This window comes from Xenopus tropicalis, chromosome 3, assembly GCF_000004195.4.
Source record: "Xenopus tropicalis strain Nigerian chromosome 3, UCB_Xtro_10.0, whole genome shotgun sequence".
NCBI lineage: Eukaryota > Metazoa > Chordata > Amphibia > Anura > Pipidae > Xenopus > Xenopus tropicalis.
In genome coordinates this window covers 146,719,436-146,790,618 of record NC_030679.2, presented here as the reverse complement: position 1 = coordinate 146,790,618, position 71,183 = coordinate 146,719,436, and the positions used below count along the sequence as shown (strand labels likewise).

Genomic DNA, 71,183 nt, shown 5'->3' with positions numbered 1-71,183 from the left:
GGAATCATTTAACCATTAAATAAACCCAATAGGGCTGTTCTGCCCCAATAAGGGGTAATTATATCTTAGTTGGGATCAAGTACAGGTACTGTTTTATTATTACAGAGAAAAGGGAATCATTTAACCATTAAATAAACCCAATAGGGCTGTTCTGCCCCCAATAAGGGGTAATTATATCTTAGTTGGGATCAAGTACAGGTACTGTTTTATTATTACAGAGAAAAGGGAATCATTTAACCATTAAATAAACCCAATAGGGCTGTTCTGCCCCAATAAGGGGTAATTATATCTTAGTTGGGATCAAGTACAGGTACTGTTTTATTATTACAGAGAAAAGGGAATCATTTAACCATTAAATAAACCCAATAGGGCTGTTCTGCCCCAATAAGGGGTAATTATATCTTAGTTGGGATCAAGTACAGGTACTGTTTTATTATTACAGAGAAAAGGGAATCATTTAACCATGAAATAAACCCAATAGGGCTGTTCTGCCCCCAATAAGGGGTAATTATATCTTAGTTGGGATCAAGTACAGGTACTGTTTTATTATTACAGAGAAAAGGGAAATCATTTAACCATTAAATAAACCCAAAATGGGCTGTTCTGCCCCCAATAAGGGGTAATTATATCTTAGTTGGGATCAAGTACAGGTACTGTTTTATTATTACAGAGAAAAGGGAATCTTGACTTGGTGTTGCTTTGTGCAAATCCCTCACCTCGTATTGGGTCTCTTTTGGGACTCAACTTGTAAATTTATAAAGAGATTTATATCTGGTATTAGTTTAGATTCCCTGGGCAGTATCAATAATTAAACCCAATTAACGCCTGACTTCCCACAGGTCTGCCTATGTACAATGTATAAAACTGCGAGAGAGAGAGTCAGTATCCTGCATGTTGGAGATGATTCTCTGCATTAGGAACATGTGTCACGTTGGGTTGTTTGGCCTATCAAAGGCAGGGTTTCTGTGTATCATGGCTATAGAGTTGTCCTCTTGTCTGGACTCCAAGATTGGCTGCAGCCTGCCCAACGAAACCTCAGTGGCCATATGAGCCGCCCAGGAGATATTATTATAGGAGGGACATTCCCAGTCCATGTGGAAAGAGTCTACGTTGACATTGATTTCACTAACAAACCCCCAGAACTCCAATGTCAGATGTAAGTAACGTGGTATGGAACTGACACAGGGCAGTCCCTGGGTACCCCTGGAAGTATGGGCTAAGGGGGCCCAGCCTGAAGGCCAGTTAGGGGGGGATTTGGGGTGAGTGCTTATTTGTGCCCTGGGTACCCCTGGAACTATAGCAGGGTGACTGTTACCCCAATGTTTCTATATATCTGTAACCTTGTTATGGGCTAAGGGGGCCCAGCCTGAAGGCCAGTTAGGGGGGGATTTGGGGTGAGGGCTTATTTGTGCCCTGGGTACCCCTGGAACTATAGCAGGGTGACTGTTACCCCAATGTTTCTATATATCTGTAACCTTGTTATGAGCTAAGGGGGCCCAGCCTGAAGGCCAGTTAGGGGGGGATTTGGGGTGAGTGCTTATTTGTGCCCTGGGTACCCCTGGAACTATAGCGGGGTGACTGTTACCCCAATGTTTCTATATATCTGTAACCTTGTTATGGGCTAAGGGGGCCCAGCCTGAAGGCCAGTTAGGGGGGGATTTGGGGTGAGTGCTCATTTGTGCCCTGGGTACCCCTGGAACTATAGCGGGGTGACTGTTACCCCAATGTTTCTATATATCTGTAACCTTGTTATGGGCTAAGGGGGCCCAGCCTGAAGGCCAGTTAGGGGGGGATTTGGGGTGAGTGCTTGTGCCCTGGGTACCCCTGGAACTATAGCAGGGTGACTGTTACCCCAATGTTTCTATATATCTGTAACCTTGTTATGGGCTAAGGGGGCCCAGCCTGAAGGCCAGTTAGGGGGGGATTTGGGGTGAGTGCTTATTTGTGCCCTGGGTACCCCTGGAACTATAGCGGGGTGACTGTTACTCCAATGTTTCTATATATCTGTAACCTTGTTATGGGCTAAGGGGGCCCAGCCTGAAGGCCAGTTAGGGGGGGATTTGGGGTGAGTGCTTATTTGTGCCCTGGGTACCCATGGAACTATAGCGGGGTGACTGTTACCCGAATGTTTCTATATATCTGTAACCTTGTTATGGGCTAAGGGGGCCCAGCCTGAAGGCCAGTTAGGGGGGGATTTGGGGTGAGTGCTTATTTGTGCCCTGGGTACCCCTGGAACTATAGCAGGGTGACTGTCACCCCAATGTTTCTATATATCTGTAAACTTGTTATGAGCTAAGGGGGCCCAGCCTGAAGGCCAGTTAGGGGGGGATTTGGGGTGAGTGCTTATTTGTGCCCTGGGTACCCCTGGAACTATAGCAGGGTGACTGTCACCCCAATGTTTCTATATATCTGTAAACTTGTTATGAGCTAAGGGGGCCCAGCCTGAAGGCCAGTTAGGGGGGGATTTGGGGTGAGTGCTTATTTGTGCCCTGGGTACCCCTGGAACTATAGCGGGGTGACTGTTACCCCAATGTTTCTATATATCTGTAACCTTGTTATGGGCTAAGGGGGCCCAGCCTGAAGGCCAGTTAGGGGGGGATTTGGGGTGAGTGCTCATTTGTGCCCTGGGTACCCCTGGAACTATAGCGGGGTGACTGTTACCCCAATGTTCTATATATCTGTAACCTTGTTATGGGCTAAGGGGGCCCAGCCTGAAGGCCAGTTAGGGGGGGATTTGGGGTGAGTGCTTGTGCCCTGGGTACCCCTGGAACTATAGCAGGGTGACTGTTACCCCAATGTTTCTATATATCTGTAACCTTGTTATGGGCTAAGGGGGCCCAGCCTGAAGGCCAGTTAGGGGGGGATTTGGGGTGAGTGCTTATTTGTGCCCTGGGTACCCCTGGAACTATAGCGGGGTGACTGTTACTCCAATGTTTCTATATATCTGTAACCTTGTTATGGGCTAAGGGGGCCCAGCCTGAAGGCCAGTTAGGGGGGGATTTGGGGTGAGTGCTTATTTGTGCCCTGGGTACCCATGGAACTATAGCGGGGTGACTGTTACCCGAATGTTTCTATATATCTGTAACCTTGTTATGGGCTAAGGGGGCCCAGCCTGAAGGCCAGTTAGGGGGGGATTTGGGGTGAGTGCTTATTTGTGCCCTGGGTACCCCTGGAACTATAGCAGGGTGACTGTCACCCCAATGTTTCTATATATCTGTAAACTTGTTATGAGCTAAGGGGGCCCAGCCTGTTTTTTTGGGGGTCTCTGTATAGTTAGGGGGGTTATGGCACATAATACGCTGTCAGGGGGCTCTTTGTGCAAAAGCTGAGTTGGCAGGCGAGAAATCCATATGCGCTATTTTCATTTTGGGGTCAGTACACACCACAGACTTTGGTATATCTATGCATATTGGGCATCAAACTGTTCAGTAGACCTCTGGTGTTCCTATTTGGGGTGATTTGCCTTTGTATTCAAGAAATTGTGTGAGATAAATGTGGCAAATTGCAATATTTTTAGGTGATTTTCTGAAATATCATAAAAACCACTTAATTTAGGAAAGCTTTGCAGATTGTTACTTTGGTGTAGAAAGGACTTTTTACCAATGTTGGATTTGTCAGAATGTGTACTTTCCAAAAATATATGGTTTTCAGGGGTCACCCTGCATTTCTGCAACTTCTACCCCTCATGAAACTGCCATGTGTTTATGAATTAGGTAAAGGTAAGCCATGAAATTAGTGTGCACAAGGTATATTTGGGGGTCTCTAAGTGCCATGTGCTTTGATAAACTTATGTACAGTGGGCATCAAACTGTTTGGTAGACCTCTGGGGTTCATATTTAGGGTGTTTTATCTTGGTACCTAATGACCTATAGAAAATAAGATCCTGCATAGTGGAAGTTTTGAGATTATTTTCGGAGATGTCATCAAAATCGCCAAATTTAGGAAAGCTTTGCAGCTATGTACTTTGGAGTAGAAAGACATGGGTACCCATCTTAGATTCGGGGGGATGTGTACTTTCCAAAAATATATGACTTTCTGGGGTGAGTGCACTTTCTACTAGCTTAATCCCTCATATAATGATGTTGATTTCGCGTAAGCTGAAATAACAGAAATGATAGATCATATGGGGGTATGTTCACATTGGGGCCCCTACATTCCACATACTTAGGTAAACCTATACATATTGGGCATCAGACTATTCAGTGTACCCTTGGCGTTCATATTTAGGGTGTTTTATCTTGGTACCTAATGCTATGTGGGAGATAAGATGCTGCAAAGTGGAAGCTTTGAGGTGATATTTAGAAATGTCAGGAGCTGAAATGACAGAAATGATAGATCATATGGGGGTATGTTCCCATTGGGGCCCCTACATGCCACATACTTAGGTAAACCTATACATATTGGGCATCAAACTGTTCAGTAGACCTCTGGCATTCAAATTTAGGGTGTTTTATTTGGTTACTTTATGACCTGTAGGAGATAAGATACCATAGACTGGAAGCTTTGAAGCAATTTAGAAAAAAAAAAAAATCACACATTTTGATGAAAAACAATAACTTTAGGAAAGCATTGCAACTTGGTAGTTTGGAGTAGACAGACAGTTGTGCCTATTCTGGATTCCCCACAATCTGTTCTTTCCAAAAATATATTATTTTCTGGGATAAACCTTCTGTTAGTGGAATTTTTGGCCTTGAAATCTAAAGTATGCAGCTTTCTGAAGCAGTGCTTTGGAAATTTGGTAGTGTACTGCTGGGAGTTTTTGACCTATACAAGTGAGAAATCTCCATAAAACTATATATATTTGGTATTGGCACGTTCAGGAGACTTGGGACTTGGGACAAATCAGTTGTATTTTCAGGCATAAAATAATTTTTGTTTCTGATATATGTGTTTATATTATGGAAAATAAGATTTTTTTTCATTTTTAGACATTTAGAAACCAATATCTTGTTACAGAATTAGAATTACACAAAAATTCTACCATATTTTGAAAGCTTAGGTTGTCCTGAAAAAAATGATATATTGTTTTCCTGGGTAAACTAAAAGTCCCCCCAAGGAAAAGCATCTAAAGTGAAACAGTGCAAAATGTTCAAACACTGGCAATACAAGTTCCGCTTTGACCAAAATGGCTGGCAGTAAAACCTGTGGCCAGAAATAGGTGTGTTATTGAGTTGATATCAATGGAGACATTGGGACAGGGCAGGACCAGCGTCACTGGAGGAGCCGGGACAGGGAAACACACTGAAGGCAGCTTATAGTGGAAGTCTGTATCACTAGCAGTTGAGATTCTATGACTACAGAGGTGTAAGGATCCCAACTTCCCCTGGACCTAGTAATCGAACATGCAAGGGATTAGATAAAAGGGTTTATGGGCCGGGGTCAGGATTAAACTTGCGGGCCTGATTTTTTTAATTTTGTAACAACAGCCGTTATCATTATTCCAGGTATGCAATTGAATATTATCACAGCATGCAGGCCCTAATATTTGCTGTGGATGAAATCAATTCTGATCCAGATCTTCTTCCCAACATCACGCTAGGCTACCATATCTATGATACCTGCATTACTGTGCGCAGATCAGCCCAAGGGGCTCTTTGGATGCTGTCAGGGGGGCAAGAAATCACCTTAAATTATCACTGTCATCAAGAGGCACCTCTTGCCGGTATAATTGGGGACTGCGGCTCCACCCGCTCCATTCTCATGGCGGAAATGTTGGGACTGTACCGATATCCACAGGTAAACAAGGAATATTCTAAAATATAATTATTACTCTTATTTATGGGCCATCTATTCACTTTCAGGCTTATCTTTTCTATTTCTGGACCATCTTTGAGGCTGTTGGTTGATTCCTTAGCTAAAGAGTTCTAGAACATCTAGAACACATAAATAAACCTACACAAAGAAAGTAAGAATTTGTGTTTAAACCCCTTTGCCCACTGAGGCCCCTGAACCTACACAAGCAGCTACTTGAAGTAGACTATGATGTTCTAGGTTATTTTGTCAATTATTAGTAACAAAAAGGAACAACATTAACTTTATTTGTCTGTCAACTACGTCCAAACAGATCAGTTACTTTGCATCAAGCCCCGTTCTGAACAATCGCGATCAGTTCCCTTCCTTTTTCCGTACCATACCTAGTGATGAATTCCAGATGAGAGGATTGGCAGAGTTGGTCTCTTCCTTTGATTGGACTTGGGTTGGCCTCCTGGCCAATGATGATGATTATGGCCAATTCGGAATGCAAATGGTTAAACAAGAGGTAATCATCGCTGGCGGGTGTTTTGCTTTCATTGAGAACATTTTGACCGGTTTGCCAAATAGAAATGCCCCCCACCTTGCCCAGGTCATTAGGGAGTCATCTGCCAAAGTTGTGCTTGTGATATCGCCTGATTCTGATTTTGTTATTGTTCTTGAAGAACTAATAAGGCAAAATGCCACTGGCACTATTTGGGTAGGCAGTGAAGCTTGGGCTAATTCTGCTCTACTGTCTGATGAAAGATTCCAGCAGGTGTTGGTGGGCGCCGTGGGGTTTTCAATCCATGGTGGACAACTTCCAAAATTCACCAAGTACCTCAAGAGTCTCCATCCTTTTAAAGATTCCCATGATTCATTTGTAAGGGAATTCTGGGAGGAAGCTTTCTTATGTAAATGGCTCAACCAGAAGAATGCAACTGAACTAACTAACAATGGTACCATCCATGCCTGTACTGGAAAAGAAAACACTGAGAGCCTGGTGGTTGAAGAACTTCACAGAAGTTCTCTCAATGTTTACACTGCTGTTTATGCAATGGCCCAGGCCCTACACAACTTGCATCAGTGTACACCAGGAATTGGACCGTTCCTAAATGGATCCTGTGCTAATATTTCATCATTACGGCCTTGGCAGGTAAGTGACTTCACTTTTACACTAACTTCAATGTATTTCCCTGCTCAGGATCACTTTATATTGACTACAACGCTCAACATTTCGCAGCTTCTCCACTATGTTAAAAATGTGAACTTCAAGACCAAAGATGGTGGTCAAGTATCTTTTGATGCAACGGGAAACCCTCCAGCCGTCTATGACGTTGTGAATTGGCGTGCCAGTGTTGGAGGGAAAATGGATCAGATTGTTGTTGGAAGCTATGACTTGAATTCAGCAAATGGGAAGACTCTCAATGTAGAGAGAGACTCTATAATATGGTCCAACAGAGATACTCAGGTACGGCAAGAAAAGCCCATTAGCTACATAGATCCTACAATGATGAAATGAAGAACAAAGAAAGAGAAATCATTGATGTAGTGCGGATGTGTAAAGTTCTCTTGACTTTGCTTTGTTCTTAGTACGCAAAGGTATCAAACCTAGTGGTGAGCTTCTAATATATACACAAAGACAGAAGAAATTATATATAAACAAGCCATTCACCATTTGGTTGGCCAATATAAATCAAAGCAAGACCCAAAACTTTTTAATTGGAGTATTCTGTTGGTAAGCTCATAGAAGACCCTAGATAAATTCACCCTCAGATTTGTTCACCAGGTTTTGCCGCGAACAAATGACCATAAAGACCAGTTTTATGTTACTGAAGTGTTATGAAATTGTGTACAATGGATGTAGATATGGAAATATTTGGTGCAAAATGTGAATTATATACAATTCTCCATGTCTTTTGAGTCACTTCAGTCACCTATAAACTTTTATTTTTGGGAAGGGTATACAAGTCATCTTCATGCCCAGCACCAAATGACCAACAGGGGGGGATGTACAACATTATTGATTATACCAATGATAACGTCCTTATTAATATTGCATTGTGTACTTGTCTTCAATATCCACCCTAATTCCCATAGGTCCCTATTTCCAAGTGCAGCCCAAGCTGCCTCTCAGGATTTCGGAAAGTGATTCTACCCGGAAAGCCCCTATGTTGCTATGAGTGTGCCCGGTGTCCCCAGGGGCAGATTTCAAACATAACAGGTACTTTATTGTGCAGATAAATATACAGCTGCTGTTAATAAACAGAATTAATATAATTGTTGTATTCCAGATGCTGCGGAATGTAATCCATGTTCCTGGGACACGTGGCCCAATCTACAGCAGGACAGATGCCTACCAAGGCCTACAGAGTTCCTTTCCTATGGAGATCCTTTGGGTTACAGCTTAGCAGCCATTTCCGTCTTTTCTTCCCTAATCCCACTTGGTGTTCTAGGAGTTTTTATTTACCACAAAAAGACACCAATAGTCCGAGCCAACAACTACTCCCTTAGCTGCCTTCTCCTGCTTTCCCTGTTCCTCTGTTTCCTTTGCTCTTTAGGGTTCATTGGTTACCCACAGCCTGAAAAGTGCCTTCTGCGCCAGGTGGCATTTGGGATGGTTTTTGCCCTCTGCATCTCCTGTGTTCTGGCCAAAACCATCACTGTTGTCATTGCCTTTAATGCAACCAAACCCGGCAGCAGGTTAAGAAAGTGGACAGGAATAAGGGTGTCCTACGGTGTTATTCTTTTATGTGCCCTTAATCAATTAACCATATGTGGTATTTGGCTGTTCTTCTTCCCTCCATTTTATGAACTTGACACTGACACCAAACCATGAATCATAATACTTAATTGCAATGAAGGGTCACCCTTTGCTTTCTGGTGCATGCTGGGATACCTTGGCCTCTTGGCCTCCATCAGTTTCATTGTTGCCTTCCTGGCCAGACACCTCCCTGACAGTTTCAATGAAGCCAAATTGATCACATTCAGTATGTTGGCTTTCCTCAGTGTGTGGGTGTCCTTTATCCCAGCCTATCTCAGTGCCCGGGGCATGTATACTGTGGCAATGGAGGTCTTTGCCATCCTGTCTTCCAGCTGGGCTTTGGTGATCTCTATTTTTGTTCCAAAATGTTTCATTGTATTGTTCAAACCCAACATGAACTCCAGAGAACATCTCATGGGGAAAGATAAAAATAAAAAATAATGGGTTCAAACAGAAAGAAATCAGTCCCTCCCTCCCTTCATCCTTCCTTCTTCCTCCCTCCCCCTCCCTCTTCCTTCCTTCCTTCTTCCTCCCTTCCCCCTCCCTCTTACTTCCTTCCTTACTTCCTACCTTCCTCCCTCCCTCCCTCCCTCCCTTCTTCCCTTCCTCCCTTCTTCCCTTCCTCCCTTCCTTCTTGTCTCCCTCCTCCCCTCTCCTTCCTTTCATCCTTCCTCCCTCCCCTTACTTCCTTCCTTCCTTCCTTCCTTCTTTCCTTCCTTCCTTCCTTTCTTCCTCCATTCCTCCCTTTTTCCCTTCTTCTCTCCCTCCCCCTCCTTCCATTCTTCCTTCCTGCTGAGAGCACTTGTGTTTTGGATCTGGCTGGACTTTGCAACTGGTGCCTGTTAAATCCACAGGAACAGGTCTGTCCCACCCTTACGGCCTGGCCTAAGGCAGTACAGAGTCTGAACACATCTGAATGATGGGTAGGAGGTGGTAGGAGGGGCACCTACATGCCTCTCCCTGTCATGGCTGAGACCTCCAGCAGTTCATCTAGGCTGGAAGGCAAGGTGCAATGTTCTAAAACCTGGTACAATGCATCTGTTATTTGTATTTTTTGTACCATGCCTTCTATATCATACATGGAGTCTCTAAACACATACATATAAATAGGTTTTCAGTCACATCATCAATTATCACTTTGAATCCCTTCTGATTACAAATGTTATTTATTTAACAAAGTAACTGTAGAAGCCAGACCTTGAATGAGTGGCCCATCTCTTGCTCTGGTTTGACCAACACTCTTTCCCTTCTCCAAGTGAACGTTTATCCCTTGGTCTCTGTGCAGACCCTACTTCCAAATGTTGCACTGTCCTTCTCTCAAAAGGGCTGCAGAACATGAATTGTTTGTCATCTTCATCTCCTTCTCCTGTGCCATCAAAGCATCCCTTTTTCCATAGCCGTCCTATGACCAGTTGCACGTTTGAAGACCACTTAGCACCATTCCACTTGCTTTCAAGATGAGAGGGTGAAGGAGTGACAATCTCCTTGCAAAAGTAGAACCATTCTCATCATGGGTGGTCATTTAATGGTCATGATGAGAACCAGTGGGCAGCATCTCCTCTGCTTCCAATTACTTTAATCTTTCCCAAACATTCAAATCACCTTCCTACTCTAGAGACATAGATATCAGGAATAATTTGTACATTCCTCAGAGGCTTAGATAATTGAGGATCATATACACCTGGGTTCCAGTAGGCTTAGTTATCTCCGTATTCAGTATAAAATCCCATGACCGTGCTGCTCGTTGCTCTACTCTCTCCCATATTGTACGTTAGAGATGATGCCTTGTAAAATACATATGTTAAAGAGAATCCACTGGTCTGTCTACTTTTCATCATGGGTTTTGTGTCTAGTAGCTGTAAGAGTTTGCAACGCTTTGGATTCCAACCTTGGTTGCAACCTACCAATTAAAAACTCTAGCGGCTATCTGAGCCAACCTGGAGATATCATTATTGGGGGAACGTTTCCAGTTCACTTGGATAGAGTCTACCACAACAATAATTTCACAGAAACCCCACCGGAGATCCAGTGTCAGATGTAAGTAACATTGTGGTATTGGGTTGTTGGTGTTCAGTTGTGTCAGTCACAGAGGGTAAGGTACAATATATGACTGTATATGTTTAAAAACCACATCATGTAACAGTAGAACTTTAAAAAAGAATGAGGTGAGAATTAGGGAGATGTTCAATGAGAAATAATCAAGAGGGCAAATAATCCAAAAATACCATTATCTCCATTGGAGGAAGCTGTAGATTGTCCCTAATAAATCATAAACGCATGAATTTTCATTGGTTGTATCGCTCTATCGTACCAAAGTGAAGGGCAAATGTAAACCATCTATCCATGAGATACTACATATATTACTAGAGTTCTATTCTAACTGGTAATGGAGGCAGAATGAACATTTAGGGCAGGGTCTTCCATTGGAACCACAAGGACAACTCTATAATTGGGCTTTATTCAATGTGGTGTTAAATGTTGTAGATACTTCAAACCACTTAGATATTGAGATAAATATACACCCAGTAATAGCCACATATAATATGGACACTATCACATCAGCCTAAAGGGGGAAGGATACTAATTCCTCAGTATTTCCTAAGAAATATTCATTCCAAATTCGAGGACTCCAGAGCGATTTGACTAAATTGGAAAACTGGGCAGCAAAGTGGAAAATGAGGTTCAATGCCAAAGTTATGCACTTTGGTAGAAATAATATAAACACGAGTTATACACTAAATGTTAGTGAGTTGGGGGGATCCTTAATGGAGAAGGATGTGGGGGTTTTTTGTAGATAACAAGCTGTCTAATTCCAGGCAGTGTCATTCTGTGGCTACTAAAGCAAATAAAGTGCTGTCTTGTATAAAAAGGGCATTGACTCAAGGGATGAGAACATAATTTTGCCCCTTTATAGGTCCCTGGTAAGGCCTCACCTTGAGTATGGGGGGGCAGTTTTGGGCTCCAGTCCTTAAGAAGGATATTAATGAGCTGGAGAGAATGCAGAGACTGCAACTAAACTGTTAAAGGGCACTTTTTTTTGATGTGCACAACCCTTTTTGACTTATTTGAGGTGACTTTTTTTGACCCGACCACAACATTGTCATCACTCTGCAAATTTTTCGGCAGTGTCGTGAAAAATTTGCCTATGGGGGAAAGCAGAATTTTGCTGAGAATCCATGCCTGGCAACAAAAAATTGCTTGTCGCTAGTGGTAGCCAATCGACACTCCTACAATGTTCTTACTTCTGACACTGTAGGTGGGAGGGTTTGCTAGTGAAACCAGTAGCTCTGTAGGTCCTACTCAAATGAATGGGAAAGGTTCCCCCCTATAACAATATCCCCTGGGCGGCTCAGGTAGACAGTAATGCCGTCACTGGGAAGGCTGCACTCAACAGTAGACACTTCTGTAGGTATAAGGCACAAAATCCATGGAGTAGAGAGGATAAACCAGGCAATTCCGCTGTTGGTCTGCGACAGAGAATCATCATTGCTCCAGCAGCCATTTTAGGAACATTGGCACCCTTGGAAAACAATAATGTGTTTAAGTTTCACTTGAAACTGGGTGAAATAGAAAACAATGAGGGAATTAACTTCTCCTTGAAACTGGGTGAAATAGAAAACAATGATGGGATTAACTTCTCCTTGAAACTGGATGAAACAGAAAACAATGAGGGGATTACCTTCTCCTTGAAACTGGGTGAAACAGAAAACAATGATGGGGATTAACTTCTCCTTGAAACTAGGTGAAATAGAAAACAATGAGGGGATTAACTTCTCCTTGAAACTGGGTGAAATAGAAAACAATGAGGGGATTAACTTCTCCTTGAAACTGTGTGAAATAGAACACAGTGAGGGGATTAACTTCTCCTTAAAACTGTGTGAAATAGAAAACAATGAGGGGATTAAGTCCTCCTTGAAACTGGGTGAAATAGAAAACAATGAGGGGATTAACTTCTCCTTGAAACTGGGTGAAATAGAAATCAATGAGGGGATTAACTTATCCTTAAATTGGGTGAAACAGAAAACAATGAGGAGATGAATTTATCCTTGAAACTGTGTGAAATAGAACACAGTGAGGGGATTAACTTCTCCTTGAAACTGGGTGAAATAGAAAACAATGAGGGGATTAACATCTCCTTGAAACTGTGCGAAATAGAAAACAATGAGGGGATTAACTTCTCCTTGAAACTGTGCGAAATAGAAAACAATGAGGGAATTAACTTCTCCTTGAAACTGGGTGAAACCGAAACCACTTAGGGGATTAACTTCTCCTTGAAACTGGGTGAAACAGAAAACAATGAGGGAATTACTTCTCCTTGAAACTCGGTGAAATAGAAAACAATGAGGGGATTAACGTCTCCTTGAAACTGTGTGAAATAGAAAACAATGAGGGGATTAACTTCTCCTTGAAACTGTGTGAAATAGAACACAGTGAGGGGATTAACTTCTCCTTAAAACTGTGTGAAATAGAAAACAATGAGGGGATTAACTTCTCCTTGAAACTGTGTGAAATAGAAAACAATGAGGGGATTAACTTCTCCTTGAAACTGGGTGAAATAGAACACAGTGAGGGGATTAACTTCTCATTAAAACTGTGTGAAATAGAAAACAATGAGGGGATTAACTTCTCCTTGAAACTGGGTGAAATAGAAAACAATGAGAAGATTAACTTCTCCTTGAAACTGGGTGAAATAGAAAACAATGAGGAGATTAACTTCTCCTTGAAACTGTGTGAAATAGAAAACAATGAGGAGATTAACTTCTCCTTGAAACTGGGTGAAATAGAAAACAATGAGGAGATTAACTTCTCCTTGAAACTGGGTGAAATAGAAAACAATGAGGGGATTAACTTCTCCTTGAAACTGGGTGATATAGAAAACAATGAGGGGATTAACTTCTCCTTGAAACTGGGTGAAATAGAAAACAATGAGGGGATTAACTTCTCCTTGAAACTGGGTGAAACAGAAAACAATGAGGAGATGAATTTATCCTTGAAACTGGGTGAAATAGAAAACAATGAGGAGATGAATTTATCCTTGAAATTGGGTGAAATAGAACACAGTGAGGGGATTAACTTCTCCTTGAAACTGGGTGAAACAGAAAACAATGAGGGAATTACTTCTCCTTGAAACTCGGTGAAATAGAAAACAATGAGGGGATTAACGTCTCCTTGAAACTGGGTGAAATAGAAAACAATGAGGGGATTAACTTCTCCTTGAAACTGTGTGAAATAGAACACAGTGAGGAGATTAACTTCTCCTTGAAACTGGGTGAAATAGAAAACAATGAGGGGATTAACTTCTCCTTGAAACTGGGTGATATAGAAAACAATGAGGGGATTAACTTCTCCTTGAAACTGGGTGAAATAGAAAACAATGAGGGGATTAACTTCTCCTTGAAACTGGGTGAAATAGAAAACAATGAGGGGATTAATTTATCCTTAAATTGGGTGAAACAGAAAACAATGAGGAGATGAATTTATCCTTGAAACTGGGTGAAATAGAAAACAATGAGGAGATGAATTTATCCTTGAAATTGGGTGAAATAGAACACAGTGAGGGGATTAACTTCTCCTTGAAACTGGGTGAAATATAAAACAATGAGGGAATTAACTTTCCCTTGAAACTGGGTGAAACCGAAACCACTGAGGGGATTAACTTCTCCTTGAAAATGTGTCAAGGACAGACTTCACTGACTACTCTATTCCCCTACTATTCTAAGCCTCCATAGGGCTCAATGGTACTCGACAGATCAAACCTGCCGAATTTTTTGATTGACAAAAAAGTGTTGCCTAAACATTAATAAATCACAAATTATGGGAGTCATTTTCAAACTGGAATTTTTCTGGGAACAATAAGAAAAAAATTGAGTTCTGGTGGAAACCCATTCATACATCTCGAAATTATCTAGCAGTAAGAAAAAAATCCGACTTTATCTCATAATTGCTTTGTAATTGTGCCCCACATTGTAGTCTGCTTTATGGGTTGGCCTTGGGTTTTAGTACTAGGGTTGATATTTTAGAATGATGGTCTCATGAACTGTTCTTTCACACCAGGTTTGGTGTTGGGCAGTACCAGAACATGCAGGCCCTTATATTTGCGGTTGAGGAGATTAATGCAGATCCGGATCTCCTTCCCAACATTACACTGGGCTTCCACATCTTTGACACCTGCACAGTATTAAGGCGAGCGGCAGAAGGGACTCTCTGGATGTTGTCAGGGGGGAAAGGAATCACCCCCAATTATCGCTGTCACAAAACCGCCCCTCTTGCTGGTATCGTTGGTGACTCCGGGTCCTCACAATCCATACTAATGGCTCAAATCTTGGGGCTCAGCCAATGTCCACAGGTATAAGAGACCTTTATATTTGTTTCTTCGTTTTAGGGGCCTGTTTTAGTGATGAGCAGCAATGAGTGAATCTGTTTTCGCTTTGCTGGAAAATTTCTCTGTAATAATAAAACAGTACCTGTACTTGATCCCAACTAAGATATAATTACCCCTTATTGGGGCAGAACAGCCCTATTGGGTTTATTTCATGGTTAAATGATTCCCTTTTCTCTGTAATAATAAAACAGTACCTGTACTGGATCCCAACTAAGATATAATTACCCCTTATTGGGGGCAGAACAGCCCTATTGGGTTTATTTAATGGTTAAATGATTCCCTTTTCTCTGTAATAATAAAACAGTACCTGTACTTGATCCCAACTAAGATATAATTACCCCTCATTGGGGGCAGAACAGCCCTAAAATGTTGTGCAGTAGATCTTTAATGAAAACTGTCCTTCATACTTAAATCCCTATAGCTCAGTTACTTGGCGACAAGCCCTCTTCTCGGCAGTCGGGACCTCTTCCCTTCTTTCTTCCGTACCATTCCCAGTGATGAGTTTCAAATAAGGGGCCTGGTTAAGCTCATTATACAAATGGGTTGGTCCTGGCTTGGGATCCTAGCTAGCGATGATGACTATGGCCAGTTTGGAGTTCAGATTGCAAAACAAGAGATATCGACTACTAGAGCTTGTGTGGCCTTCACCGAGAACATCTTGACTGGTCAACCCAATAGAAATGCTCCTCACCTTGTCCAGGTGATCAAGGAGTCAAGTGCAAAGGTGGTTCTTGTGATTGCCACTGGTTATAACTTTGTCATAGTCGTGGAAGAACTACTAAGGCAGAATATGGCTGGAATTACTTGGATAGCAAGCCAAGGTTGGGCAACGTCTCTTCTACTTTCGGAGAACCGGTTCCGAGGAGTTTTAACGGGCGCCGTCGGTTTTGCCATCCATAGTGGGAAAATGGTCCAATTCACAAACTACTTAAACAGTCTCCGTCCATCTATGCAACATAACGATTCATTTATAGCAGAGTTGTGGGAGAAAACGTTTTCTTGTAAGTGGCTCAGTCGGCCATTAGAAGGGACTGGACCCACCCCGACTAAACCATGTACAGGAAATGAAAAACCAGAGAGTTTGCTGCCTAGTGGTAAAGATTATAGAGAATCTCTCAATGTATATACTGCTGTCTATGCAATAGCCTGGGCCCTACACAATTTGCTCCAATGGACCCCTGGCAATGGACCATTCCCTCATGTGTCTCCTCCCACCATCTCCTCATTTCAACCTTGGCAGGTAAAGTTCTGTTTGTTACACAATCAAGTAACTAATTTTTTCTCATACTCATTCCTCATCTTTAATGGTAAAGATCATAGAGTATCTCTCAATGTATATACGGCTGTCTATGCAATAGCCTGGGCCCTACACAAATTGCTCCAATGGACACCTGGCAATGGACCATTCCATCATGTGTCTTCTCCCACCATCTCCTCATTTCAACCTTAGCAGGTAAAGTTCTACCTGTTACACAATAAAGTAACTCTTTCTCATACTCATTCCTCATATTGTTTTTATATTTCCAGCTCCTCCACTACGTTAAATACGTAGACTTCAAGACCCAAGATGGAAGTCATGTTGTTTTTGACACAAAAGGGAACCCTCCGGCCATCTATGATATTGTGAATTGGCAAGTCGGTGCCACGGGAGTCCTGGGGCAGGTCACAGTAGGGAGTTATGACCTCACCAATCTGGATTTGAATCTCTTGAATATAGATAGTGCTAAAGTTGTATGGAGCAACGGCAGTAATCAGGTGAAGAACCTTATATGGTCCATAAAGATAGAGATGTAATATAATAATAAAATAGTAGCTTGTACTTTAGTAGATTAAAGGTATGGAGATTCACATTATGGAAAGACTCCTTATCCAGAAAACCCCAGATCCCAAGCATTCTGGGTAGCAGGTAATCCCATACCTGTATGATGTTTCCTATTACTACAATACACTAACAGGTCTATTCATCAAGCTCCCAGTAGGTATCAGAATAGCACTCAATAGTAAGAAATCCAAGTCCGGCTTGGGACTCCTCCAGTTACATGGGAGTAGGAGAAACAATAGGTTAGCTGAAAGCAGTTCTAATGTGTAGCGCTGGCTGAAAGCTCAGACTCAGGCACACTTTACTGCTGCGCTGCAAGTTGGAGTGATATCCCCCCCCCTCACCCCCAGCAGCCGATCAGCAGAACAATGGGAAGGGAGCAAGATAGCAGCTCCCAGTAGGTATCAGAATAACACTCAATTGTAAGAAATCCAAGTCCGGCTTGGGACTCCTCCAGTTACATGGGAGTAGGAGAAACAATAGGTTAGCTATTAGCAGTTCTAATGTGAATCATTGCAAGGGCTGCTTTGCTTCTGTATCATCATCTTTTATTAATAGGTTCCTGTTTCCAAGTGCAGCCCAAACTGCCCTGCAGGATTTAGGAAGGTGATCATACAAGGAAAGCCACCGTGCTGCTATGAGTGTGGCCGGTGTCCCCCGGGGCAGATTTCAAACCAAACAGGTAGTGATAATTTGTACATTCTTGGCAAATCCACCTTTTATAGAGTCCAATGAAAACTTTGTTCTCCAGATGCCGTGGAATGTCATCCATGTTCCTGGGACACGTGGCCCAATCTACAGCAGGACAGATGCCTACCAAGGCCTACAGAGTTCCTTTCCTATGGAGATCCTTTGGGTTACAGTTTAGCAGCCATTTCCATCTTCTCTTCCCTGATCCCACTTGGTGTTCTAGGTGTTTTTATTCACCAAAAAAAGACGCCAATAGTCCGAGCCAACAACTACTCCCTTAGCTGCCTTCTCCTGCTTTCCCTGTTCCTCTGTTTCCTTTGCTCTTTAGGGTTCATTGGTTACCCACAACCTGAAAAGTGCCTTCTGCGCCAGGTGGCATTTGGGATGGTTTTTGCCCTCTGCATCTCCTGTGTTCTGGCCAAAACCATCACTGTTGTCATTGCCTTTAATGCAACCAAACCCGGCAGCAGGTTAAGAAAGTGGACAGGGGTGAAGGTCTCCTACTGTGTCATTATGCTTTGTGCCTTGATTCAGATAACTGACTGTGCACTTTGGCTGATCTTCTCTCCTCCCTTCCATGAACTTGACGTTGACACAAAACCTGGTGTGATCATAGTTAACTGCAATGAAGGGTCACCCACTGCTTTCTGGTGCATGCTGGGATACCTTGGCCTCTTGGCCTCCATCAGTTTCATTGTTGCCTTCCTGGCCAGACGCCTCCCTGACAGTTTCAATGAAGCCAAATTGATCACATTCAGTATGTTGGCTTTCCTCAGTGTGTGGGTGTCCTTTATCCCAGCCTATCTCAGTGCCCGGGGCATGTATACTGTGGCAATGGAGGTCTTTGCCATCCTGTCTTCCAGTTGGGCGGTGGTGGGCTGTATCTTTGTGCCAAAATGTTACATTATATTGTTCAGGCCCAACATGAACTCCAGAGAACATCTCATGGGGAAAGATAAAAATAAAAAATAATGGGTTCAAACAGAAAGAAATCAGTAGTAATGGATTTATGTAATAGTTGCATATCTGGATCCATTCCTTGCTATCCTATGGCAGGTTTGGGAAGGAGCTAAAGCTAAAAGGCCCTATCTTGGCCATTAAAATCTTTAAAATCATGTGACTTTTCGTCACATGATCATGGAAAGTGAAAAATTTTCACCGCACATGTAACACACAGTTCTTTTTAGTCTTTTGGTGGCTTGATTTGCATATGCAAATTAAGATTCAGATTCGGTTCAGTATTCAGCCAAATCTTTCACAAAGGATTTAGGGGTTCAGCCAAATCCCAAAATAGTGGATTCGAGGCATCCCTGAATATTATCCTTGACAAACCTAAAAAGTAATCCCTGACTTACCAATCAAATTGGAATCTCCCTAAGCTAATTAGTTTAAATAAATATTAGTTTATGGGTGTATCCTATGTCTACGCAGGCCTAGGGCGGAACTAATTTAGGCCAGCCTGTCTATCATTTCTATCATTTACTGCATTTTATGGGGGGTAAAGCATATATTTTTGAAAAGTACACATTCCTCCGAATCTAAAATGGGCACCCATGTCTTTCTACCCCAAAGTACCAAGCCATACAGCTTTCCTAAAATTGGCAAATGATCAGGGAAGTCAGCATGCAGGGTCAGGTCAGGAACAGGATATAAGTCAGTATCAGATCATTATTGGATCAATACCAGCATCTACTCGTACTTGCAGCCAAATTCCACATTTCGACATTGGCAAATTTTTTGGCGAAACAGCTGCAAAATTTTTGCTTGAAAAAAAATTTGTCAAATGAGGAAAAAGTCGTGATCACGTCAATAAAGTTGCGATCACATCAAAGAAGTCGCAGCCACGTCAAATACATTGCGGTGGCATCAAAAAAGTTGTGGGCAGGGGCGGGCCAAGCCAACCAGGCACCCTAGGCAACCCGGTCGGCCACATTGCCCCCACCCAGACTGCGGGGGGGGGGGGCAGTGGGATTCGATGGGTCATTGCAATGGCAAAGAAGTAGGACTAGGGGTAGGCAAAAGAGGCTCCGGCCTGGCACCCCTTATCGTTGATAAGTTCTGGCCCTGGCACATCAAAAAAGTCACAGTCCCATCAATATAAGTCAGACACATCAAAAAAAGTCACATGGTAGCCGCAAACAGTCCTTAGGTGGGTACTCTGAACCAATCAAACATCACAACCTAAGCAAGCTGACTCCACCTGTAACAGGGGGACCTATCAGAACACATTGATGATCCCTCCCATATTTCTGTATAATGATCCAGCATTATTTAGATGGGAGTAAGATGAAAGCAGGTTCTTGGTGGTACAGTGTCTGTGGTGTATTGTTGGGTGTGAACCAGCGCCAAGCCCACGGCCCATTGTATAGTGTTTACTGTTAATAAATAACTACAATGTCTGCTGTCAATTGTTTTTCAAATTAAAGCCTGTTCTTCTTCACCTCCATCTCCTGTGCCGTCCCCTTTTTCCATAGCTGTCCGTTGACCAGTTGCACATTTGAAGACCACTTAGCACCATTCCACTTGCTTCCAAGACGAGAGGATGAAGGACTGACAATCTCCTTGTCAAAGTAGAACCATTCTCATCATGGGTGGTCATATAATGGTCATGATGAGAACCAGTGGGCAGCATCTCCTCTACTTCCAATTACTTTTTATCTTTCCCAAACATCCAAATCTCCTTCCTACTCTAGAGACATAGATATCAGGAATAATTGGTACGTTCCTCAGAGGCCTAGATAATTGAGGATCATATACTCCTGGGTTCCAGTAGGCTTAGTTATCTCCGTATTCAGTATAAAAACCTGCTCCAGAGTCGTAACCCTATGAACGTGCTGCACGTTGCTCGACTCTCTCCCATATTGTAAGTTAGAGATGATTCCCTGTAACATGAATATGTTCAAGAGAATCCACTGGTCTGTCTACTCTTCATCATGGGTTTTGTGTCTAGTAGCTGTACAAGTCTGCGACGCGTTGGAATCCAACCTTGGTTGCAACTTACCCATGGAGAACTCTAGCGGCTATCTGAGCCAACCTGGAGATATCATTATTGGGGGAACGTTTCCAGTTCATTTGGATAGAGTCTACCACAACAATAACTTCACAGAAACCCCACCGGAGATCCAATGTCAGATGTAAGTAACATTGTGGTATTGGGTTGTTTGTGTTCAGTTGTGTCAGTCACAGAGATGTCTCTGACTATGAAGATTTTCATTCATCCAGGCCATGGTATATCTAGTATAAATAAATCTAAAGCAACTGGACTTGTTAAGTCATCAAGACGTTTCACTACTCATCTGAGCAGCTTCTTCAGTTCAGCTGGTATGGGAAGTCCTCAGCATTAGTGATGGGTGAAATGTTTCTCCAGGCATGGATTTGTGGTGAATTTCCTCATTTCGCCATTGGCGGATTGTTTCGCGAAACGGATGAAAAAATTTGCCGCTGAAAAATTTGCTGTGTGTCCAAAAATTGTTGGGGGCGACAAAAGAATAGCAGCGTGACAAAACAGTAGCTGCAGGCGACAAAAGAATAGCTGTGGGCGACAAAAGAATAGCCGGGCGACAAAACAATAGCTGCGGGCGACAAAAGAATAGCCGGGCGACAAAAGAATAGCCGCGGGCGACAAAAGAATAGCCGCGGGCGACAAAAGAATAGCCGGGCGACAAAACAATAGCCGCGGGCGACAAAAGAATAGCCGCGGGCGACAAAAGAATAGCCGGGCGACAAAACAATAGCTGCGGGTGACAAAACAATAGCCGACAAAAGAATAGCCGCGCGACAAAACAATAGCCACGCAACAAAAGAATAGCTGCGGGCGACAAAACAATAGCTGCGGGTGACAAAAGAATAGCCACACGACAAAAGAATAGCCACGGGTGGCAATTTTTTTTGACGCACAACATTTTCACCGTTTTGCAAATTTTTCGCCAATTCGCGGATATTTTGAAAGATTCGTGAATTTTTCACCGAAGCGAAACGGGACAGATTCGCTCATCACTACTCAGCATATGTACTCTTCCACTGATCCAATCACAATGGCACTTTGTAACTTCCCATACCAGTCAGTAGAACTGAAGAAGCTGCTCGGATGAGTAGTAAAACATCTTCAATGATGACTTAGCAAGTCCAGTTGCTTCAGATTTATTTATACTAGATATATATGTCTCTGTATCACATGTTTTCAAAACCAGTATCATGGAACAGTGGGGCTTCAAAATAGAATGGGATATATTGGTGAATTCATCAATTAGAAATAATCAAGAGGGCAAATAATCCCAAAATACCATTTTCTCCATTGGAGGAAGCTGTAGATTTCCCCTAATAAATCATAAACACATGGATTTTCATCGGTTGTATCGCTCTATTGTACCAAAATGAAGGGCAAATGAAAACCATCTATCCATGAGATACTACATATATTACTAGGGTTCTCTTCTATTCTAACTGGTAATGGAGGCAGAATGAACATTTAGGGCAGGGTTGTACATTGGAACCACAAGGACAACTCTATTATTGGGCTCCATTCCATGTGGTGTTAAATGTTGTAGATACTTCAAACCCCTTAGACACTGAGATAAATATACACCCAGTAATAGCCTCACTTCAGCACTGTATAACCTAGTCACGTATAATACGGAGGCTATCACTAAACTATCTATGCATTAATCATAGTATCATTATTTAATTTATTATTTTGTCTTATATACAGGTATAGGACCCGTTATCCAGAATACTCGGGGCCAAGGGTATTCCGGATAAGGGGTCTTTCCGTAATTTGGATCTCTCTACAAAAAAATCAATAAAACATTAATTAAACCCAATAGGGCTGTTCTGCCCCCAATAAGGGGTAATTATATCTTAGTTGGGATCAAGTACAGGTACTGTTTTATTATTACAGAGAAAAGGGAATCATTTAACCATGAAATAAACCCAATAGGGCTGTTCTGCCCCAATAAGGGGTAATTATATCTTAGTTGGGATCAAGTACAGGTACTGTTTTATTATTACAGAGAAAAGGGAATCATTTAACCATGAAATAAACCCAATAGGACTGTTCTGCCCCAATAAGGGGTAATTATATCTTAGTTGGGATCAAGTACAGGTACTGTTGTATTATTACAGAGAAAAGGGATCATTTAACCATTAAATAAACCCAATAGGGCTGTTCTGCCCCCAATAAGGGGTAATTATATCTTAGTTGGGATCAAGTACAGGTACTGTTTTATTATTACAGAGAAAAGGGATCATTTAACCATTAAATAAACCCAATAGGGCTGTTCTGCCCCAATAAGGGGTAATTATATCTTAGTTGGGATCAAGTACAGGTACTGTTTTATTATTACAGAGAAAAGGGATCATTTAACCATTAAATAAACCCAATAGGGCTGTTCTGCCCCAATAAGGGGTAATTATATCTTAGTTGGGATCAAGTACAGGTACTGTTTTATTATTACAGAGAAAAGGGATCATTTAACCATTAAATAAACCCAATAGGGCTGTTCTGCCCCAATAAGGGGTAATTATATCTTAGTTGGGATCAAGTACAGGTACTGTTTTATTATTACAGAGAAAAGGGATCATTTAACCATTAAATAAACCCAATAGGGCTGTTCTGCCCCAATAAGGGGTAATTATATCTTAGTTGGGATCAAGTACAGGTACTGTTTTATTATTACAGAGAAAGGGAATCATTTAACCATTAAATAAACCCAATAGGGCTGTTCTGCCCCAATAAGGGGTAATTATATCTTAGTTGGGATCAAGTACAGGTACTGTTTTATTATTACAGAGAAAGGGAATCATTTAACCATTAAATAAACCCAATAGGGCTGTTCTGCCCCAATAAGGGGTAATTATATCTTAGTTGGGATCAAGTACAGGTACTGTTTTATTATTACAGAGAAAAGGGAATCATTTAACCATTAAATAAACCCAATAGGGCTGTTCTGCCCCAATAAGGGGTAATTATATCTTAGTTGGGATCAAGTACAGGTACTGTTTTATTATTACAGAGAAAAGGGAATCATTTAACCATTAAATAAACCCAATAGGGCTGTTCTGCCCCAATAAGGGGTAATTACATCTTAGTTGGGATCAAGTACAGGTACTGTTTTATTATTACAGAGAAAAGGGAATCATTTAACCATTAAATAAACCCAATAGGGCTGTTCTGCCCCAATAAGGGGTAATTATATCTTAGTTGGGATCAAGTACAGGTACTGTTTTATTATTACAGAGAAAAGGGAATCATTTAACCATGAAATAAACCCAATAGGGCTGTTCTGCCCCCAATAAGGGGTAATTATATCTTAGTTGGGATCAAGTACAGGTACTGTTTTATTATTACAGAGAAAAGGGAATCATTTAACCATTAAATAAACCCAATAGGGCTGTTCTGCCCCAATAAGGGGTAATTATATCTTAGTTGGGATCAAGTACAGGTACTGTTTTATTATTACAGAGAAAAGGTAATCATTTAACCATGAAATAAACCCAATAGGGCTGTTCTGCCCCCAATAAGGGGTAATTATATCTTAGTTGGGATCAAGTACAGGTACTGTTTTATTATTACAGAGAAAAGGGAATCATTTAACCATGAAATAAACCCAATAGGGCTGTTCTGCCCCAATAAGGGGTAATTATATCTTAGTTGGGATCAAGTACAGGTACTGTTTTATTATTACAGAGAAAAGGGAATCAGTTTTAAAATTCTGAATTATTTGATTAAAATGGAGTCTATGGGAGATGGGCTTTCTGTAATTCGGAGCTCTCTGTATAACGGGTTTCTGGATAAGGGATCCCATACCTGTATATATATATATACAAACCGGATTCCAAAAAAGTTGGGACACTAAACAAATTGTGAATAAAAACTGAACGCAATGATGTGGAGGTGCCAACTTCTAATATTTTATTCAGAATAGAACATAAATCACGGAACAAAAGTTTAAACTGAGAAAATGTACCATTTTAAGGGAAAAATATGCTGATTTAGAATTTCATGGTGTCAACAAATCCCAAAAAAGTTGGGACAAGTAGCAATAAGAGGCTGGAAAAAGTAAATTTGAGCATAACGAAGAGCTGGAAGACCAAATAACACTAATTAGGTCAATTGGCAACATGATTGGGTATTAAAAGAGCTTCAGTGTCTCTCAGAAGCCAAGATGGGTAGAGGATCACCAATTCCCACAATGTTGTGCAGAAAGATAGTGGAGCAATATCAGAAAGGTGTTACCCAGCGAAAAATTGCAAAGATTTTGCATCTATCATCATCAACTGTGCATAACATCATCCGAAGATTCAGAGAATCTGGAACAATCTCTGTGTGTAAGGGTCAAGGCCGTAACCCCATACTGGATGCCCGTGATCTCCGGGCCCTTAAACGACACTGCACCACAAACAGGAATGCTACTGTAAAGGAAATCACAGAATGGGCTCAGGAATCCTTCCAGAAACCATTGTCAGTGAATCCACCGTGCCATCCGCCGTTGCCAGCTGAAACTCTACAGTGCAAAGAAGAAGCCATTTCTAAGCAAGATCCACAAGCTCAGGCTTTTTCACTGGGCCAGGGATCATTTAAAATGGAGTGTGGCAAAATGGAAGACTGTTCTGTGGTCAGATGAGTCACGATTCGAAGTTCTTTTTGGAAATCTGGGACGCCATGTCATCCGGACCAAAGAGGACAAGGAAAACCCAAGTTGTTATCAACGCTCAGTTCAGAAGCCTGCATCTCTGATGGTATGGGGTTGCATGAGTGCGTGTGGCACGGGCAGCTTGCATGTCTGGAAAGGCAGCATCAATGCAGAAAAATATATTCAGGTTCTAGAACAACATATGCTCCCATCCAGACGTCATCTCTTTCAGGGAAGACCCTGCATTTTTCAACAAGATAATGCCAGACCACATTCTGCATCAATCACAACATCATGGCTCCGTAGGAGAAGGATCCGGGTACTGAAATGGCCAGTCTGCAGTCCAGATCTTTCACCTATAGAGAACATTTGGCGCATCATAAAGAGGAAGGTGCGACAAAGAAGGCCCAAGACGATTGAACAGTTAGAGGCCTGTATTAGACAAGAATGGGAGAGCATTCCTATTCCTAAACTTGAGAAACTGGTCTCCTCGGTCCCCAGACGTCTGTTGAGTGTTGTAAGAAGAAGGGGAGATGCCACACAGTGGTGAAAATGGCCTTGTCCCAACTTTTTTGGGATTTGTTGACACCATGAAATTCTGAATCAACATATTTTTCCCTTAAAATGGTACATTTTCTCAGTTTAAACTTTTGTTCCGTGATTTATGTTCTATTCTGAATAAAATATTAGAAGTTGGCGTCTCCACATCATTGCGTTCAGTTTTTATTCACAATTTGTTTAGTGTCCCAACTTTTTTGGAATCCGGTTTGTATATATATATATGTGTGTGTGGTTACAATATAGTGTACTGTGTGTAATAATATATATATAATTTTGCACAAAATACATTATAATGGAAACCTGATGAAGGTAACCACTTACTCTTGTTCAGTATCATTTGTTTCCTTTCTTCACACCAGGTTTAGCTTAGAGCATTTCCAAAGCATGGAGGCCCTGATATTCGCTGTGGAAGAGATTAACGTCGACCCCGAACTCCTTCCCCATATTACGTTGGGCTTCCAGATATTTGACACTTGTATTGCTTTACGGCAGGCAGTGTATGGGGCTCTTTGGATGCTCTCAGGGGGACAAGGCATCTCGCCCAACTACCAGTGTCACAAAGAGGCCCCACTAGCTGGTATTATTGGCGACTCTGGGTCTACACAATCGATTCTCCTAGCTCAACTCTTGGGATTGTACAGATACCCTCAAGTAAGAGCAAATTGCTACAATGTCTTAATATCCGTTTGACATTCTTCTTGCCTCTACATAGATCGTTTCCATTTCCCCCAACTGCTCCATTTTGTTTCTACAGATCAGTTATTTGGCAACTAGCCCCATTCTTAGCGATCGCCATCTATTCCCTTCCTTTTATCGGACCATCCCTAGTGATGAGTTTCAGATGAGGGGCCTGGCCCAGCTGGTTTCTCATTTCGGTTGGACTTGGTTTGGCCTTCTTGCCAGCGATGACGATTATGGTCAGTTGGGGACTCAGTTGGTGAAGCAGGAAATAACAAAGGCTGGAGCTTGTGTGGCCTTCACGGAGAATATCATAACCGGCCTGCACCATAGGAACGCTCCTCGCATTGCCGAAGCCATTAAAAAGTCAACTGCAAAAGTCATAGTTGTCATCGCCACCGATCATAACTTTGTGATTGTGGTGGAAGAGCTCTTGAGGCAAAACATGACCGGCATTATCTGGGTGGCCAGCGAAGGCTGGGCAACGGCAGTTGTACTTTCCAAGGAGAATTTCCGATTGGTTTTAGAGGGTACCATTGGATTCGCCACTCATGGGAGACAAATATCCAAATTTACCAAGTACCTCCAAAGCCTTCATCCATCTAAGGAGCTTCACAATGTATTCTTGAGGCAATTTTGGGAACAGGCTTTCGATTGTAAATGGCCGGAGTTAGCCAAAGGGGCTACAAATGCTACGGATCAAACGTGCACAGGGAATGAAACACTAGAGGGTCTATTAATGGAAAAGGATTATAGAGTAGCTCACAAAGTATACACGGCTGTCTATGCCATTGCGTGGGCTCTACAGAATTTGCTTTACTGTAAGCTGGGAACGGGGCCGTTCAGTAATGGAAGCTGTTCCAACATCTCTTCATTTCACCCTTGGCATGTAAGGGGCCACACAGTTATGATGCTACTCTAAATTATTTGTGACCTGTCCCATTTACTATATATATATTTACATTTTTCAGCTTCTACACTACATTAAACATATACATTTTAAGACTAAAGACGGGAGCCAGGTATTTTTCGATGGTAAAGGGAACCCTCCAGCTATTTACGACATTGTGAACTGGCGCGTGAGTGCAAACGGGGCCCTGGAGCAGGTTGTCGTTGGGAGTTATGACTTGAACGCTGTTGATGGGAAGACCATGAAGGTCAACAGCACTGCTATCACTTGGAACAGCAATGGAACCCAGGTGTGCAAAGATCTAATATAATAAATATATTGGGCACTGCAGATATCAAAGTGGAGTAGAATTCTTATGGGAGGGAGAGCAAGTTCTGATGGGAGGGGGAGCAGGTTCTGATGGGAGGGGGAGGAGAAAAAGGCAAGGGGAGAGGGAGAGAGGAGCAAACTGAGTAGATTTGTGCTAGTGCCCTGAAGGATTTTTCTGAGAGAAGGAAGTCTGATATGGAAGAACATGTGCACACAAAAGGAGACAAGAAATCCCGTGTTTCTTTTGATAGAGGACTCAGTGCAACATTTCTGTTAGTGCTTATCGCTGTATTTACATAGCCCTTTCTGATAAAGCTTACATAGTTTTCATTTCATTCTGGTGTTTTAAAAAAACCCAATATGCAATAGCTGAAGGTATCTCTCCTGGCTTCCAAATATGTTGGTCATCTATGTGATGACCTGTTGCTCAAAAGCCACTATGATCTAGAAGTGTGCACAGTACAGAGCAGTACCTGGACTGAAATACAATGGTGTGTAGGTAAAGTATCTCTGAGTACAGGCTACTGGCACATTTAGGGGGATGTTTCTTCTGGATTGTCCTTAGTAGTGAGGACTATCTCTGGTGGCATAGTGCCGTTGTTGAATCATCTATAAAGAGGTATCAATGCAATCAGTGCTCTTGATATCAAATATAATGGTCATTTGTATATCTTTATATGTCTTAGATTCCAGTTTCCAAATGCAGCCCAAGTTGTTCCTCAGGATTTCGGAAGGTAATAATTCCTGGAAAGCCCCCGTGTTGCTATGATTGTAACCCATGCCCCCAAGGACATATTTCAAACCAAACAGGTAGTGTGTGTAGATTATACTTATATGTTTAAAAAAAAAATACATTTCACATAAAGGAAGATTTTATTTTGAATATTTTTCCCCAGATGCTGTGGAATGTCATCCATGTTCCTGGGACACGTGGCCCAATCTACAGCAGGACAGATGCCTACCAAGGCCTACAGAGTTCCTTTCCTATGGAGATCCTTTGGGTTACAGCTTAACAGCCTTTTCTGTTTTTTCTTCCCTGATCCCACTTGCTATTTTAGGAGTTTTTATTTGTTATAAGAAAACACCAATAGTCCGAGCCAACAACTACTCCCTTAGCTGCCTTCTCCTGCTTTCCCTGTTCCTCTGTTTCCTTTGCTCTTTAGGGTTCATTGGTTACCCACAGCCTGAAAAGTGCCTTCTGCGCCAGGTGGCATTTGGGATGGTTTTTGCCCTCTGCATCTCCTGTGTTCTGGCCAAAACCATCACTGTTGTCATTGCCTTTAATGCAACCAAACCCGGCAGCAGGTTAAGAAAGTGGACAGGGGTGAGGGTGTCCTACTGGATTACTGTGTTTGGTACCTTGATTCAGTTATTTGTGTGTGTGATGTGGTTGATTTTTTCTCCTCCTTTCCCTGAACTTGACACTATCACCAGTCCTGGAGTCATTATTGTAACATGTAATGAAGGGTCACCCACTGCTTTCTGGTGCATGCTGGGATACCTTGGACTCTTGGCCTCCATCAGTTTCATTGTTGCCTTCCTGGCCAGACGCCTCCCTGACAGTTTCAATGAAGCCAAATTGATCACATTCAGTATGTTGGCTTTCCTCAGTGTGTGGGTGTCCTTTATCCCAGCCTATCTCAGTGCCCGGGGCATGTATACTGTGGCAATGGAGGTCTTTGCCATCCTGTCTTCCAGTTGGGCTGTGGTGGGCTGTATCTTTGTGCCAAAATGCTTGATTGTTATGTTCAGACCCAACATGAACTCAAGGGAACTTCTTATGGGGAAAAGGTCAAAACCTAAAAAACTGAATGATAAAAAGTCTGATATTTGTGATGAATTTCAAGAATTTAGATGTCACATCCAACTGAGGAATTATGGAAGATGTGCATAATAAAAGTTCTTTTCACGGACTTCACTTGGTTGGGGCAAACTCCTTTTCACATTCATTGCAGCGCCTGGAAGAAGGCCTAGGTGACCATAAAGCCATCACCACACTTTATACACCATGACCAATGGGGTAGAGCAGCGGTTCTCGACCTGTGGGTCGGGACCCCTTTGGGGGTCAAACAACCCTTTCACAGGGGTCACCTAAGACCATCGGAAAACACATATTTCCGATGGTCTTAAGCATAATTTTATGGTTGGGGGTCACCACACCATGAGGAACTGTATTAAAGTGTCACAGCATTAGGAAGGTTGGGAACCACTGGGGTAGAGGAAAATGCTTGAAGGTGAGGATCAGGACTGTCCCACTGATGTCAATGGTCATGCAGAAGTCTGGTTCCTTGGTGGGTCATTCGCCGAACTTATGCCAATAATAATAAATATTGCACTGTTGCCTACCTGTGATCCCATCCATTTATTGTCCCAGTTTAGAGACTTTTGTCTCTTTCTAAGAGACATTCGTTGTTTTGACCAATTTTTTTTTATCTCAATCTGCTTTAGGCAGAAAGGACCTTAATGACCAGCCTCAGGGGGGTCTTTGGAAAGAAAACTTTGATTGATATGTTTTATGCTTTAGATATTTTCAAGGACATATCCAGCCTTCAGTCCTTGAGTTGTTGGGACAGATTAGCTCATCACTAATGATCAGGTGATTTGTGGATGGCCCTCAGTTCAGGCCAGTGAAGTTCTTCCCATATCAGGATTCTAATTTAGTATGGACATAGGGGCACTAGTGGCAGCCATGATGATGATAAATTGCTAATTGGAATAAATTGAAGGTTTGTCTACATACTTTTAACCATCTATTGTATTAGACCAGGGGTGGCCAATACGTCGATCTAGGCCCACCAGTCGATCCTCCTGTGGATTTATGGTGGACTGCAATGAAGCCAGGGATTTGCTCTTCCGCATACCCGGTCATTGGTCGATCCCCGATGAAAAAGGTCTGGCCACCCCTGGCCAAGTGTTCTTGGCAAGCATAGAGCTCAATGTAACTTTTTCTAGAGCTAATCTAAAACACAAGAACTAAAGCCTAACTGAAGAAGTAGGGCAGAAATGTTACACATTATGTCTGGGCTTCTCTACCAGCCCAAGGCAACCACAGCCCTTTAGCAGGGAACATCTTCTGCCCCCAAAGTTGCCCCCAGTAGCCCCCAACTAAAATATAGCATTTCTAGCCATACTTATTTTTAGGGTTTAGATCTTCTTTAAATGGCTGCATATTCTTAAGTCTCAAGTGCAAAACCTTACATTTATCAATGTTGAACAGCATCTGCCACTTAGTCATCTTTATTGCCAGGTTTACAGGTTTATCAGCCATATGGGGACATAGGTGGTACAGCTGTAAGGGGCCCCTTAATTAATGAGACCCTCAAGGACAATATTTGGAACCAGCAACCAACTTTTTGGAGAAGGAAAAGTGAAATCACTTGGGAATGCCAATTTTTTTGGCACCCCCAGCCAGCAGGAACCAAAAACTCATCAGCCTTGAGTATTTGCTTTTAGAGTGCCTCCATCTTCTTCGGAGCTCCCTTGCAGTTTATCCCAGTTGGCCACGTGTACAATATGGAAATATGTGGAAAAGGCTGGTGCTACACATGGGCCCACCTGGAGGGGATAGGGAATACATTGGAGATCTGAAGAAGTGGCGGTAGCACCCTATAAAAAGAAAGTGCACCATTTAATGGGGAGGATAGCTGGCCTGTGGATGGCAGATCATTCCTATAGTCAATGGGGGGGTGCCTAAGGGATTGTTCAGGCTCGGGGCTACCCAATCCTTCTATGGACTGGATTAGTATTAACATTTCTTCTCAACTTACAGGGGGCTCGGTGGCCTGGTCAGATCTTACTCTCCTTGGTCTATGCAGTTTAGCTGGTCAGACCTTGGGGTAACTATGGGTAGCACTATTGCTTAGGTCGGCACAAAATTATACAATACCATTTCTACTTTCTTCTGCAATTTTCCTGCCCCTCACCATCATTGTTGCAATGGAGGTAAGTGGCAGCAGACCTAGATAATCCAAGAGAATACAAGTTTCCTATTAGTACTATAGTTTTATAATAAAACTAGAACTAGATAAATTAAATGGGATCTATACCCAAAAACTTACTTGGGGGCGCTCATCTGAGAGCTTTTGCAGTTTACACACATCTTATATTTTTAGTGGTTTCTACTATATTAGCAATCAACTATAGTCCAATCAACAGCTTCTTCCTGCATGGACCTGGGCTTTCCAAATGAATACAATGTTGTCTGTGTTTGGCAGCACTGTATTCATTAGGGGCAAGCTAGGGGAAGGAATACACCGGCCAAGCAATATACAATAAATAATGTCCTGCCCTGGTCTGGCTCATGTGTAGTACATAAAAGCTGGATAGGTTAATATTCTTTGCAAGGACATGCTCATTTCTGGTATGGAGGCTCCTTCAAGCTTCTGGCCATAATTGGATAGAAATGTGAACCAATCATGAGATGTGGTTTGGTCCTTCCTATTGTCATTTTCAGTCTGTTCAACCTATGGCTCCGCACTCTGCTTAGTGCAACCTCACTCCTCAGGTCTGGTCATTAGTTCTTTAGCTGCACCTCCCTCTTCTATAGAACTGGCCACCGGGACTGCCCCAATGATCCTTGGGCGGTGGTACTTTTTTGGGTTTATGTTATTGTATAATTGGCACATCTGCACCATTATGCACTTGATTCTAGCTAATACTCAGTGACAATTAGCTTTGGCTAATTAAGCACAATTAAAACCTGTATTCCCCTTGGGCTGCTTAGCTACAGGTAGTATAAAGCATGATCCCCAAGCCCATCCCGGAGTTCACTGTAACGACTGAGTAGTAACATTGCTTGTCAGCGAGACACAGAGGCAGCCAGTTCTTTCTACATTAGGCATGGTTCTCTGCAATATGGAGGTGTTCTACATATTTGTTTCATTCATCCTCTCTAAAGTATGGATTTTATGTACTTTGGTCATAGAGGTTTGTGCCTCTTTCCACTCCAAGATCAGTTGCAGCCTGCCTGGTGAGAGCATAAGGGGCTATCTGAGCCGCCCAGGAGATATTATCATAGGGGGTACCTTTCCGATTCACTTGGACAGACTCTACTACGGCTTCAATTTCACCAGCAAACCCTTGGAACTTCAGTGTCAGACATCACAGTAAGTTATATATTTATGCTCGAGTTCAGTCTTAACAGGCAATGAAAGATAACTCATCATGTGAATCCTGTGACAGCAGGGAAAGATAGAAATAGTAGGTCAAGATCATGACAACATTGGAAGATGGAGACAGTAGAACAAATTGAGACAGTAAGACAAGATGGTGACAGTAGGGATAGATGGAAATAGTAGGACCAGATCATGACAACATTGGAAGATGGTGACAGTAGAACAAGATAGAGACAGTAGAATAAGATGGAGACAGTAAAACAAGATGGTGACAGTAGGAATAGATGGAAAGAATAGGACCAGAACATGACAACATTGGAAGAGGGTGACAGTAGAACAAGATGGAGACAGTAGAATAATATGAAGGCACTAAGACAAGATGGTGACAGTAGAACAAGATGGAGACAGTAAGACAAGATGGTGACACTAGGGATAGATGGAAATAGGGGGACCAGATCATGACAACATTGGAAGATGGTGACAGTAGAACAAGATGGAAGATGGAGGCAGTAAGACAAGATGGTGACAGTAGGGATAGATGGAAATAGTAGGACCAGATCATAACAACATTGGAAGATGGTGACAGTAGAACAAGATGGAAGATGGAGGCAGTAAGACAAGATGGTGACAGTAGGGATAGATGGAAAAAGTAGGACCAGATCCTGACAACATTGGAAGAGGGTGACAGTAGAACAAGATGGAGACAGTAAGACAAGATGGTGACAGTAGGGATAGATGGAAATAGTAGGACCAGATCCTGACAACATTGGAAGAGGGTGACAGTAGAACAAGATGGAGACAGTAAGACAAGATGGTGACAGTAGGACAAGATGGTGACAGTAGGGATAGATGGAAATAGTAGGACCAGATCCTGACAACATTGGAAGAGGGTGACAGTAGAACAAGATGGAGACAGTAAGACAAGATGGTGACAGTAGGACAAGATGGTGACAGTAGGGATAGATGGAAATAGTAGGACCAGATCATGACAACATTGGAAGAGGGTGTCAGTAGAACAAGATGGAGACAGTAAGACAAGATGGTGACAGTAGGACAAGATGGTGACAGTAGGGATAGATGGAAATAGTAGGACCAGATCATGACAACATTGGAAGAGGGTGACAGTAGAACAAGATGGAGACAGTAAGACAAAATGGTGACAGTAGAACAAGATAAAGACAGTAGAATAAGATGGTGACAGTAGGGATATATAGAAATAGTAGGACAAGATGGTGGTAACAGAGAAAGATGGAGACTAGTACAAGATGGTGGCAGTAGGAAAAAATGGAAATAGTCAGAAAGAGAAGTTGACAGTAGGAAAATAATGGAAACAGTAGAACAAAATGGTGACAGTAGAGACATATAAAGATACTAGGGTACTGTACAGCCCCAGTGAATTTATTACCACTGACAGCTTTCCATTATTTGCCAATTCCATCTCCCCCATTTGAGTCCAGTGTTATCTGGGCCCTATTACACGCCTCTAGCATGGAGCTCAGTGTTCCAACTGGCTGTAGATCTCTCCCTACCTTGTGCCTTCATTCACCACAGTCCCCATCTTGCAGCCTGCACAGAGCTCTCTTATTCACTGAGATCTTAGCTCTGTGGGTCAGATATCCTATCTCAAGGCACAGACAGCAGTTTGCACTACTGACAGCCTGCAGGAACTACATTACCCACAATGCATTGCAATGGGATGTTCCTTTCCTTATTGACATCATGTGTGCAGCAGGGAATTGTGGGATTAGGAGGGTGCAGGCTGAGGACTGGCGACTACTGTTACATTTTATCTGAGTCTCAAAGTAGTCAGCCGGACCAGCAGGGGAACAGGGGGTGGGGCTTAGGGAACTGTTCCAAACCATATTATTACATTAAACATCATGATTTTTTTAATGTACGTACAGTATATTGCAAAGTTAATTGATTATCGATTATTATTGATTGAAAAATTATGTTTACTTTTCTTAAGTTGTGTTTGGGTGGAGTTCCCCTTTAACTTTATGTTGTGCTTTTACGCCAGGTTTTCCCCTGAGTATTACCAGACCATGCAGGCCTTCGTATTTGCAGTGGATCAGATTAACGCGGATCTCGAGCTCCTTCCTAACATTACATTGGGCTTCCAGATCCTAGATACATGTATTTCCATACGGAGAGCAATGCTGGGGGTACTTTGGATGCTTTCGGAAAGACAAGAAACCACCCCCAACTTCCGCTGTCAGGAAGGGGCACCCCTGGGTGGTATCGTTGGTGAATCTGGCTCCACCCAGTCCATTCTGATGGCCCAAATCTTAGGACTGTACCGATACCCACAGGTGAAGTTACATTTCTCTACACTTCTTATCACCTATAGCAACCAATCAGCAGGTAGCAGCTAGTCACCTGTTTAGCAAGCATCTTATTGGTTGCTATGGGTTACTGCTCCTGGGCAAACGTAGGGCATTTTATTATATATGGAGGTACGTCTCTTTTAATCTAAGACGTAGCCGTCCAACATTTTCTCTCCCATAAGCCAGTTATTTGCACATTTCTGGGCCAAATGGTTCTAAATCAGCGTTCCTCAACCTGTGGGTCGGGACCCCTTTGGGGGTTGAACGACCCTTTCACAGGGGTCGCCTAAGACCATGGGAAAACACATATTTTATGGTTGGGGGTCACCACAACATGAGGAACTGTATGAAAGGGTCACGGCATTAGGAAGGTTGAGAACCACTGGTCTAGATCATACAAAAGGCTCCATAGAGATCTTGTTCATAATGGAGGCCATCAAGATCTCTTGAAGGCCACATCTAGCCCATGGACCTTAATGTTTACTGTACCGTTTAGATTAAAATGCACCAATAAATTGCTATTCTGCTCTTTTGCCCCTTATTACTGGTGTTGGTTCGTTACGGCTTATGGTTTTAGAGATAGGACAAACCGTACAAAAATGTCCGATTTTATTTTACCTTTTCAGATCAGTTATTTTGCAACCAGCTCCATTCTCAGCAACCGCAACCTCTTTCCATCCTTTTTCCGTACCATCCCTAGTGATGAGTTGCAGATGAAAGGGCTTGCTCAGCTGGTCTCTCACTTCGGCTGGTCTTGGGTTGGTGTCGTGGTCAGCAATGATGACTATGGTCAATACGGAATTCAGGTCGTAAAACAGGAATTATCTTCTTCTGGGGTTTGTATAGCCTTTATAGAAAAAATCCTGACTGGTGAGACTAATAAGAATGCTCCGGACATTGTCCAGGTCATTAAACGTTCAACTGCCAAGGTTGTGGTGGCTATAGCTAGCGATCCTGACTTTGTTATGGTGGTGGAAGAGCTTGTTATGCAGAATTTGACTGGGATTATATGGGTGGCCAGCGAGGGTTGGGCAACGTCTACTCTACTCTCTGACAAGCGATTCCAAAAAGTATTAGTGGGAACCATTGGCTTTGCCATCCATGGTGGGAAAGTGCCGGGGTTTACAACATACCTCAGCGGTCTTCATCCATTAAAAGATTTGAATGATTCCTTTCTAAGGGAATTTTGGGAGAAAACATTTTCATGTAAGTGGAATTCTGGCCAACGAATCGGCAACTCTTCAATTCAAGGATGTACGGGAGATGAACAACTTGAAGCTGATGCTTTTGGAGAAAACCATCGAGTATCTCTGAATGTTTACACTGCTGTTTATGCCATTGCATGGGCCCTGCAGCATTTGCTTTACGATAAACTTGGAACTGATCTATTCCATCATGGTAACTGCCCCAGCATGTCATCATTTCAGCCCTGGCAAGTAAGAGATTACTTTTTCCTAATACACAATTACAAATAGACCCAACAGGATTCCATACTCTAAAGAACCATGACATGGAGTAATACTATAGATCAGGGATCCCCAACCTTTCTTACTCATGAGCCACAGTCAAATGTAAAAAGACTTGGGGAGCAACAAACACATCATAAAAGTTCACGGAGGTGCCAAATAAGGGCTGTGATTGGCTATTAGGCAGTCTCTATGCACCCTATCAGCTTACAGGGGGCTTTATTTGGTAGGAAATCTTGTTTTTATTCAACCAAAACTTGCCCCCAAGTCAGGAATTCAAAAATAACTCCCTGGTTTGGGGACACTGAGAGCAACATCCAAGGAGTTGGGGAGCAACATGTTACCCCGAGCCACTGGTTGGGGATCCCTGCTATAGATCCACCTCTTCTGTAATTCATAAGCCTGTTGCCGTTGACCTTTTTTTTTCCATTATATGTTTTTCCAGCTTTTCTACTACATTAAAAATGTGAACTTCAAGACCAAAGATGGGAGGCGACTCTTTTTTAATTCAAAGGGGAACCCACCGGCCATCTATGACATTGTGAATTGGCAGGTGAATGCCAAGGGCGCTCTGGAACAGGTTGTGGTTGGGAGTTATGACTTGAATACCACAGATGGGAACCCTTTGAAAGTAGACAGTGCCACCATTACATGGGCCAATAAGGAAGATGGAAAGAAGGTAATTTCATTCTTCAATGTTTTCTTCACCTGTGATATTGATAGAGTTGTCTAGTTCAGTCATACCTAATAATCCAGTTATACTATCCACAGATTCCTTTATCCAAGTGCAGCCCAAGTTGTCCCTCGGGATATAGAATGGTAGCAGTACCAGGAAAGCCCCCTTGCTGCTACGAGTGTGCCCCGTGTCCCCAGGGGCAGATTTCAAACCAAACAGGTAATGAAAACAATTCAGCTTTGGGTTAGAGTACCATACATATGACATATGAAATATTTGACTTGGATGTTGTTCTCCAGATGCTGTAGAATGTCTTCCATGTTCCTGGGACACGTGGCCCAATCTTCACCAGGACAGATGCCTACCAAGGCCTACAGAGTTCCTTTCCTATAGAGATCCTTTGGGGTACAGTTTAGCAGCCACAGCAGTCTTCTCATCTTTAATAACACTTGTTATTTTGGGAGTTTTTTATTTTTTCAAAAAGACACCAATAGTCCGAGCCAACAACTACTCCCTTAGTTGCCTTCTCCTGCTTTCCCTGTTCCTCTGTTTCCTTTGCTCTTTAGGGTTCATTGGTTACCCAAAACCTGCACAATGTCTTCTTCGGCAGGTGGCATTTGGGATGGTTTTTGCCCTCTGCATCTCCTGTGTTCTGGCCAAAACCATCACTGTTGTCATTGCCTTTAATGCAACCAAACCCGGCAGCAGGTTAAGGAAGTGGTCTGGGATTAAGGTTTCCTATTGTGTGATTGTATTTTGTGTCATTATTCAAATAGGCATTTGTACAGTATGGTTGCTCTTTTATCCTCCCTTCTCAGAACTTGACAATGACAATCAACAAGGAGTCATCATCATCAACTGTAATGAAGGCTCACCCACAGCCTTTTGGTGCATGCTGGGATACCTTGGACTCTTGGCCTCCATCAGTTTCATTGTTGCCTTCCTGGCCAGACGCCTCCCTGACAGTTTCAATGAAGCCAAATTGATCACATTCAGTATGTTGGCTTTCCTCAGTGTGTGGGTGTCCTTTATCCCAGCCTATCTCAGTGCCCGGGGCATGTATACTGTGGCAATGGAGGTCTTTGCCATCCTGTCTTCCAGTTGGGCTATGGTAGTCTGTATCTTTGTGCCAAAATGTTTCATTGTGATTTTCAGACCCAATAAGAATGCCAGAGAACATCTTATGAGCAAAGGCAGAAGTCGAAAATAGTAAAAATTGATTTGCAAAATTCCAGTAGAAATTATTACTATTATTATTAACATGTATTTATAAAGCACCAACACATTCCACAGTGGGTTTTTATAATGGACATACTTTGAATTATACTCAAAGGGCTCAGGGTAGAGTACATTCCAGTAGAAAAGCTTAAGGAATATCTGTATGTCTTGGGTGTGATATGAACCTAATTAACCTCCAATGTGTGCTTGATAAAGAGCAGAAGCTACTTGTGTGGCAAATATAGAAACCTTCCAGTGCACTTTATTGCCATTGTTGCTCTTCAATAAATCAGTTCCTGTTTAAGAACCACTGGTTCCCAGTTTATTTAACAGTTTTTACTGAACAGAACAGAGAGTTACGTTTTAGTTCCGTCAACACTTTAGCGAGGGCTCTGCTAACTAAGAGGGTTCTGTATTGTAGGAGAATATTGGGTTTTTCCATCCTCTACAGGCAACGTTACTGCTAGAGATGCGCTCTTCAGGCAAAGCAGATGGGGCAGGTAAGGATATCACTTGACCCCCTTCCATACAAGCCCACATCATAATATCCAAGGCTATTGTGATACTAATATCTACAGTTAGTACTAGTGGTTGTATTTATAGTTTATGTATGTGAGTGTATAGATTGGTAGGTGTGGGTTAGGTGTGCTGGGTTGAACTTGATGGACACTGGTCTTTTTTCAACCCTATGTAACTATGTAACTATGTAACTAACTATGTAACATCATGATATACAAACACAGATACTTTTCATCTATTTTTGAGATACAAGCAGCAGGACTACTTGGCTTTCTGATTCATTAAAATGGACAACATTTCAAGAGATTCAATTGTAATTTATGGCTGTCTCTGTTTGCCATGCCAACATGTTGGCAGAAGTGGTAAAGAAGTGACTATAGGCAGAAGATGAGGTACATGGCAGGCAAGAGGTAGGAGGTCAAATTAGCCAGGGAGATGGTCAGCTGAAAGGTAAGATGATGTCGAACAGGAAAGGGAGATGATGGCAGAGGCAGAAGTAGAAGAAGCCGTTAGACGAGAGACAAAGTAAAGAAATATTGTGCAGCAGAAGAAGTTGATGGAAAGTGGTGAAGAGAAGATAGTAGTTGGTGAAGTAAAAGAACATGTAAGGTTGGTAACAAAGGCTATGGCAGGTAGTGAGACAAGAGAAGGTCTTAGTGTGCAGGTCCAGAATGAGTTTCAAAAAAGGTCCTGCCATGTCAGATACACAGAGGCCCAAACAGCCCCCCATCACTAAATTGTGACCGTTAATGGCAGTGATCCCCAACCAGTGGTTCATGAGCAACAGTAGATGCTCATTTATTAATTTCTGGTTAGGAGGCAAGTTTTGGTTGCATAAAACCCATTGTAAAGCCAAACAGAGCCTTCTATAGGCTTCCAGTCCACAAAGAGGCTACCAAATAGTCAATTATAGCTCAACCCCCCTTCCCTATGTGTAAAGTCGGCAAGGATTTCCCAACATCTGCTCATACCTCTGCCCATTTAGCTGTTGTCTTACCAAATATTGTATGGATTTCTTCCCATAATCAAATGATAAAAGATAATATACCTGTGATGGTGGAAACTAATGATCCTATTGTTGTGGTTGAGATAATTCCACTTTATATATAAATATATTCATCTCTCACCATCATATGTTCCTGGCAACATACAGTACTTTTTCCAGTCCAGTTGGCTTCCTTTCATGAGTTTGTGTTGGAATATATTCTGAGTAGCCAAGATCTGCTCTTACCCCTTGCCAATAAAGGCGACTTTGTTTAGTTTCAGCCATAATTCTGCACCGGTATGGGGCATTTTTAGGATATACTTGAAGTGAATGGAGATAATGGACCAGATTCAGTTCATTGAGAACTAGGTGTATCATGAGAAACCCTGAGGACCTAAAGAGTCGTATTCCAGGCACAGGTCGTCAGCAGGGTCAGAAACCAGCCAAAGGGTCAGAAACCAACCAAAGGGTCAGAGACCAGCCAAAGAGCCAGAAACCAGCCAAAGGGTCAGAAACCAATCAAAGTGTCAGAAACCAGCCAAAGGGCCAGAGACCAGCCAAAGGGTCAGAAACCAATCAAAGAGTCAGAAACCAGCCAAAGTGGCAGAAACCAGCCAAAGGGTCAGAAACCAACAAAAGGGTCAGAAACCAACAAATGGGTCAGAAACCAGCCAAAGGGTCAGAAACCAACCAAAGGGTCAGAAACCAGCCAAAAGGTCAGAAACCAACCAAAGGGTCAGAAACCAGACAAAGGGTCAGAAACCAGTCAAAGGGTTGGAAACCAACCAAAGGGTTGGAAACCAGCAAAAGGGTCAGAAACCAACCAAAGGGTCAGAAACCAGCCAAAGGGTCAGAAACCAACCAAAGGGTCAGAAACCAGCCAAAGGGCCAGAAACCAATCACAGGCCAAGAAACCAGCCAAAGGGTCAGAAACCATCCAAAGGGTCGGAAACCATCCAAAGGGTCAGAAACCAACCAAAGGGTCAGAAACCAACCAAAGGGTCAGAAACCACCCAAAGGGTCAGAAACCATCAAAAGGGTCAGAAACCAACCAAAGGGTCAGAAACCAACAAAAGGGTCAGAAACCAGCCAAAGGGTCAGAAACAAGCCAAAGGGTCAGAAACCAACCAAAGGGTCAGAAACCAGCCAAAGGGCCAGAAACCAGCCAAAGGGCCAGAAACCAATCACAGGCCAAGAAACCAGCCAAAGGGTCAGAAACCATCCAAAGGGTCGGAAACCATCCAAAGGGTCAGAAACCAACCAAAGGGTCAGAAACCAACCAAAGGGTCAGAAACCACCCAACGGGTCAGAAACCATCAAAAGGGCCAGAAACCAACCAAAGGGTCAGAAACCAACCAAAGGGTCAGAAACCAGCCAAAGGGTCAGAAACAAGCCAAAGGGTCAGAAACCAACCAAAGGGTCAGAAACCAGCCAAAGGCTCAGAAACCAGTCAAAGGGTCAGAAACAAGTCAAAGGGTCAGAAACCAGACAAAGGGTCAGAAACCAGTCAAAGGGTCAGAAACCAACCAAAGGGTCAGAAACCAACCAAAGGGTCAGAAACCAGTCAAAGGGTCAGAAACCATCAAAAGGGTCAGAAACCATCCAAAGGGTCGGAAACCATCCAAAGGGTCAGAAACCAACCAAAGGGTCAGAAACCAACCAAAGGGTCAGAAACCAGCCAAAGGGTCAGAAACCATCAAAAGGGCCAGAAACCAACCAAAGGGTCAGAAACCAACCAAAGGGTCAGAAACCAGCCAAAGGGTCAGAAACAAGCCAAAGGGTCAGAAACCAACCAAAGGGTCAGAAACCAGCCAAAGGCTCAGAAACCAGTCAAAGGGTCAGAAACCAGACAAAGGGTCAGAAACCAGACAAAGGGTCAGAAACAGGTCAAAGGGTCAGAAACAAGTCAAAGGGTCAGAAACCAGACAAAGGGTCAGAAACCAGTCAAAGGGCCAGAAACTAACCAAAGGGTCAGAAACCAGTCAAAGGGTCAGAAACCAGTCAAAGGGTCAGAAACCAGGAAAGCAGTCAAAATTAGTAATTTAGATTACACCCAGGAGTTTACAGGAAATCCTTTATTCAGGCATTGAACCCAGGTCCTTGGCATCTATTTACTTTGATTTTCTCTGTGTCCCATGTGGCACCCAAGGGCCATTGGGTGCTCCTCACAAGGGATTGTATCACACTTTTGCTAACATTTTAACATTATAACAAAGAAACCACTAAGGACCATGCCACCGCTATTTCCTCTTTGCCAAATACGTAATGACAAAATAATTGAGAGCAAGTTAAACAAATATATTTATTATATTCATTATATTCATTTATTCAAGATTCAACATATACTTTTTATTTCTGGAAATAAATTGCTGGTACAAACCATTTTTGTGATTTTTTTTTTCTCCAATGAAGTATGGATTTTGTTGATAGCAAGTTGAATGGGGAATAACTCTGCAGGACACATCTGGCCATAAATGGGTTAGAAACATAAATGTCTGTGCAAAGTCTTCCTTTTGTGTTATCATATCAGTATGGGAGGGGCTTAGCAGAAACCCTTAGTGCATAGGTCCACCATCTTGTCCTTACTCAACCTCTTTATTCTCCCAGCCTTTCCATCTATATCTCCTCTTCGTTCCCACATAGAGAGAGGGGTTGACCATGCAATACACCAGATACACCAGATTACACCCCGTTTCGAAATAGTGATGTGTGGGTCAGGAAAAAATCAACCTGCGCCCAACCCTAACCCCCAAAACCTTAACCCATACCCCCGCCGAACCTGTAAAAATATTGCCATTGCAGGACCTGCACCCAACCCATATTGTGTCTTCCAACTCTGTACTCTACTTCTCTTCATGCCTCTGATTCCAAGAAAGGGAATTTTCTGGATCAGAGGAGAAGTGAACTTCCCCAGTCTGACCAGCACCCAACCCGAACCCACAAAATTTCAACACAAAGCCACTCAAATTTTGAGGTCAACCCACACATCACTATTTGGGAGATTATTTTTTGCCTCTGACTCTGCCCAATACCTGTTCTTTGGAGTTCTTGGTGGGTCTAAAAATTACAATAAAACATTTTGGCACAAAGATACAGCCCAACAAAGCCCAACTGGAAGAAAGGATGGCAAAGACCTCCATTGCCACAGTATACATGCCCCGGGCACTGAGATAGGCTGGGATAAAGGACACCCACACACTGAGGAAAGCCAACATACTGAATGTGATATATTTGGCTTCATTGAAACTGTCAGGGAGGCGTCTGGCCAAGAAGGCAACAATGAAACTGATGGTGGCCAAGAGACCAAGGTATCCCAGCATGCACCAGAAAGCTGCGGGAGAGCCTTCATTGCAATTAGCAATAATAATTCCAGGTTGTGTGTCAGTGTCAAGTTCATGGAAGGGAGGAGAAAGGGTTAGCCACACTGTGCACACACATAACTGAATAAATACACAAAATACAAGGAGGTTGTAGGACACTTTCACCCCTGTCCACTTTCTTAACCTGCTGCCGGGTTTGGTTGCATTAAAGGCAATGACAACAGTGATGGTTTTGGCCAGAACACAGGAGATGCAGAGGGCAAAAACCATCCCAAATGCCACCTGGCGCAGAAGGCACTTTTCAGGCTGTGGGTAACCAATGAACCCCAAAGAGCAAAGGAAACAGAGGAACAGGGAAAGCAGGAGAAGGCAGCTAAGGGAGTAGTTGTTGGCTCGGACTATTGGGGTTTTATTATTACAAATAAAAATTCTGAGAACGACAAGTGGGGCAAGTGTGGAAGAGATGGAAATGGCTGCTAAGCTGTAACCCAAAGGATCTCCATAGGAAAGGAACTCTGTAGGCCTTGGTAGGCATCTGTCCTGCTGTAGATTGGGCCATGTGTCCCAGGAACATGGATGGCATTCCGCAGCATCTGCAGGAAAAGTTCAAACTCAATATTTTACTTTAGAAATGTGTTTTCCCAGATGTCACAAACCTGATTTTAATGTACCTGTTTGGCTTGAAATCTGTCCCAGGGGGCACCGCGAGCAAACGTAGCAGCACTGAGGTTTCTCCGGCACTATCACCTTGTGAAATCCAGGAGGACAACTTGGGCTGCACTTGGAAAGGGGGACCTATAGAAATATAGTAATCCATATTAGCAATCCATTATCTTGAATTAGCTTGTACAGTAAAGGGATATATATATAGCATGCACTTGTACTTCAAGGAACAATTACTTCAGATCATAAATACATTATACAGTGAGGGGCAGATGCTGTGGCACCAAAAATACATTAAATACAGTGACGGCCAGTCGGAACTTTAGTGCCAAATAAGGGGGCCCAGCCTGAAGGCCAGTTAGGGGGAGATTGGGGTGAGTGCTCATTTGTGCCCTGGGTACCCCTGGAGGTATAGCGGGGTGACTGTTACCCCAATGTTTCTATATATCTGTAACCCTGTTATGGGCTAAGGGGGCCAAGATTGAAGGCCAGTTAGGGGGAGATTGGGGTGAGTGCTCATTTGTGCCCTGGGTACCCCTGGAACTATAGCGGGGTGACTGTTACCCCAATGTTTCTATATATCTGTAACCTTGTTATGGGCTAAGGGGGCCCAGCCTGAAGGCCAGTTAGGGGGGGATTTGGTGTGAGTGCTTATTTGTGCCCTGGGTACCCCTGGAACTATAGCGGGGTGACTGTTACCCCAATGTTTCTATATATCTGTAACCTTGTTATGGGCTAAGGGGGCCCAGCCTGTAGGCCAGTTAGGGGGAGATTTGGGGTGAGTGCTTATTTGTGCCCTGGGTACCCCTGGAACTATAGCGGGTGACTGTTACCCCAATGTTTCTATATATCTGTAACCTTGTTATGGGCTAAGGGGACACAGCCTTAAGGCCAGTTAGGGGGAGATTTGGGGTGAGTGCTCATTTGTGCCCTGGGTACCCCTGGAACTATAGCGGGGTGACTGTTACCCCAATGTTTCTATATATCTGTAACCTTGTTATGGGCTAAGGGGGCCCAGCCTGAAGGCCAGTTAGGGGAGGGTTTGGGGTGAGTGCTTATTTGTGCCCTGGGTACCCCTGGAACTATAGCGGGGTGACTGTTACCCCAATGTTTCTATATATCTGTAACCTTGTTATGAGCTAAGGGGGCCCAGCCTGAAGGCCAGTTAGGGGGGGATTTGGGGTGAGTGCTTATTTTTGCCCTGGGTACCCCTGGAACTAGAGCAGGGTGACTGTTACCCCAATGTTTCTATATATCTGTAACCTTGTTATGGGCTAAGGGGGCCCAGCCTGAAGGCCAGTTAGGGGGGATTTGGGGTGAGTGCTTATTTGTGCCCTGGGTACCCCTGGAACTATAGCGGGGTGACTGTTACCCCAATGTTTCTACCTTGTTATGGGCTAAGGGGGCCCAGCCTGAAGGCCAGTTAGGGGGAGATTTAGGGTGAGTGCTTATTTGTGCCCTGGGTACCCCTGGAACTATAGCAGGGTGACTGTTACTCCATTTTTTATATATTATACTAGTTCAGTACCTGAGTATCATTATTGGCCCATGTGATAGCATCGCTGTCTACCTTTAGCATCTTCCCATCAGGGGCATTTAGGTCGTAACTGCCAACAGTAAACTGCTCCAGTGCCCCCGTGGCATCCAGGCGCCAATTCACAATGTCGTAGACAGCTGGGGGGTTCCCTTCTGCATCAAAAAATACTTCTCTGCCATCTTTAGCCTTGAAGTATACATTTTTCATATGGTAGAGAAGCTGTAAAGTAAAGTATAAAAATTATGCAGAAAGGTAAATGATCAATAAGAAGAAGTGAATGAATGATAATGATTGGGTGTGGGAATAGCTGCTTACATGCCAAGGAAGAAATGATGTGATGTTGGCACAGATGGCATGATACAGCGGTCCCATTCCAGGTTTACAATGGAGCAAATTATGAAGGGCCCAGGCAATGGCATAAACAGCCGTGTATACATTGAAGGATACTCTCTGATCTTCTATAGGAAGGATGCTCTCCAGCTTCTCATTCCCCGTACACAGCGGTGTCGTAGCTCCCCGAATCAGTTCCTTCTGACTGAGCCACTTACACGAGAATGTTTGCTCCCAAAATTCCCCAATGAAGGAATCATTAGGATATTTCGATGACATGAGGGTGTGGAGATACTTGGTAAATGTTGGCATTTGTCTACTGTGTATGGCGAAACCAACGGCGCCCACTAAAACAGCTTGGAAACGTTGTTGGGAGAGTAGAGTAGAAGCTGCCCAAGCTTCACTGGCCACCCAGATATTCCCAGTCACGTTCTTCCTGAACAACTCTTCCACCACAATAACAAAGTCAGAATCAGAGGCTATTACTACTACAACCTTTGTGGTTGACTCTCTAATCACCTGGACAAGGTGAGGAGCATTCCTATCCGGCTGACCCGTCAATATATTCTCGGAGAAGGCCACACAAACCCCAGCATTCATTAGCTCCTGCTTTACGATCTGAAGTCCAAACTGACCGTAGTCATCATCATTGGCTAAAAGGCCAACCCAAGTCCAACCAAAATGGAGGACCAACTGGGCCAGGCCTCTCATTTGATATTCATCACTAGGGATGGTGCGAAAAAAGGAAGGAAACAGGTCACGTTCGCTTAAGATGGGGTTGGTTGCCAAATAACTGATCTAAAAAGGTACAATAGGGTAGAAGAAGAAGTTATAGTGGTAGAGTGGAATAACCTCAGTGGAGGCTAACAAAAAAAGAACATTTAAGGCTGGGGAATTATGAACTTATGACAAATGATGATAGATGACAGATAGATAGATAGATAGATGATAGATAGATGGTTAGATAGATAGATGATAGATAGATAGATAGATAGATGATAGATAGATAGATAGATAGATGGTTAGATAGATAGAATGATAGATAGATGGATGGTTAGATAGATAGACAGATGGTTATATAGATAGATAATAGATAGATAAATAGATAGATACATAGATAGACAGATAGATAGATAGATGATAGATAGATAGATACATAGATAGATAGATACATAGGTAGATAGATAGATACATAGATGGATAGATAGATACATAGATAGATGATAGATAGAAATATAGATAGATAGATAGATAGATAGATGGTTAGATAGATAGATACATAGATAGATAGATAGATGATAGATAGATACATAGATAGAAAGATAGATAGATAGATAGATAGATACATAGATACATAGATAGATAGATGATAGATAGATACATAGATAGAAAGATAGATAGATAAATAGATGGTTAGATAGATAGATGGATAGATAGATCGATAGATGTTGAATTATTTTTGTTTGAGAGAAACACAGCTATACCATTTGGAAAGCAAAAGATGGCTCATAAGGAACGGTCTCTTACCTGTGGGTATCGGTACAGTCCCAAGATATGGGAGATAAGAATTGAGCGAGTCGAGCCACAGTCCCCAATGATACCGGCAAGGGGTGCCTCCTGGTGACAATAATAATTGGGGGTGATCTCTTGGCCTTGAGAGAGCATCCATAAAGCCCCTTGTGCCGCTCGCCGCAACGTCGTACAGGTATCAAAGATCCGAAAGCCCAACGTCACGTTGGGGAGAAGCTCAGGATCGGAATTGATCTCCTCTACAGCGAATATAAAGGCCTGCATGCTCTGGTAATACTCAACCCCAAACCTGGCATGGAGGCACAGAAGGAAATGAAGAGTAGGGCGTCACTTAGTATCCTCATTGGTATTCCCATCTGATGTTTCTCTCGCCACTCACCAAGGAGCCCCCAACTTAGTTGTTTGCAAAGGATAAGCAAAATAGCAAAAGCCTACTACCTGTAGTATTTACACCATTACTAAATTAAGGCTTGGTTGGTTGGTCTCTACACTTTTTGGAGACCAAGCGTTCCTCATACACAGTGAATAAATCACAATAGATCCCCAGGCAGCAATACTGACCATATTTACTGGGCATCAAGGCTACATTGAGCACATATACATTGTCAAACTGGGGTGTCAACTAGGCTGCCCCCCAGTCCTGAATTCCTCCTCCCACCGCCAACTTTTCCCAATTCCTTCTGCTTGCAGTGAGCCCCCCCCCCCCCACACACATCACCTCACGTTACATTCCTTGCACTCTAGTGGTCCCCATGAGTACTCTGGGTCACATTGCTTTGCTAGTAACTGGGTGAAGACCAAAGAGTACTCCCTACCAGGTGTCAAGATGTCCTTGGCCAATGGTGTAAAGCTTCTGCTGGGTATAAGTAAGACAGATTTTGGATCCTTAATCCGAGAAGCCCCCAACTTAGTTGTGCCCTCGTTTGCAAAGGGTAAGCAAAATTGCAAAATTAGGAAAAGCCTACTACCTGTAGTATATACACCATTACTAACTTACGGTTTGCTTGGTTGGTTGCTACATTTTTTGAAGACCAAGAGTACCTCATACACAGTGAGCAAATTACAATAGATCCCCAGACAACAATACTGACCATATTTACTGGGCATCAAGGCTACACTGAGCACATATACATTGTTGAACTGGGGTGTCAACTAGGCTGCCACCTTAGGGGCCCCCCAGTCCTGAATTCCTCCTCCCACTGACAACTTTTCCCAATTCCTTCTGCTTGCAGTGAGCCCCCCACACACACATCACCTCACATTACATTCCTTGCACTCTTGTGGTCCCCGTGAGTACTCTGGGTCACATTGCTTTGCTAGTAACTGGGTGAAGACCAAAGAGTACTCCTTACCAGGTGTCAAGATCCTTGGCCTTGGCCAATTACGGAAAGCTCCTGCAGGGTATAGGTAAGAGACAGAGGGGGGGGGGATTTATTGTTTGCCCCCCCCAACCCAACACTTTGAATCCTTAACTGACTCTTTGACAATCAGTATTACAATTCCATGGTTAGTAGCCTCAGTCAGGCAGTTTGGTGATTCCTGCTTGATGTAAGGAGTCTTTTCGACCTGTTCCAACCAATGTACAAGTTTCCAGCACTGCGCCCAAAATGTCCCATATTCCTAGCGCCAAACTCCGGCATAAAATTAGCAGCTCTGCTCATTTTCAGCTGAAACATACACCAGATTGGTTGCTATAGGTTACTAGACCTTGGCAAACCTTGTGCCTTTTATTGAGTTATCTAATAAGTCTCTTACTGGCACATCTGGTAGTACCTTGCATGATTGTTCATGTAGGCTCTGAGGTTCATATCTGACATGGTTAGCCAGGAACAGAGCGCCATTATTCAAAGAGTGCATAGGGATTGGTCGACAAAAAGCTAAACAAATGTAGTAGATGTGGAACTCATGGTAGGAAGAGTGGAGGCCCACAAAAAAGGCAAGAAACCACAAACTGATGATGTTCAACTTGTAGGCCCAAGACACAGGGACCACTCAACCCGTGCCTATAACTTATCCCACAAGGCCAACCACAATGTTACAGTGCCCCCCTAGGGCAGGATACATATCAGAAAAGTACAAGTAACACCAAATATTTACCTGGCATATTGTTTAGTTCTATCTTTTATCTGCTGTCTTTAAAAAACAAGCCCCAGATGGTCTGTTGCGGTGAGTAGAACTTCAGATAAGACATATTCATGGACTGCCCCTAAAAGCCCCAGATGGTCTGTTGTAGTGAGTAGAACTTCAGATAAGACATATTCATGGACTGCCCCTAAAAGCCCCAGATGTTCTGTTGCAGTGAGTAGAACTTCAGATAAGACATATTCATGGACTGCCCCTAAAAGCCCCAGAGGAAACTCAAACAAGGATAACATACAGAACTAGTGCACTGACCAGAACTGAACCTAGAACCTGAGTATAGAAAGAGATCAATGGACCACCACACTGCATTGGCAAGACCATGGCACTTACATCTGACACTGTAGCTCTGGGGGCTTGGTGGAGAAATCCAGTGTATTGTAGACTCTGTCCAAATGAATAGGGAAGGTTCCTCCTATAATAATATCTCCTGGGCGACTCAGAGAGCCGGTGGTGCTCTCACTGGGCAGGCTGCAGCCCATACCGGAGTCCAAGGAGGAGCAAACTTGTATAGTTATGGAGCACAAGATCCATGCCTTGGAGAGGAGAAAGCAGCTAAGCCTGTGGAACATCTTTATCATCTCCATACTACAGAGGAGCATCACAGAGTGTATCATAAACAGATGCTGACTCAAGCATAACCAGCCTCCTTCACAAAGATCCATGGATTTATACACTTCGTAGCTGAGGAGGCCTAGGGGGACCTCATTCGTAGCTGAGGAGGCCTAGGGGGACCTCATTCGTAGCTGAGGAGGCCTAGGGGGACCTCAGAACGTAATTATTCCTGATTATATTAAGTGCTCAGGGTGAAACACAGTGCTGAACGGTAAATGACATTTAGACACATTTCTCTCTAGAGGAGGACAGTGAATTAAGTGTTGGAAAAGGCTAATATACACTGAGCTGTCTTAGTGGTGCCCGAATGAAGCCCATTACATGTGACCTTTTATTCAATAACCTCTGTGGTCCTCCAGCAGTTTTTTTAAACTACAATTCTCAGTGTCCCCATAACGACCTAAGGCTGCTGACAACTGAAGGCTGTAGGTGAGGAAGCAAAATAAAGTATACGCACTTCAGTATATACACAATGTCCACCTCCTGGTTATTGGGCAAACCTGGGAACCCTTGATGGTACTGGTAGGAGATACTGGGAAACCTGCGTTTGTCTTTTTCTCTGCATGGGATGAATGTACAGTTTAGTTCCTGCCACAAAGTCCATCCCAAGAGCTCTTATTACCCCAGGTAGCACTACCTTCCCATAAGTACCTATCCTTGGCATAAAGCAGTTGTTACACATAGCAGGCACAAACCCATGACCTGTCCTCACACAGGGGCCACACACACCTATGACTCCTTTCCAATATCATGTATATAAATATAGACGGCACTACAGCAGGGACTCTGCTGATTGGTCACCTACCTCTTGGGTGTCTGACACACACCTGTTAGACACTTACCTCTTGGGTGTGTAGCACATACCTGTTAGACACTTACCTCTTGGGTGTGTAGCACATACCTTTTAGACATCTACCTCTTGGGTATCTCTTGGGTGTCTAACACATACCTGTTAGACACCTACCTCTTGGGTGTCTGACACATACCTGTTAGACACCTACCTCTTGGGTGTCTGACACACACCTGTTAGACACCTACCTCTTGGGTGTCTAACACATACCTGTTAGACACCTACCTCTTGGGTGTCTGACACACACCTGTTAGACACCTACCTCTTGGGTGTCTGACACACGCCTGTTAGCCACCTACCTCTTGGGTATCTAGCACATACCTGTTAGACACCTACCTCTTGGGTGTGTAGCACATACCTGTTAGACACCTACCTCTTGGGTGTGTAGCACATACCTGTTAGACGCCTACCTCTTGGGTGTGTAGCATATACCTGTTAGACACCTACCTCTTGGGTATCTCTTGGGTGTCTGACACATACCTGTTAGACATCTACCTCTTGGGTGTCTGACACACGCCTGTTAGACACCTACCTCTTGGGTGTGTAGCACATACCTGTTAGATGCCTACCTCTTGGGTGTCTAGCACATACCTTTTAGACATCTACCTCTTGGGTATCTCTTGAGTGTCTAACACATACCTGTTAGACACCTACCTCTTGGGTGTCTGACACATACCTGTTAGACATCTACTTCTTGGGTGTCTGACACACGCCTGTTAGACACCTACCTCTTGGGTGTGTAGCACATACCTGTTAGACGCCTACCTCTTGGGTGTCTAGCACATACCTTTTAGACATCTACCTCTTGAGTATTTCTTGAGTGTCTAACACATACCTGTTAGACACCTACCTCTTGGGTGTCTGACACATACCTGTTAGACACCTACCTCTTGGGTGTCTGACACACGCCTGTTAGACACCTACCTCTTGGGTGTCTAACACATACCTTTTAGACATCTACCTTTTGGGTTTCTAACACATACCTATTAGACACCTACCTCTTGGGTGTCTAGCACACACCTGTTGGGTGTGTAGCACATACCTGTTAGACACTTACCTCTTGGGTGTGTAGCACATACCTTTTAGACATCTACCTCTTGGGTATCTCTTGGGTGTCTAACACATACCTGTTAGACACCTACCTCTTGGGTGTCTGACACACACCTGTTAGACATCTACCTTTTGGGTGTCTAACACATACCTGTTAGACACCTACCTCTTGGGTGTCTAGCACATACCTGTTAGACACCTACCTCTTGGGTGTCTAGCACATACCAGTTAGACACCTACCTCTTGGCTGTCTAGCACATACCTTTTAGACATCTACCTCTTGGGTGTCTAACACATACGTGTTAGACACCTACCTCTTGGGTGTCTGACACACACCTGTTAGACACCTACCTCTTGGGTGTGTAGCACATACCTGTTAGACACTTACCTCTTGGGTGTGTAGCACATACCTTTTAGACATCTACCTCTTGGGTATCTCTTGGGTGTCTGACACACACCTGTTAGACATCTACCTTTTGGGTGTCTAACACATACCTGTTAGACACCTACCTCTTGGGTGTCTAGCACATACCTGTTAGACACCTAGCTCTTGGGTGTCTAGCACATACCAGTTAGACACCTACCTCTTGGCTGTCTAGCACATACCTTTTAGACATCTACCTCTTGGGTGTCTAACACATACGTGTTAGACACCTACCTCTTGGGTGTCTGACACACACCTGTTAGACACCTACCTCTTGGGTGTCTGACACACACCTGTTAGACACCTACCTCTTGGGCGTCTAACACATACCTGTTAGACACCTACCTCTTGGGTGTCTGACACACACCTGTTAGACACCTACCTCTTGGGTGTCTAGCACATACCTGTTAGACACCTACCTCTTGGGTGTCTAGCACATACCTTTTAGACATCTACCTCTTGGGTGTCTAACACATACCTGTTAGACACCTTCCTCTGGGTGTGTAGCACAAACCTATTAGACACCTACCTCTTGGGTGTCTAGCACATACCTTTTAGACATCTACCTCTTGGGTGTCTAACACATACCTGTTAGACACCTACCTCTTGGGTGTCTGACACACACCTGTTAGACACCTACCTCTTGGGTGTCTAGCACATACCTTTTAGACACCTACCTCTTGGGTGTCTAGCACATACCTTTTAGACATCTACCTCTTGGGTGTCTGACACACACCTGTTAGACACCTACCTCTTGGGTGTCTAGCACATATCTTTTAGACATCTACCTCTTTTAACACTCCCATGTTACATTGCTCAGCCAACCATTTCATTGCAGATGCCATTGGACCCTTCAATTCTGTGCAAACTGGGCCAGCACTGAAATGCCACTTGAGTATATTTAACTGGAAAGCTCTCTGTGAGTAAATGGGGGAAGACACCCTGATATTTAGTCTCCGCTCCCCTCTTTGTTTAACACCCTCTGTGTAAAAAGTTTTTCGAATCATTTCTTTTGCCCGAGAGCACAGGCAGCACAAAGCAGAGAAAATAACTAATACTATCTGGTAAAGACAGCGGCATTATGAGAATACACTGGGCCCCCCTGTGAAATTTTTTTTAGGAGGGGCCCAGTACGGTGCAGAAGTTAAGCGTACCCTCTGCATATATTAACCAGTGGGTGCGTAGAAGAAGAGGAAAACATGATGTTGTTCATACTTTAATTCATTTATCATTTTACATCCTTTTCCTTGAGCCGCCATTTTGTGATGGGCTGTGTGCTCCCTCAGAGATCAGCTGACAGGAAGTGATGCAGCTCTAACTGTAACAGGAAGTAGTGTGGGAGCAAAAGGCAGAACTCTGCCCATTCATTGGCTGATGGGGCCTAGCATGTATGTGTGCCTTGGCTTGTTTGTGTGCACTGTGACTCCTATGATCCCAGGGGGTGGGGCTTAGTACATAAAATGGCAGTTTTCTATTTAGGATTACCCAATGGCACATACTACTACTTTATTTGGGGATCACTGGCTTAGAGAATACGTCTTTCAGCAGTATTGCCATTGTAAACCATGAGTGGCTGCTAGTAAGCTATAAGCCATTGAGGATGGCATGTTCTTTTATACAATGCATTTATTTTTTGTAAAGCCCAATCTCTCATTGCTTCTATTGCCACCCTTGTCAGTTCTGTCTCCAGTCTATTTCCTGGTAAACCTTTCAGTTCTGAGACTTGGCAATGTAATTGGTCGATAGCAACCATAATGTTGCAGTTAGTAGGGCCTGTGAGCAGTATCAAGGAGAAAATTGTATGGCAATTCACTAATTTTTTTGGACAATTTCAGCTACTATATTCCGTATTTACTCCATGCTTGAAGAACTGGTCTAGAACCCACTAATTGTGCACCTCTTGAATAGCACGAGGGAAAGCTTTAACTGAAAGATTCCGCACACAAATCCAAATTCTGCTGCAATGTCTCCTTCTTCTCACCATCTATTGAGGAAATTTGTATTCTGTTAAAATTCTATCATTCTAGGCCTGAGTCGGGTTCAAAAACTCTAAACTGAGCTCAAACTGTTCAAGCTAGACTGTGGAGACACCATCAAATAGATCAGGCCTAAAAGTAGGCTGATGAATGTTACCCACAGTCTTTACAGAGCTGACCTGGGAAGGTTGGTCTTCAGGTATTAATACTGGAGGTGTTAATGAATACAGTGTAAATGGTATTCATGATGAGACTGTGTGCAGAACTCTCTAGAACTCCACTAGAACATGGGGAACAGGACCATTACATAAATACAATGAAGAATCTCAGAAAAGAGCTAAGTAACACAGCAACTCATCAGCTTAACCTTTGTTTGTGATGTAAAACATATAAGAAGAGGCTGTAGGTTAGAGACCCAGGTTCCAGTGCTGTTAGGTTCAAGATCCAGAGATCTAGGATAGAAATGGGCCACTAGCTTTGCAGGGGTGACTGACCCTAAAATGTAGAGGAACCTGAGGCACTAACTTATGTTGTTCAGAGAAGAGGCCTAATGAACCTTCAGCCACACAAGCATGAACAAAGTTCTCTGGGGATGCCGAATAAGGACTGTGATTGGCTATTTGGTAGCCCCATGTGGACTGCTGGCCTGCAGGAGGCTCTGCTTGGACTAAAATGGGGTCTCTGGGCTTCCAAAACTTGCCTCCAAGCCAGAAATTTAAACATGGGCACCAACTTTGAGGCCACTTGGAGCAACATCAAAGGCGTTGGTGAGTAACATGTTTCCCCTGAGCCACTGGTTGGGGATCACTGTCCTATGTCCATAACTAGGCCTCAGATCTGCAATGTCTGGTGTGAAGGCCTATAGGAACTGGAACCTAGAGGGGCTAAAGTTTAAGGAGTCCTGTACCCCGTAGCCATATGGCAGTTAGACCTCACATACAAGTGCTGTTTGAGTAAATACTAAGAGAAACGTTACTCCTCCAAAGACAGTCAACACCTCTACAAAGCAGCCAACAACTCTACCACAACCTTTATCTCTGAACTTATAGTCAGGAACTTTATAGTCAAGTAGAGATGTAGCGAACTGTTCGCTGGCGAACTAATTCGCGCGAACATCGGGTGTTCGCAAGTTCGGAAGTTCGCAAACTTTTCGCATATGTTCGCAATTTGGGTTCACCGCGGGTTTTTTTTCTCTGCGTTTTTTCTCTCCTTTTTTTCTCGGCCTAAAAACGCAGCACAAGCCACACATGGCGTTTTTCAGCCTAGTACTGGTGTAAGCAAATCCCGTTTCCATGGTGCTAATAGTGCGAAATAGCAAAAAACGCCACGTATTTCCGTTAGGTCTGCCAGCTGCCTTTGCGATTTTACGCAACGCTGTGCCAACAAAGTATTTTTCAGAGAAATTTTTGCCCTTGATCCCCCTCCTGCATGTCACTGCCCAGGTCGTGGCACCCTTTAAACAACTTTAAAATCAGTTTTCCGGCCAGAAATGGCTTTTCTAGGTTTTAAAGTTCGCCTTCCCATTGAAGTCTATGGGGTTCGCAAAGCTCGCGAATATTCGCGCTTTTTGGCGTAAGTTCGCGAACGCGTTCGCAAACTTTTTTTTTGAGGTTCGCTACATCCCTATAGTCCAGTACTTGTTATGTTCTTCTTCCAATCTGCTCCTCAACTCCTCTCTCATTACTCACATTGAAGACGTTACTGCCCTCTTCTCTACAATTCCTTCCTGTGTTTCATCTGACATCTAAAAACCAGTTTCTTTAACATCCCCTGATCTAGTCTGGCATTCCATCATGATACATTATTGCCACATCTCTCATGACCCTGCCCAATCCCAATGTATACACCATACTAGTGTGCAGAACTATGGAATATGCTGTGTGTTATGTATATGTCAATAATAATAACCTTTTATATGGTACAGCCAAATGCAACTAAAGATATTGCCCCTGTTGGGGGTAGAACAGATCAGACTGAGGTTGCCCTTGTGTATTTGCCTGGATATCTAAGCTCTTGCATTGTCCTACCAACACATTCAGCCTTCCTGGATCTGCTTTCCTTTGTTGCTTCAGAACTCCATGACATGGTGGAATTTCTCTACTGGGACCAACTAGGCCTATACAGCTGAGCAGTTGTTAGCTAGCAATATCTTAAAAATGGCACCTACTTTGGGGCCACTGGGAGCAACACCAAAGTCGTTGGTGAGTAACATCTGGTTTGGGATCACTGTCCTATGTCCATAACTAGGCCTCAGATTTGCTATGTCTGGTGTGAAGGCCAATAGGAACAAGAACGTAAGGGGTCTATAGTTCAAGGAGCCCTGTACCCTGTAGCCATATGGCAGTTAGACCTCACATACAAGTGCTTTTGAGGTAAACACTAAGAGAGACGTTAGTCCTCCAAAGACAGTCAACATTCCACTCCATAATTAATGCAGTTGCCAGGCTTCTACAAATGACTCTTCTTCTGCCAAGCCACTCTGCCAATCCCTGCCAATCTATTACCATTAAGGATACAAATCTGACCCACTACTGACTCCTAAAAAGCAGCCGACAACTCTACCACAACCTTTATCTCTGAACTTATAGTCAAGAACTTTATAGTCCAGTACTTGTTATGTTCTTCTACCAATCTGCTCCTCAACTCCTCTCTCATTACCCCTTCACATACTCGCATTGAAGACGTTACTGCCCTCTTCTCTAGAATTCCTTCCTTTGTTCCATCTGACATCTAAAAACCAGTTTCTTTAGAGAAACATCCCCTGATCTAGTCTGGCATTCCATCATGATACATTATTGCCACATCTCTCATGACCCCGCCCAATCCCAATATTGCCCCTGTTGGGGTAGAACAGATCAGACTGAGGTTGCCCTTGTGTATTTGCCTGGATATCTAAGCTCTTGCATTGTCCTATCAACACGTTCAGCCTTCCTGGATCTGCGTTCCTTTGTGGCTTCAGAACTCCATGACATGGTGGAATGTTCTCTACTGGGACCAACTAGGCCTATACAGCTGAGCAGTTGTTATCTAGCAATATCTTTCATTCTTAATGAGCCGTTTGTAATTGTTTTTAATTACTGTCAGTGTTCCCACAGGGGTACAGATTGAGACATACATAAACCGGCTGAGATATGCTGTTGGTACCTGTACGCTGTGAGCGTTAGATCTCTCTGGGAAAGCGTTGTTGTCTCATACGTTGGAGATGCAGATGTACCAAAGGCTCGGCTGGTTCCTCCTCTCCACAACATGGCTCCTGTGTACATTTGCTGTAGAAGTGTGCGCCTCCTCGGGCTCCAAGTTAGGCTGCAGGTTACCCAGCGAGGAGATAACCGGCTACATGAGCCGCCCCGGAGATATTTTTATAGCAGGAACTTTTCCAGTTAATTTGGAGAGAGTCTACATTGACCTCAACTTCACGAGAAAACCCCCTGAGCTGACCTGTCAGCAGTAAGTACCATGATGATACCTGTTTGTGTTGAGCTTTACTTTAGGCTACAAGGTTTAATTTACTAGCACAGCTGATACATTGCACCAGTGCAATTACTGTATATATTTGCTTTTATTATAGGAAACTCTGTTGGTCTCTTTTTGGGAAACCCCTTCAGCCCAAAGTCTCAGGGTTGGAATAAGGAATGTCACAAAGCTCCCCTCTCACCACCACATGCTAAAGAACATGGGTCATTTGGGTCTGATGCATTCTGAAGCTTGTGGCTGATTTAACTTCAGGTTATCTGTCTGGTTTTGAAGAGGTTCAGGTAGAAACTCAATGTAGGAAACCTAAGCCATTAGGGAAGAGCTTTAAATACTTTTCCCTATGTCTCCTCCTGCTGTTTGTGGGTTACCCCAAATCTCCCCCTAACTGGCCTTCAGGCTGGGCTCCCTTAGCTCATAACAAGGTTACAGATATATAGAAACATTGGGGTAACAGTCACCCTGCTATAGTTCCAGGGGTACCCAGGGCACAAATAAGCACTCACCCCAAATCCCCCCTAACTGGCCTTCAGGCTGGGCCCCCTTAGCCCATAACAAGGTTACAGATATATAGAAACATTGGGGTAATAGTCACCCCGCTATAGTTCCAGGGGTTCCCAGGGCACAAATAAGCACTCACCCCAAATCCCCCCCTAACTGGCCTTCAGGCTGGGCCCCCTTAGCCCATAACAAAGTTAAAGATATATAGAAACATTGGGGTAACAGTCACCCCGCTATAGTTCCAGGGGTACCCAGGGCACAAATAAGCACTCACCCCAAATCCCCCCCTAACTGACCTTCAGGCTGGGCCCCCTTAGCCCATAACAAGGTTACAGATATATAGAAACATTGGGGTAACAGTCACCCCGCTATAGTTCCAGGGGTACCCAGGGCACAAATAAGCACTCACCCCAAATCCCCCCCTAACTGACCTTCAGGCTGGGCCCCCTTAGCCCATAACAAGGTTACAGATATATAGAAACATTGGGGTAACAGTCACCCCGCTATAGTTCCAGGGGTACCCAGGGCACAAATAAGCACTCACTCCAAATCCCCCCCTAACTGACCTTCAGGCTGGGCCCCCTTAGCCCATAACAAGGTTACAGATATATAGAAACATTGGGGTAACAGTCACCCCGCTATAGTTCCAGGGGTACCCAGGGCACAAATAAGCACTCACCCCAAATCCCCCCCTAACTGGCCTTCAGGCTGGGCCCCCTTAGCCCATAACAATGTTACAGATATATAGAAACATTGGGGTAACAGGCACCCTGCTATAGTTCCAGGGGTACCCAGGAGTATGCAATAGGGAGTAGTGGGTTGGTTGCAGTTCCACCATATGTAGATCTGGGAGGGGAAGCAGGGAGATCCCAGGTCACCCAACCAGAAGGAGATAAAGATATGTCGAAATAATAATACTAAATAACCTCCAGACCACTGGTTTTGCCTTTCACATCAGGTTTGGGAGTGAGTATTATAAGAGCATGAGGGCCCTGGTATTCGCTGTGGAAGAAGTCAACGCAAACCCAGAAATCCTTCCCAACATTACTCTGGGCTACCACATCTTTGACACGTGCAACACGTTAAGGCGAGCGGCACAAGGGACCCTCTGGATCCTGTCCGGTGGGCAAGAAATTATTCCAAATTATTATTGTGCAGGAGGGGACCCACTTGCTGGTGTAATAGGAGAATGTGGCTCGACACCTTCTATTATAATGGCCCAAATCTTGGGATTGTACCGATATCCACAGGTAACATTAATGCACTAATACCCTTAAGGGGAACAAACCTCGTCAAACCTCCCACCTATTTTACACTTATTGTAACCCCTTCCAAAACTTGCAAAGTTGCTTCCCCTAAAATGGCCCTGGACCTTCAGAATTGGGCAGCAGGGTTGGCCGCCACTATCTTTGGCCACATCAGATCTGGTTTTCCTCAGCCAGAAGCATGGGCAGTGGAAGCTAATCTAGTTCTGACATCCTTTATGCATGCTTTAGTTGCCAATCTCCATCCAGAACCCATAAACCAGATGTGATGTGGCTGAAGATGGTGGCCATAAACCCGCCACATTTTAGAGAAGCTTTCTTCTAGGTTCTTCGGCACCTTGAGTCTCATTCGTGTGAATTATGATTTTACAGATCAGCTACTTTGCAACCAACCCTATTCTCAGCGATCGCAGCCAGTTTCCGTCCTTTTTCCGAACTATTTCTAGCGATGACATTCAAATGAGAGGTCTGGCCCAGCTGATCTCATATTTTGGTTGGTCGTGGGTTGGTCTCTTGGCAAACGATGATGACTATGGTCAATCTGGACTTCAAATGGCGAAGCAGGAGATAATAAATGCAGGAGCTTGCGTGGCCTTTGCTGAAAATATCTTGATTGGCAAGGAAGATAAGAACGCTCCTTACCTTGCCCGGGTCATAAAAAAGTCCAATGCAAAGGTTGTCCTAGTAATAGCCTCCGATTCTGACTTTCTGATTGTAGTGACAGAGCTTTTGAGACAGAACGTGACTGGCAATATCTGGGTGGCCACTGAAGGTTGGGCGACGTCAACTCTGCTCTCAGAAGAAAAATTTCAAAGAGTGCTGGAGGGCACTATCGGTTTCGCCATACACGGTGCTCAAATGCAGAAGTTTACCGAGTACCTAAGCAACCTCCTACCATCTCAAAGTGTTAATGATCCATTCATATGGGAATACTGGGAGAAAACCTTCTTGTGTAAATGGTCCTACCAAGGGAATTTAGAATGGGCTGGCAATGCTACAACGCGAGTATGTACAGGAAATGAAACGTTGGATGGAGCTTTAACCACAGAAGATCACAGGGTCTCATTTAATGTCTATACCTCTTTTTATGCCATTGCTTGGGCCCTTCATAGTCTCCTCTATTGCAGACCTGGAATTGATCCATTCCATCAATACAACTGTGCTAACATCAGATCATTTCACCCCTGGCATGTAAGAGACTTTTCTTCTCTACCTTTTAACTCTAATTAATACGCCTTCTAAAGGTCCCCATACACCTTCAGATCCGCTCGCTTGGCGATGTCGCAAAGTGAGCGGATCTTCTCCCGATATCCCCCTACAGGTGGGGGGTATCGGGAGAATCCAGGCTAATTCGGTCGTTTGGCCTTGGGGTATAGGCAAAGTCATTTCGGGGACCACATCAACGAGACGAGATGCAGTCCCCAAAGTGACTAGATTTTTTAACCTGCCTGATCGATATCTGCCCGACTTCAGGCCAGATAGTAGTGCCCATACATGGGCCGATAAGCTGCCGAAACGGTCTAAGGGACCCATATCGGCAGCTAGAATCTGCCCGTGTATGGGCACCTTAACACTGACTTTTTACTATCCAATCAAAATTTCCAGCTTCTCCACTACGTACAAAATGTCAACTTCAAGACCAAAGATGGAAGCAACATGTTTTTCAATGCAAAAGGGAACCCTCCGGCTGTCTATGACATAGTGAACTGGCGTCTGGGTGCCAAGGGCAGGCTGGAGCAGGTGGTGGTTGGGAGATACGACTTGACTTCACCAGATCAGGAGACTTTGAATGTAGACAAAAAGGCTATTACATGGGCCAATGAGGAAACTCAGGTAAGAGGATATAACTCTTTTACTGTGTTATGGGGCCACCATATATTTATATTTAATTCTAAAAGGCATGAAATTCCAAACTGAGAAGCTTGATACCCTATTGGGGGAGGAAGGAGGTCCAGGCTGAAGGACATCTAGGGTGAGATTTGGAATGTAGATGCTGATGTTCATCCCTTGAATTACCTCAAAGCTCAGGTTGAGTATAACATCCTTGTTTATTATTAGGTTCCTCTATCCAAGTGCAGCCCAAGTTGTCCCTCAGGATTTAGGAAGGTGATTGTACCAGGAAAGCCAACTTGCTGCTATGAGTGTGCCCGGTGTCCCCATGGACACATTTCAAGCCAGACAGGTACTGTGAATATTATTTCAATGTTCTTACATGGCCTCTATCATATTCCTTGCAAGGAAGCTAAATGAGTGCATTTTTTTAGATGCTGTGGAATGTCATCCATGTTCCTGGGACACGTGGCCCAATCTACAGCAGGACAGATGCCTACCAAGGACTAGAGAGTTCCTTTCCTATGAAGAACCTTTGGGGTACAGCTTAGCAGCCATTTCCATCTTGTCTTCTCTAATTGCACTTGTTATTCTGGGACTTTTTATTCAATATAAGAGAACACCAATAGTCCGAGCCAACAACTACTCCCTTAGCTGCCTTCTCCTGCTTTCCCTGTTCCTCTGTTTCCTTTGCTCTTTAGGGTTCATTGGTTACCCACAACCTGAAAAGTGCCTTCTGCGCCAGGTGGCATTTGGGTTGGTTTTTGCCCTCTGCATCTCCTGTGTTCTGGCCAAAACCATAATTGTTGTCATTGCCTTTAAAGCAACCAAACCCGGCAGCAGGTTAAGAAAATGGACACGAGTAAGGGTGTCCTACTGGATCATTGGGTTTGGTGTATTTATTCAATCATTTCTGTGTGTACTGTGGCTGCTCTTTTCTCCTCCCTTCCCTGAGACTGACACTGACACCAAACCCGGAGTCATTATACTCAACTGCAATGAAGGATCACCTATTTCTTTCTGGTGCATGCTGGGATACCTTGGCCTTTTGGCCGCCATTAGTTTCATTGTTGCCTTCCTGGCCAGACGCCTCCCTGACAGTTTCAATGAAGCCAAATTTATCATATTCAGTATGTTGGCTTTCCTCAGTGTGTGGGTGTCCTTTATCCCAGCCTATCTCAGTGCCCGGGGCATGTATACTGTGGCAATGGAGGTCTTTGCCATCCTGTCTTCCACCTGGGCTGTGCTGGTTTGTATCTTCATGCCAAAATGTTACATTGTATTATTCCGTCCCAACTTAAACTCCAGGAAATATCTCATGTCAAATGGCAGAAGTAAGAAATAAACTATTATACAGATGAGATGAGTTTGGACATCTCTGGAAGGTGCTTCAAAAATAAGCAGCCAAGAACATTTATTGAGGTTATTGTCCTTATATAACTGTATTTAAAAGTAATATCCACAGCCACTGAAGCATCAAGATACTAAAGCTTGGAGAGAAGACAATTTTCGAGTAGATGTAAAGCCTTCTCTTGCTTGTGTCTTTAAAACACTTGTTCTGAGATGACCAGTCGCACCCAATTGGTGCTCTGTTAGTGGCCTGTTCCTATTCATAAGCAGGACCATAGCAATACCTTTGATCCACAATTTCCATGTGTCTTTAAATAGCTAATTGTCCCACAAGTTTTAAGGGTGAGGGGATCATAACAAGATTTTCCATGTGGTGTCCATTTTACAGTATGCAGGCACATATCAGTATAGATAATTCAGAGGAACACTTATAGAACTAGAATTTTCCTAAGGAGACCTCAAAAGTAGAGGTTTGATGATTTTATGGTCAAGCATTGTCCTTCTAGGTGCCAGTAACGTTGAAATAGTCTTAAATGGTCATGCCGATAAGCCGTCATGACCAGACTCTGAGGACTGAGGCTGAAAGGAAGACTGTCAGAAAGTCCAAGAACAAGGTAACAAAAATGGCGGGACTATGTTGGCCAACATAGTCAAGAACAAGTTAATAAGTCAGTAGAACAGTATTTCAGGCTGATAAAAGGGCACGTTGGCCCTTCAGCATTGTAGACCTTCTATTGGGCACTAGTTAGATTAGGTGTGACAACATGAAGTGGTGCCAATGTCTTGTGTGTAATGTGGGAAAATCATATTAAGGAACAGCTTTGATGATTACACCTCATTGGCCCAACAGAGGAACAGGAGGTGCCTTATAGTTCCCTCAATCTGACTGGGGAAACTCTGTGTCCAAGCAAGCCTCCCAAGGGGCAAGCCTCCAGTAGGGCATTTCTCTAGCAGGGTATTGCACTTGCCTTCAGCACTAACTTATGAACTATTGCACAACAAAAGGTTAGGAGATCACCACCTAAGATGCCCAATGTTCCAAGGCCATGACCAAGGATCTAGGGTGGAAGTAAATATTTGAATACTCAATAGAAATATAACATTAAAATAGGTTTCGATATAAAAGTCCGACAGTAGATAAAATAGATAAAATTGGACAACACGCTGGATATATTGTTATTTGTCAACTGCTTTTATATGGATTTTCATCATCAAGAAACAATGAAGGAAATGTAATTGCTGTGTGCAGTGCAGCCGACGTGTGCAAAAATACGTATATTTTCTGATTATCCTATATTTAAAAAAAAGAAAAATAAATAACACTTTATTGTCACAAGTGGACTTTTTGTTCCCGTATGGACCGATATGTTCTTTTTTTCCACAAACTTTGGGTTCATACCCCCTAAATCTACCCTAGGCATTGCCAGCTGGAGTTGTGAGGTTTATGGTGCCAAAGTCCTTTCTCTCTTTCTGGGAAGGTTTGAAACCCCAAGGCTTCTTGTAGGCCCCTATTATGATCTGATTAGTGGTCCGGGGCCAAACTGATCCCATTGGGAAGCTGCTAAGAATTGTTTGTTGCCTGGGACTGCCCAGCTCCAACCTCTAACCACTAAACCCACATTCCCGTGCCCAAGAGCATTAACACCAAACCCTGGCCCTGGCTACAGACAGGACAGTGGCCTTCAGGTTGGCTACCATATAGTTGGTTTTGCATTCTTCAAAAAAAGAGCATCATTCCCAAAGGGGAGCTCCACAGTTATGGAACTTCTGATTATATCAAAGACTGAAAGAATATTATTCCTTTCTTCCTGTGACTCACACTGTATTCAAACCCATTAAGGCCCATTGAGAAGGTCACATGTGTCTATCACTGGGAGGGTATACTCCTCGGTAATGTATAGTGCTTTTGTCATTAAACATCAATTCCATCAGACAGGGTCTCTCTTGATGATTAAAGTTAAGGTGGCCATTCACAGGAAGGTTCCTCATTTGGCGAGGTTGCCAAGCAAGTGGATCTTCTCCAGATATGCTCACCTAAAGGTGGGCATTATAGAGCTAATTTGAATTACAATGGTGGTCATTGCTGAGGAGCACATCAACGATCCAATTGGGTCCCTGATCTGATGGAAAATCAAACCTGTCCAATTAAGATCTGCCCAATTTTAGGTCAGATGTCGCTCAGGTAGGCCCATCGGGGGTCAGCTGCAAACATGGGGGAGAACAGGAGGCTCACTGAGCAACCACTGGCAGGGGCCGGGGTATTGGGGGGTAGAGAAGGGACAGTGGAGGTAAATGAGGGAGACAAGTTTGTGGCAGTTAAGAGGGGAAGTCATAGCTGCTGAAATTCCAGAACAAAAAGCAAAATCAGTAAACACAAAATATAAAAAACAAAGACCAACTGCAATTTATTAGTTATGTTGGTTTATTAAACTCACAGACTGTTCTTCCACTTCGCTTTTTCTTCTTCTTTTTCTTAGCGCCCCCCATTTTCTAAACGCTACTCCTTCTACAGTTTTAGGGGTACAGCACCCAAACACTTCCTCGCCCTATAGCGGAGCAGGTTGCTTGTGCTTTTCTAAGTGCTCTGACGGTTGGTCACTGGGGGATTGCCAGTCAAAGTTGTAGTAAAAGGGGACAGAGCCACCAACAGCCAATCGGATTTCACCCATTGAATTTCATTGTTTTACATTTACAACACTCCCATTCTCACACTATTTACACCAGCTTTCCATTGACTGGGTGACTATGTATTCAAGGTTAGAAAAGTAGGCGGAGCCACCAACAGCCAATCACATTTTTTTTCATTGATTTTAGTGGGCACATTTTAACTGCTGCCATTCTTACCTTTCATGTCAGGGTCCCCAAGCTTTGCACATTATGATACTGGGTGACGGTGTATTCAAGTTTTGAAAAGTGGGTGAAGCAAACGACCAATCAGATTTTAACTATTGACTTTCAATGGAGGAAATTCAGCTTGCTGCCATTCTCACATCCCCAAACTCTTCATAGCTGGTCACTAGGGGACTGCATTTTTAGGTTGGGAAAAGTGGGCGGAGCCGCCAACAGCCAACCAAATAAACCCCATTAAATTTCATTGGTTCAAATCTAAAAGGCTGCCATTTTTACGCTAAGGTCCCCAAACTTTTCACAGTTGGTCACTGGGTGATTTTGACGAAACTGGGCACACCCAGGCCTGGACTAGATTTCAGAATCAGACCCGGCATTTCAGGTACAGAGAGGCCCAAACAGCCCCCCAGCAGCCCAATAAATAGTGAGTGTCTATGGCATCTTACAGCAGCCCCCCTGGCATTTGCCAGAACCCACAGATTGCCAGTCCGGGCCTGGGTGCCATGGTCGGTTGCATCAAACTCAGCAAGTTGGCTCTGATGCCATGGTCATATGGCACAAAACTAACGGAAATAGTTGTTACTGTGCATATTTAGTGGCCCAACCTTTGCCTCATCAATAAATGGGGTATTGTAGAATGATGTAGATATGGTGAAACCAATTGTACAGACCAATACATTGGGTGTATGTAGGAAATGGGCATGGGCCGGGGTAAGAGCAACGATGTGAGGGGGCTTTGCAGGAAGGTATGCTCCACCTCTGAAGTAGAGAAACAAAATGAGCAAACAAAGATAGGGTCTACACATACTCCATTAGTGTCTATATTTGTGGAACTCCTGGGAATGGGCACATACCAAGATAGTGATGTGTAGAGGAGGGCATCATGACTGGCTCTGTCAGCCCACAGGTATGGTCAGGGGTGCATTCTGGGAGAGATAGGTCCCCTCAATACTGAATACTGAGTAGCAAGTGTTTTCAGAAAAAGTTGCAGGTTGCCCCAAAGGTTTTGCATTGTGATTTGAGTATCTTGAGTATGAAGGGTGTTACTCAACTGAATGAGTACAAAGATATGCAAATAAACTTATATGAAGAAAAGAACAATTAATATATGAGGAAAGATTGTTGGAGTTGGACCTGCTTTCTATGGAGAAGATGCGGAGAAGATGAGGAGAAGATGAGGAGCAGATGGGCAGAAGATGAGGAGAAGATGAGAAGAAGATGAAGAGAAGATAAGGAGAAGATGAAGAGAAGATGAGGAGAAGATGAGGAGAAGATGAGGAGAAGATGAGAAGAAGATGAAGAGAAGATGAGGAGAAGATGAGGAGAAGATGAGGAGAAGATGAGAAGAAGATGAAGAGAAGATGAGGAGAAGATGAAGAGAAGATGAGGAGAAGATGAAGAGAAGATGAGGAGAAGATGAGGAGAAGATGAGGAGAAGATGATGGTAACTCTATAGAAATATGTTAAAGTCCAGTATTTGCAAATACATTGTTTTATTTCCTCACCAAAAATGTACAAAGGTCTCTTTGGAATAAAGTAGATAATACCTTGTACAATGTGAAAGCTTGTCTGGCCGGAGAGCTGTGAGACCACGTAGTTAGAGGTAGAAGTATAGAAGAAGCAGACCCTGCAACTATTGGGGGTCCAGGAGGTATGGGGGTCCTAGTAGGGATACTGAGTGATCAACAGTCTCATTTTAAGTGTATGATTCGCTATGCATGTATTCCTTTGTCTGGGCATGTGATTCAACATTCCCTTGATACAGTATGTCTAAGAGAACCTTGGTATTCTTATTGGATTGGCTAAACCTCTCTGTGGGTCAGGGGACAGCAAGTATTTTCTCAACCCAAACTGAAAGTATGTTGTGTATTTGTTGGTGATTTTAATCTGTGATACCCACAAACCACCTTTGGTTGGCGAATATAACTCCACAAATTTGGATGTTTTATTTTTGATCTTTCCTTTTCCCCATGAGATGTTCTCTGGAGTTCATATCCGGTCTCAATAGTACAATGTAACATTTTGGCACAAAGATACAGCCCACCAAAGCCCAACTGGAAGACAGGATGGCAAAGACCTCCATTGCCACAGTATACATGCCCCGGGCACTGAGATAGGCTGGGATAAAGGACACCCACACACTGAGGAAAGCCAACATACTGAATGTGATCAATTTGGCTTCATTGAAACTGTCAGGGAGGCGTCTGGCCAGGAAGGCAACAATGAAACTGATGGAGGCCAAGAGTCCAAGGTATCCCAGCATGCACCAGAAAGCTGGGGGTGACCCTTCATTGCAGTTAACAATAATTAAACCTGGTTTTGTTCTAGTGTCTTGTTCAGGGAAAGGAGAAGATAGGGTCAACCATAGAACACACACACATAACTGAATAAAGACACAGCAGATAATAACACAGTAGGGCACTTTCACCCCTGTCCACTTTCTTAACCTGCTGCCGGGTTTGGTTGCATTAAAGGCAATGACAACAGTGATGGTTTTGGCCAGAACACAGGAGATGCAGAGGGCAAAAACCATCCCGAATGCCACCTGGCGCAGAAGGCACTTTTCAGGTTGTGGGTAACCAATGAACCCTAAAGAGCAAAGGAAACAGAGGAACAGGGAAAGCAGGAGAAGGCAGCTAAGGGAGTAGTTGTTGGCTCGGACTATTGGTGTTTCTTTATATTGTATAAAAAGTCCCAAAATAACAAGTGGGATGATAGAAGAAAAGATGGTGATCGCTGCTAAGCTGTAACCCAGAGGTTCTTCGTAGGAAAGGAACTCTATAGTTCTTGGTAGGCATCTGTCCTGCTGTAGATTGGGCCACGTGTCCCAGGAACATGGCTGACATTCCACAGCATCTGGAAAAAACATACATATTAGAGTGATAATGTCAGTACTAAGTGTTATCAAAGGTCATAAAATATTGATCACACTACCTGTTTGGTTTGAGACATGCCCCTGGGGACACCGGGCACACTCATGGCAGCAAACTGGCTTTCCTGGTACAATTACTTTCCTGAATCCCAACGAACAGCTTGGGCTGCAGTTGGAGAGAGGAACCTATGGAGATCATATTGGTATTATATACAAATATTGCCTTATTATGAAACCAAGGGTGTTAATATCTAGTATAATTAAGTCTCAAGCAACTGTACTTTCTGAGTTTTCTTGAAAATGTTTCTCCACTCATCTCAGTTCTAAACTGAAGAAGCCACTCGGATGAGTGGAGAAAGATGTTAAAGAAAACTCCAATTTCTTGAAACTTGGTTCTTCTAGATACTGTATATCATGGTGTGGATGAATGGGAATCTTCATAGACAGGGGTATTAATATGTCCTCCTCCTTTTGGGCTATAATAGGTTTTACTCATCTGGGAAGGCTTCCAACTGAATATTCTTTATAGGCAACTTTCCTTCTACATTTCTCTATATTCTATTCTGAATGAGCACTACAGTTTGATGCCCATGTCATACAAGACCTTTACATGGATTGGAGCCCTGAGCCCTTAGCCCTGTCCCTCTTGCTTACTGCTATCTTCCCTAGTAGTCTTGGCAGTCTGTTTGACTTTATTTTATATGCCAGAACCAATAGCATTTTTCTAATCTGGCCCCTAAACTCAGCTCCAGTTCTTTTCGTATCACTTTTATTGCTACTCCTGCTCCACCAGTTATGTCCATATCTCTAGAATGGGGATCCCCAACCTTTTTTTTACTTATGAGACACACTCAGATCTAAAAAGTGTTGATGAGCCACACAAGCATGAAAAACGTTCTTTGGGAGAGCCAAATAACGGCTGTGATTGGCTATTTAGTAGCCCCATGTGGATTTCTAGCGTTTAGGAGGCTCTGCTTGGAGTAAGCCTGTGTCTCTGGGCTTCCAAAACTTGTCTCCAAGCCAGAAATGTAAAAATGGGCACCTACTTTGAGGTGGTTGGTGGTTTTATAGGGGTTGGTGAGCAACATGTTGCCCCCGAGCCACTGGTTGGGAATCTCTACTCTAGAATAAGGGACAGATATCTTAACAGCAGGAACTGTGGCTTTCCATTTTTTAAGGTATATTGGCTGTAAAAGGTAAAAAGCAGTTCAATTTCAGGTATCAATATCTCTTTAAGAAGATACTTTTAACTATTGAGGAATATAAAGGTGAGCCAGCTCAATCATTTAGGGGCAGATTTACTAAAAACACCATTATTTCTCATTTATTTTAAATTTCTAAATTCGACTAAATTTGTTTTCCCAAATGTCTAAAATTGACTAAAAAAAGTCACAAGGGAAAGTCACTGTGAGAAAAGTCATAGAAGAACTCGACTTTTTCAAATTGTCGCCGCGAAAATCCCGATTTTATCGAAGTGTCGCTGTGGCAATTCAGAAAAGTCGAGTTTTCAGACAAAACCCAGCAAAATCTCAAAAGTTTCAAGACTAAAGAATGAACTCCAAGGGAAGGGAACTTTGCCATTAGTGATGAGCGAATCTGCGAATTCGCGAAACGGCAAAAAATTTGTGAAGCGCATTTGTCGCATGATTTTATTTGTCGGCCGCATCCTTTTTGTGGCCCGCATCTATATTTTGTCACCTGTGTCTATGTTTCTTTGTCGCCCGTGTCCATATTTTGTCGCCCGTGTCTATGTTTTTTTGTGGCCCGCGTCTTTTTTGTGGCCCGTGTCTATGTTTTTTTGTGGCCCGCGTCTTTTTTGTGGCCCGCGTCTATATTTTGTCGCCTGTGTCTATGTTTTTTTGTCGCCCGCATCTTTTTTGTTGCCCGCATCTATATTTTGTCGCCCGTGTCTGGTTTTTTTTGTGGCCCGCGTCTATATTTTGTGGCCCGTGTCTATGTTTTTTTGTCGCCCGTGTCCATATTTTGTCGCCCGTGTCTATGTTTTTTTGTGGCCCGCGTCTATATTTTGTCGCCTGTGTCTATGTTTTTTTGTCGCCCGCGTCTTTTTTGTTGCCCGCATCTATATTTTGTCGCCCATGTCTATGTTTTTTGTGGCCCGCGTCTATATTTTGTCCCCGTGTCTATGCTTTTTTTTCGCCCGCATCTTTTTTGTCACCTGGGTCTATATTTTGTCACCCATGTCCATGTTTTCTTGTTGCTCGCGTCTATATTTTGTCACCCGTGTCTATGTTTTTTTGTCTCCCGCGCTTTTTTTGACGTGACTGCACCCAATTTTTACGCAACTATGCCTTTTTCTGATGCCACCATGCCTTTTTTTACGTGTCCGTGCCTTTTTTGATGCGCCCGGTTTGACCCGTGACAAATTTTTCCGGAAGTTTCGCAAAACTATTTGCCAATGGAGAAATGCGGAAATTCGCTGCGAATCCATGCCTGCCGAAAAAATGTGCTCATCACTATTTGCCATTGACTTCTACATGAACCGGACAAGTTTAATCTGGCGAATTGTCGAATTCAGATTTTTAGCCGTTTTAGCCAATTAGCAAATCTTGGAAAAGTTGAATCGTTTTTTAAAAAAAAAATACGAATCAAGTTTAAAATAAAAAATTTATATTTCATAAATGACCCCCCTAATGTTGTACCATAAGAAAGAAGGTCTGGTACCACTCATGCCTTCACCAAGCTTTATATACACTCATGGCACATCAATAATGGCATCCTAGACAAGGTTCCACTCACTCTCTGCTTGGGTCACTGATATGGGTCAAAAGGCTTATGGACCTCAAGGTATCTTAAGGTCTCAGAAAATCAATGGC

General features: G+C 43.3%; 5 protein-coding genes and 1 pseudogene across 5 annotated transcripts in view; 4 read left to right on the top strand and 2 right to left on the bottom strand.

Annotated features, from left to right (window-relative positions):
• Positions 1 to 5,469: 5,469 nt before the first annotated feature.
• Positions 5,470 to 8,935, top strand: LOC100493842 (annotated as a pseudogene).
• A 6,479-nt stretch (positions 8,936 to 15,414) lies between these two features.
• On the top strand, positions 15,415 to 29,368 carry LOC105946967. Its single transcript, XM_031898307.1, has 9 exons — positions 15,415 to 15,786; positions 16,404 to 16,631; positions 17,254 to 17,377; positions 20,339 to 20,519; positions 25,937 to 26,228; positions 26,332 to 26,874; positions 27,260 to 27,454; positions 28,161 to 28,284; positions 28,371 to 29,368. Exons 1-9 carry the CDS (start codon positions 15,415 to 15,417, stop codon positions 29,366 to 29,368), a joined length of 3,057 nt encoding a protein of 1,018 aa, XP_031754167.1.
• Positions 29,369 to 32,313: 2,945 nt separating this feature from the next.
• On the top strand, positions 32,314 to 38,267 carry LOC105946966 (extracellular calcium-sensing receptor). Its single transcript, XM_012960334.2, has 6 exons — positions 32,314 to 32,579; positions 34,609 to 34,900; positions 35,542 to 36,351; positions 36,827 to 37,060; positions 37,153 to 37,276; positions 37,357 to 38,267. Exons 1-6 carry the CDS (start codon positions 32,314 to 32,316, stop codon positions 38,265 to 38,267), a joined length of 2,637 nt encoding a protein of 878 aa, XP_012815788.1.
• Positions 38,268 to 42,781: 4,514 nt separating this feature from the next.
• Positions 42,782 to 51,254, bottom strand: LOC116409580 (extracellular calcium-sensing receptor-like). The gene is made up of 8 exons (XM_031898306.1): positions 51,211 to 51,254; positions 50,371 to 50,472; positions 49,632 to 49,886; positions 47,157 to 47,448; positions 45,747 to 46,427; positions 45,291 to 45,518; positions 43,771 to 43,894; positions 42,782 to 43,692 (listed from the first exon to the last, which is right to left on the bottom strand). The coding sequence occupies exons 1-8, from the start codon at positions 51,252 to 51,254 to the stop codon at positions 42,782 to 42,784; spliced, it is 2,637 nt and encodes an 878-aa protein (XP_031754166.1).
• A 6,161-nt stretch (positions 51,255 to 57,415) lies between these two features.
• LOC100493185 (vomeronasal type-2 receptor 116) lies at positions 57,416 to 63,189 on the top strand. Its single transcript, XM_012960333.2, has 7 exons — positions 57,416 to 57,660; positions 59,144 to 59,435; positions 59,823 to 60,455; positions 61,056 to 61,283; positions 61,509 to 61,632; positions 61,715 to 62,614; positions 63,137 to 63,189. The coding sequence occupies exons 1-7, from the start codon at positions 57,416 to 57,418 to the stop codon at positions 63,187 to 63,189; spliced, it is 2,475 nt and encodes an 824-aa protein (XP_012815787.2).
• A 4,233-nt stretch (positions 63,190 to 67,422) lies between these two features.
• Positions 67,423 to 71,183, bottom strand: part of LOC100493016 (extracellular calcium-sensing receptor) — an 8,215-nt gene continuing 4,454 nt past the window's right edge. The window contains exons 5-6 of the mRNA XM_031898305.1: positions 68,412 to 68,535; positions 67,423 to 68,333 (exon numbers count right to left, since the gene is read on the bottom strand). Of these exons, the coding sequence (XP_031754165.1) occupies positions 67,423 to 68,333; positions 68,412 to 68,535 (1,035 nt within the window). The remainder of the gene's footprint in view (positions 68,334 to 68,411; positions 68,536 to 71,183) is intronic.

Coding starts and splice junctions, on each gene's coding strand:
- LOC105946967 (XM_031898307.1), top strand. CDS start 15,415: ATGGGTTGGTCCTGGCTTGGGATCCTAGCTAGCGATGATGACTATGGC. Junction 16,632..17,253: donor GGAGCAACGGCAGTAATCAG/GTGAAGAACCTT, acceptor TTTTATTAATAG/GTTCCTGTTTCCAAGTGCAG. Junction 27,455..28,160: donor GGAACAGCAATGGAACCCAG/GTGTGCAAAGAT, acceptor TATATGTCTTAG/ATTCCAGTTTCCAAATGCAG.
- LOC116409580 (XM_031898306.1), bottom strand. CDS start 51,254: ATGTCTAACAGGTATGTGTCAGACACCCAAGAGATACCCAAGAG. Junction 49,887..50,370: donor GACATTGTGTATATACTGAA/GTGCGTATACTT, acceptor GCTCCTCTGTAG/TATGGAGATGATAAAGATGT. Junction 43,895..45,290: donor GGGCCAATAATGATACTCAG/GTACTGAACTAG, acceptor ATATTTCTATAG/GTCCCCCTTTCCAAGTGCAG.
- LOC105946966 (XM_012960334.2), top strand. CDS start 32,314: ATGGTTCTCTGCAATATGGAGGTGTTCTACATATTTGTTTCATTCATC. Junction 36,352..36,826: donor CATCATTTCAGCCCTGGCAA/GTAAGAGATTAC, acceptor ATGTTTTTCCAG/CTTTTCTACTACATTAAAAA. Junction 37,061..37,152: donor ATAAGGAAGATGGAAAGAAG/GTAATTTCATTC, acceptor TACTATCCACAG/ATTCCTTTATCCAAGTGCAG.
- LOC100493185 (XM_012960333.2), top strand. CDS start 57,416: ATGCAGATGTACCAAAGGCTCGGCTGGTTCCTCCTCTCCACAACATGG. Junction 60,456..61,055: donor CTGGCAATGCTACAACGCGA/GTATGTACAGGA, acceptor CAAAATTTCCAG/CTTCTCCACTACGTACAAAA. Junction 61,633..61,714: donor ACACATTTCAAGCCAGACAG/GTACTGTGAATA, acceptor GCATTTTTTTAG/ATGCTGTGGAATGTCATCCA.